This window comes from Protopterus annectens, chromosome 2.part0, assembly GCF_019279795.1.
Source record: "Protopterus annectens isolate FY-2018-M chromosome 2.part0, PAN1.0, whole genome shotgun sequence".
NCBI lineage: Eukaryota > Metazoa > Chordata > Ceratodontiformes > Protopteridae > Protopterus > Protopterus annectens.
The window spans coordinates 1,318,355,041-1,318,427,129 of NC_056728.1; positions in this window are offsets into that span (position 1 = coordinate 1,318,355,041).

Consider the following 72,089-nt stretch of genomic DNA (forward strand, 5'->3'; position numbering starts at 1 on the left):
GTCATGGTAATGGTACCTGCCAGATCCAAGGACTTCCTTGGATCTGATGAGGCAGAAGTGGGTCTTGGATCTGACAAGGCCGGATCTGAGGTCTTGGCTGATTTGTAGAGGCTCTGAGGAAGCCCTCAAGGTCTTATGAGGACGTTTCCTTGGCTCTGACAACCCAGAATGACTCACAGAGCAGGTTTGAGCCCCTGATGAGTATGAATAAGCAGGTAAGAGGCTTTTTAAAATCAGCTTATTCCTGCAATCAGTGATGGTCCAAGGATTAAATCCTTCAAAAATGACACAAGCCGATAGCAGGTGGTCCAGACCTAAACAGTATACATCCTTGCTGTGTGCATCAGATTGGGGGATTTTGCGCCCACAATCTGAGCAGCACTTAAAACCAGCTGTTTTTTTCAGAAGTAATTGTAAATACAGAAAGAACAACAACAACAACACACACACACACACACACACACACACACACACACACACACACACACACACACACACACACAAACACACACACACACACACACAAAGAAATAACAATGCACACTACAACAGCTGGAAAGTTCAAGAAAAGCCTCGATTATAACAAAAACGGAAAGTTTTTTTTTAAACTACAAGAGAGAGATGAGAAGAAAAATAAAGCAACGGAAGGCAGAAGTGTCAACCACTCTGGAAGAAAGAAGCAGGAAGATAAGGTTAAGAATACAGTCCCTAACACCAGCAAAAACTAATGGGAAGGGGAGGAGAAGCTATGAAAGGTATTCTAGACCTAAAAGGTAGAAGAATACGAAAAAAAAATTTACTTATCTTAACACTTAATTAACTAAGTAATTCTCACAAGAGACCAGGAATCCGCATCTGTACTAGATAGGCGGCAAACAAGATCTTAGTAAACTACAGGGAGTATAGGGCATCGTGGGTAGAGGGAGGAACTAGAGACTAGGGCCCAAGTCTGAAAAGAATGAAAAGGACATCAGATCTATGTTTTGAAGGTATTCCTAACTTGTTAACTATTGGTTTAGGTTTAAATACGCACATTTCAGATTTAAACAAAATATTGATTGCTAGAACAATTTTAACTGCACTAAGGAGATTAAATGAGTTATTTTTCTATGCCCACTTTCTTATATTAACAGGCAATGGTCTTATAACTCTATCATGAATAAGCAATTCGGTCATTTCTGCTTTAATGTTTCCTGTCAGGGTCTAACCAACGTTTAACAATTTGCTGAAGATAATGCATTTGAAGTCTTACTATCTTACTGGCATTAAAAGTCCATATGTGACATTAATAGCTTGCATTTCAGGAGAAAGACCTGCTCCAGGCAAAATAACTTTTTTTTCAGTTTATCTCAGTCCAGCTAATCTATATCATTCATGCCCACGTATACTTTAAAGCATTTACAGTAAATTGTAAAAGATTTCGCCTATTCATTTTTACTGCAGTTCTCTTGAGTAGCACAGCATTCAAAAGTAAACAAGTATGACTCCATATCATATTCCTTGGACAGTTTATTTAAAGGTACTCTAGTTTTGGGACTACCTAATACACTACCAATAAGTTTCACTTTCTCCAGTAAGCTCATTAAATGTGGGTCTGCAACCATCCATCTCTGAAATAGGGTTTTAGTCAAATTCTTCATGGTTTATTTTGGTTGCAACAGCTCTTTTGTAGAACACAGGTGCAGTTCTGTATTTAGTAACTGCAGTCTAACAGTTAGTTACTGACTCACACAGTTCACTTCAATTCATCCACTAACAGTTTGGAATGCAACACAGCTCCACAGACTTAATTTCTCTTGACAGGGAAAACACCACTAAGAAACCTCAAGTTTGTTTTCAGGTCTGTTAACTTTAGTTGTACTGCAGTGCAGTTACGTTAACATGCAGTTTACTTCTCTTTGTTGTAGGTTATCACCACACCTAATACTCTATTTTGTAAGTTATCAAAAATACCAAAGCACTCTCTTGTAGCATGAATTAAGGATACAGCAAGGTGTCACACAATACTACCGCTTCTGATATGTGTTATTCTGAAAACAGCGGACACATAGGTAACCGAAAATATAGCTGCTATTTAGCTCTCAAAATGCTCTATTCAATGTTGCAAAACAAATTTTGAAAAATTATATACCCTCATCAACAGGAAAAATATCTAAAAAAACAGTTTTCTCCACTGCCAGAGAAAAATGTTCAGACTTGTAGCAAACTCCTGTTCACCTACAATGAACTGGTTGTAGGCTCAGAATAAACCATTTTTACATCCAGTGCATCCTACCCCAGGCCTACATATTATATACTTTCTTTCCAGACCTGCCCACTCTACGCAGCTTGAGACATCTCAAGGAATGACAGCCCACCTCCTGTTGAGGTACAACAACAGTCTTCAAGTGAGCTATAGTCTTCTGGTACACAGAACAATGAGCCTTTCCCTTGAGACACTAGCAAATCGGACATAGTTTAAACAGGCCCTCCTTTCATACAACAAAAAACATAATTAGTCTCACAAGGACCCATTAATCTAATAAGAAAGCATTTCTCCTCTAGCTAACATATAACAGTACCTGACTGCTCTTAAAGAAACATCATTATTTACATAATGTTTACATCACACACTGATGACAGCGATGTTTTAAAGACCATATACTTTGAAATATAGCATTTCTTACAGTGTAAATATTTATATCACACAGAAGTGTTCCCAAAGCAGTATCCAGAAATGGAAGCTGCCATTGTTTAACCTATATTTAATAAAATTGTTGTGTGCCATTAAAATAATAGATACCTTGCTTAGTACTGTGCACTGTGTGGTCATTTTCTTATTTAAAACTCATAGAATTTACTTTCTTTGTCATATTTAATAACATTTTCATAAATTTTTTACAACACATTCCTAGAATTAACTTCTTTCCGTTGTCTGTTCACTATATCCTCAGAGATTAGTATTCTGTATACAAGTGAAGTATACAAAAACTTATTATTTTTCATGTGTGTTCAAATAAGTATATTACGGTTATACACCATCTCTCCCTCGAGATATATATATATATATATATATATATATATATATATATATATATATATAATACATACATATAGATATATATATATATATATATATATATATATATATATGTATATACATATATATATATAGAGAGAGAGAGATGTAGATATACAGAAATATATATAAATATACAGTAAATATATATAGGTTTACTATCAAAATTCGGAATAGCAGTTGTGCGAATACCATGTGGTCATAATCACATTTCTTAAGGTTCACAATGCTGAACTGAAATACTACAAACCATAATAAAGAAAGTAAAGCTTCATTTGTTATTATGAGTTCGGCATTGTGAGTGGAGATCACAGCACAGTGGGGAGTGGGGAATTTACCGTTTTCCTCACTGTAGTGTGATCTCAGAGTTGGTATATATAATATGCAGGAGTTGTGGGGGGGCAGGGGGGCTTGCCCCCTGCAAAACATCAATGTTAACACGGACTTTCGATTCCAAACGTTCAGAGTTTTGAATGGGAACATCGCGGTTATCAGCTCCAACATTTAGTACAAAATGGTGAGTAACATTTTCGACTTTTAGGTTCAGCATTCAAAAGGTAAAATCACATTTGGTAGAAAGGTTTTTGTGGATGTAAAAAAGAGAGAATGTACAAAAGATTAAATGCTCATTTGAGCGAATCACATATGGTTGAATTTTGTTTTATATAGTGTAGGTAAGCAGGAGCGTGTAGGAAAATGAATGCTTGAATGAAAAGCGGCGGTTGAGAAGATGTGTGAGACTGTGTTATAGCTGTCATTCTGAATATGCAAGTTTCACTTCTTAGAGTAAGGGCATAGAGACATTGTTAAGCATGTTTTGTGTTGTCTGTATTCTGTGCCTTTTTGTCTAATGTAGTGGTACTGTTAGAGAAAGGGTTTTTAGTTATGCAATGCCTCCTGCCCACATTAATCATGTGCGCTAAACCTAGCCATAACCTTAACACTACCCCTGCACATTACATTACTAAAAAAAACTTCCCCCTAACAGTGTCACTACCAACTGACACTTGATCTTTGTTTTCTAGCTGTGGTGTACTGATATAGGTCTTTTTTAGTGAGAGAGAAGTATTCAGTGTTTTGTAATGCACTCTTATGAGTCAGTCAGTATTTTCTGATTTTCTCTTTTTCGTTCTACCATCTCTGATTTTCTTTTTTGAGTTTTCTATCCTTCGATGTAATCATATATATATATATATATATATATATATATATATGGTTTTGTTCTTTAGTGCATTACTTCAAAACAGCAAACCAAGGTTTCATACTAATGGACTTCATCAATGCATAAGATTTTGATATATCTGTTTTTTGTGAGTGTGTGCGCGCGCGTGTGTGTGTATGTGTGTGTGTGTGTGTGTGTGTGTGTGTGTGTGTGTGTGTGTGTGTGTGTGTGTCTATAACTGTGAGCCCAATTTAGAAATTCAGAAAGGTTACCATGAGGTGTAAACCTGGTGTACACCTCATGGTAGCCATCTCCAAGTTAGAGACAGTCCTACCATGGTGCTGTACTACAAACTGGTGCAGTACCATGATACACTGTCAATGTGGCATACCACAAATGTTAACAATGCAATCCACAATGCTAATTAGGCATGTGCTCACCCCCAGGAAATGCCAATGGTATTGCATTTGCACAGTTAAGCAATTCAGAGAATCACATGGCTGCATAAGTTATCTCAGCCATCTGAATTAATGAACATAGCCAAAATCTCACTCACATCCATTGTTTCCGATCACTGAGATCATGTTAGAGGTAAGTGTTGGAGAGTTTAGTGGACAACTAGTGGTGGGGTTGCGTGTGTGTGTGTCTGTGTGTGTGTGTGTGTGTGGGGTGCATTTGAATCCATGTGTGAATGTATGAAGAAGGAAGAGTGGTCTCATGTGTTTGTGCTGTGTGTGTGTGTGTGTGTGTGTGTGTGTGTGTGTGTGTGTGTGTGTGTGTGTGTGTGTGTGTGTGTGTGTGTGTGTGTGTGTGTGTGTCTATCTGGGTGACTGAAGTAGGTAGACTAGTTAGGGGACAGGTAGGGTGGGTGTGTGAGCATGTGTGTATGTGTCTGTCTGTGACGTGGGGCTCTGAATGGATGAGTGTGTCCATGAGCATGATTGGGTTCAGTGGGGATTTTGTGTGTGTGTGTGTGTGTGTGTGTGTGTGTGTGTGTGTGTGTGTGTGTGTGTGTGTGTGTGTGTGTGTGTGTGTGTGTGTGTGTGTGTGTGTGTGTGTGTGTGTGTGTGTGTGTGTGTGTGTCCAGTGGGGATTTTGTGTGTGTGTGTGTGTGTGTGTGTGTGTGTGTGTGTGTGTGTGTGTGTGTGTGTGTGTGTGTGTGTGTGTGTATGAATATGTGAATCTGCATGTGGGGGACTGTGACACCTATACAGTCCCCTAAACTAATGAGAAAATCCATCTGTATCGGGGGTAGGAAGCACTAGATACCAGGGGTACTCTTTATATCATGCCCTAAAGGTTCTCAAAAGCATAACAGAGCAAACGTTTGTAGCATGAATAATGTGGGGCAGAGGGAACACTAGACGGCAGGAATACTCTATATCATCCATGTGTGTGAGGGGGTGAATGGCTTAGTGTGTCCAAGAGCAAGATAGGGTAGCAGGCTTTTTTGTATGTATCTGTGTGTGTGTGTGTGTGTGTGTGTGTGTGTGTGTGTGTGTGTGTGTGTGTGTGTGTGTGTGTGTGTGTGTGCGTGCATGTGCAGTGTGTGTGTGTGTGTGTGTGTGTGTGTGTGTGTGTGTGTGTGTGTGTGTGTGTGTGTGTGCGTGTATGTGTGTTTATGCATGAATGTTTGACTGTACATATGGGGTGGGGGTCTGTCATACATCCACACTCCCCTAGATAAATGAGCAAATCCTACCATATGAGGGGTGGGGAACACTAGTCATCCAGCATTCTCTTTATAGCAAATCCCAAAAGGAACTTAAAAAGAATAGGATGACATTTTGCAACATGAAAAACATGGGATTCGTTTCACACAAACACACAGTAGCCAAATTATTCCAGCTTAACTCACACACACATGCACACAAGTCCTGCAAAACCAGATTAAAGACTGTTTAAAAATGACCAGGTTGTAAGAGCATAAGGGTCTATGACAACGGATCGAATAGCAAAAATATCGAACGGCTGTAACACCATCATACAAATATCAAAAATATTACTGCATAAAATGTACTGTTTTTATTTTGGGGAGTTTACATGCTTGCAGGACACCCACATCTCATTTTTTTGACCTTCCTCTATCTTCCCTGTCAATACTGTTGCAGCATGCACCTCTAGAGTCAACAGAGCCGGATTGTGAAAATATAGGGCCCAAAGCATGATAAAGAACCTGGCCCCCGCCAGACATACCAGTATTTCATTCTTTGGCTGTCTCGCCTCAATTACTATAAAACACTGCTCAAACCTGTCAGTGTACATATTATTTTCTATTTTACTTTTACAGCTATTACAGAGGTTTAGATTTCATTCAAAACTTTTATTCCAAATTTTACTGCAAAAACACTGACAGCCATTTTCTAAGCAAAACAAAACACTCTCAAGTTGAAAACAGATTTAGCATGAGAAACAATAAACTTTTCTTTCCTTGAAACTTACATTTAGTGAATGCATCTCGCAACCTATTAAACTACAAGAGACATACTGGGATTCATGCTCAAGTAGCACACATTGAAGTACTATTCGGTGGCTATGTCAAGGGTGCAGAAATTCGACAAATGTATAATGTATTTGCTAACAGCCTGGGACAACCAACTGGACACAAGTATTCCTTTTCAAGAGCAGCCCAGGAGTACTGCCTGGTGAAGTAACTTGGAAAGACTCATACAGAAGGGAATCAAATCTTGTACTACAGAAAGCAGTTCTTTAACAGTTTATAGCTTTAATCATCTGCACCAAGTGCTAGATGAACTTGTAGCCCAAAGACTGTGCATTCCACACCTGTGAGCCTGCAAAAAGCAAGCTAAATTCAAAATATCTTCATAGTTAAAACATTAACAATAAACTCATAGACTTCATGTTGTCCATTTTTTCTCAGCTAAATAATAAACATACAGTCAACATTTAACAAAACAAGAACACCAAAGTTCACTCCCAAAGCAAATAGCTCATATGGTGATGTTCCTGTTTAATAAAACCAATTTCCTTCCATCACACCCTAACTACTCTGGTTCATCAGTAGTTACTATGCAGTCTAGGGGACCACTGAGGAGCCTAGCCCAGATTTCCACTTGACCCAAAGCTCTGTTTGGTTAAGCGACTTGTTCAAGGTCACACACCAGGCAAATGAGTGAGTGAAGGAAACAAACTCTGTACCACAGGAACTACTGCTCAAAGCCTTAGCCCTCTATTCCAACTGCCAAAAAAGTAAAAAAGAAAGGGAAGGATTCAAACCCCACACATATGACAAAGGAAACAGCAACACTTACCCATAATGCTAATTTAGGTTATAAGTGGAATATCTGGATGCAGAAACCAAGTATTTATATATACATATACAGATATGACCATAAATTACAGCTTCTTCAAAGTCAGACAGTGGGCAAAGGGAGGTGAAAGGACTCAAACCCTGTACTTCTGATTACAGGAAACAGTGCATTAATAATACCAGGTACATGGACTGCTGAAACTACATTGCAGCATAAGGGAATTGCTGCACTCCTGAGCATGTTGTCCTTTGGATGACACATTAAACTGAGGCCTCATCTGCCCAAGATGGTGGTAGCTCAGGTGGATGTAAAAGATCTCACAGCACCTATTAAAAACAGTAATGGAAGTTTCCCTAATCCACTGGCAATATTTCCCCTAGTAGTATAAATACCACCTTGGGTCTTCCCTGAAAAGAGGCTACTAGCCTTGTCGGACTACCTTGGTCAACAAAGGATAAACAACATAAAATATAAAAATAAATATCACATAGCCTTAAGTGTCAGGAAACTCCAATCAATACAAAAATTAACAGAACAATAAGTGATGCATGGACATGCATTTCCAGAACAATAAAAACTATGAAGCTGTAATGACTGGCATTACTGACTGGCTGTAATTCTCATTAATTTACCAGAAAAAATATGTTAATAAGAGACAGGACATAAATATGAGGTGAAATCAGAGATGCTCTGAAAAACTGGAGGCACAGAAAAGTAGGCCACTTTAATTCACTTAAAAATAACAGGATAGCAGATTTTGCATCAACATACATTTTGTGAACTACAAAAACAATGAAACTCTAATGACTAATATTGTTGACTGACAGTAAACCTTAGTGACCTTTAACCTTAACCACCAGTGATTTATCAGAAACTGATGTGCAACTGTCTAGCAGTTGGTGCAGCCGATTAAAGCTGCAAGCTTTTAATGAGTTGCTTACTGTAACCAATGATGGAGAGTTTCACTCTTTCTTCCTCCATTTGCCTACTGTGTGACTCTGAGCAAGTCACTTAACCAGATGGTGTTTTGTTAATATAAATTTGTTTTTAATTTTCTGACTAGAAGAGCACACACACACACACACACACACACACACACACACACACACACACACACACACACACACACACACACACAATCCTCTTACTACCAGTGTTAATTTCAAATGATCCCTTAAATCCTGTAAGTCAGCCCAGGCTATGTGTTAGGTTTTTCTGTTACTGACAATGGCTGCAGATGAGGGTGGAATCTGCTGCTACAGGACTGCCATTGACTAATTGTGGGGGTGGAACTTGCTGCTACTTCCTGTACTGGCTATGTGAACTGTGGACAGTGACATTAGGCCATGGAAAAAGAAGGACTTTATTTTTATTTTTTATTCTGCAGGACTTACTATAGGTGAGTATAAGTAAAATTGTTTGTTGGCTGGCCATGGGTCCCCTGGAGTTGTGGATCAGGGGCAGCCACCTGTTTTGCCCTTATTATAATCCTCCACTGTGTATATCATGTTGTAAAGGCATTTCAAAAGATTCTACTGTGTACTCTCAGCACTCATACACAGCTCTCTAGCATAGTGTTAGTCACCTCTGCCACCATTAGATACCAGGGAGACTCCGAACACATTTCCTTTAGTGAAGTGTTGAAAAGAAGTTAAATTAAAAGAGGGAGGTTTAAACCCTACATCCTTGACTCAGGAAACAGCTTATCAAACAGAAACCTTTACCTTCTATGCTAATTGAGGTATTAGACTTATAGCATGATTTTTATGTAATAAGAAGTATGAAATTCTAATTTCTGGCATCATTCATTGATTGCAATAGTCAGTGAGTAACGAGGAACAAAGGCAGGTATAACAGGCAACAGCAGGGGCTTTCTGTAAAACCAGAAAAAGTTGAAGGGGATGTATCTGTGAGGGGGAGTCCTCAGAACAAAGCTGGGAGGAACAGTAAATGAAACCATAGAGAATTTTTACAACTATTACTTGGACTCACTTAAAAAGGTAAGACAGTAACAGATCTAACATCACACTGCACTTAGCAAACAATAAGAATAATGAAATTCTAATGTCTGGTATTATTAACTGACTGAAACAATTAGTGATTTATGAGGGCAGGGACACAAATAAGAAAGTATATTGAGGATGTTTTGACAGGTAACAGGTATATCAGAGTGTGTGTGTGTGTGTGTGTGTGTGTGTGTGTGTGTGTGTGTGTGTGTGTGTGTGTGTGTGTGTGTGTGTGTGTGTGTGCGTGTGTGTGTTTATGCATGAATATTTGAATGTACATATGGGGGGGATTGTCATGTATCCACACTACCCTAGATAAATGAGCAAATCCTACCACATGAGGGGTGGGGAACACTAGACGTTTGCCATTCTTTTTATATCATACCCTAAAGGCACTTAAAAAGAATAGAATGACATTTTGCAGCATGAAAAATGTGGGGCAGGAAGAACAGTAGACACCAAGGATACTGTTTTTTATTGTGTCCTAAAGGCACTTAAAAAAGATAACAGAACAATATTTGCAACATAAAAGACGTGGGTGGACACTAGACATCAGGGCATTCTTTATATCATGCATTTCAGGCACATAACAGATGAATGAATGTTTTGCAGCATGAAAGACATGGGGAGGATGAACACTAGATATTAGGGTTACCCTTTCTATCATGTCCTAAAGGCACTTAAAAGGATAGCAGAATAACATTCTGCAGAACAAAAGAGGTGGGGACATGGGTAGGAGGAACACTAGGCACTAGGGATGCTTTGTTTATACAGTAGTGGCTTAAGCGTACCTTAGACCCTGTGCTGTTTTCAAACCATGAGCCCCCCTGCACACATTTGTAGGAGAATGCATAAATGCTGTTTTCAAACTATGGGCCCTCAGCAAACATTTTTGTGCTGAGGCATAAATGCATGTGTGCTTTTGGATTCACTTTAATGATTGCTTAAAATTATATTTATTTTTTAATACAGTAACATTTGTTAAAGTGTATTTTAAATATGTAGTTTTGAGCATCTTTTTCCAGTAAGCAGTGAATCAATATGTATTAACCAGTAATGAAAAAAGTACTGATTTTAGAATAGTTCAGCCATAAGAGACCACCCAGATTTATGTAATTTTAATCCACCGATATCCATACAAATCAATATCAAATTTTGTGCACATCACAGGTCTGATTGTGATAAAAATGACCACAGTAAAGTATTCCAATTTGCTTTACACAAATGCACATTACTCCTGCAAAGATAGACTAAAGATTTTTTAACTTTATCAACACAGCAGGTTCAGTCATTTTTATCCACAGACATCCTCCAAGCCCAGTAATCATAATTAAATTGTTGACTATATCCTTCTCAGATATCTGTATCAAAAAAATTAATAACAGTAATAAAGACCAAAGTAACACATTTGTTTCACATGAACACACAGTAGCCAAATTATTCCAGCTTAACTCACACACATTCATGCACACTAGTCCTGCAAAACCAGATTAAAGACTGTTTACAAATAAATGTAAGATTGCCTATGTCATTCATGATAATTTAATAAAGATGTTTATTGAAAACAAATGACCAGATGTTAAGAGCATAAGATACTTAAATACACAGATAACCCCACACACACTCCCACTTACAGTTAAAGCCACTTTGTTGGTGGTGTACCCCTTATTGTTATGATTAAATAAATTACATATACTTTATATGTAGCTTTGGATGAATTATATGAACTTGTATAAAGATCACTAGCATCATATTATAGGTCAAAATTTAAATAGAAGAGTATTTATGTTAAGAGCATACAAAATCTTAATCACCTGATAACATATTCTTAGTCAATATGCACAGTCTCTGCAAAAGTAAAGTTCATCTGAATAATTCCACATTAAAGAGAACTATTACTAATGCAGAGGTTGCTGTTGGCAAACAACTTTGCATTTCAGTGTTTCATCTACAAATGCAGTGCCTGCTGCCCTTGAAGTATAAATGGCCTATGTTGCATTAAAAGATTAGTGTGATGATGATATTGCCATAAAATTTCCTGAAGTATATCAGCTATTCAATAGTGAATGGCTGGCAAAAAACAAGTTTGTAGATAGTTATTAGGCATGCAGTCCAGGAGACCATTAAGGAGTCGTGCCCAAATTCCCAATTGCTCCAAAGCACTGTCTGGTAAGTGACTTGTTCAACATCACCGAGTAAGTAAATGAAAGTGGAAAGATTCAGACACTGCACCTTTGACACAGGAAGCAGCTCATTAACATGTCAGAGCATTAGTCCGCTGAGTTAACTACTGAGCATAGCTTTAATGAATTGCAGATATCCTTTACAAACCGATCTTGTAAAGAAGACTGTATCACAAGAATATGTAACAATGACTGCATAATGGATGCTGAAGATTAGACTGTTCTGTTAATCACTCCAAATAATGCAAACTATATGACCTGACAAATGTCAATCATTTTCAATTGGTGGAAGCTATAAATTACTAAAATACAGCATATTTAGACTCTATTACACAACCCAGGCCTATTAATAAATGAATTAATTTTGTAATTCAATGAATAAAGCAAAATAGTTAAAGACAGTATAAATTCTGCAGTAGCTTTTGCTCAACAACCAACAAATCATACAAAAATCAAAAATATTACTATATAAAATGTACTGTTTTTATTTTGGGGAGTTTACATGCTTGCAGAACACCTACATCTCATTTTTGACCTTCTTCTATCTTCCCTGTCAATACTGTTGCAGCATGCACCTCTAGAGTCAGCAGAGCCATATTGTGAAAATATAGGGCCCAATGCATGATAATGAACCAGGCCCCTGCCAGACATACCCATATTTCATTTATTGGCTGTCTCTCCCCAATTATTATAAAACACTGCTCAAACCTCTCAGTGTACATATTATTTTCTATTTTACTTTTACAGTTATTACAGAGATTTGAATTTCATCCAAAACTTTAATTCCAAATTTTACTGCAAAAACACTGACAGTCATTTTCTAACCAAAACAAAACACTCTCACATTGAAAACAGATTTAATATGAGAAACAGTAAACTTTTTTTCCCTTGGAACTTACATTTAGTGAAAATGCATCTGGCAACCTATTAAACTACAAAAGTCATGCTGGGATTCATGCTTAAATAGCATACAATGAAGTACTATTTAGCAGCTATGTCAAGAGTGCAGGAATTTAAAAGACAAATGTGTAATCTATTTGCTAACATCCAACTGGAGCACAAGTGTCCCTTTTCAACAGCAGCCCAGGAGTACTGCCTGGTGAAGTAACTTGGTCAGACTCTTACAGAAAACAAATAGAATCAAATCTGTACTACAGAACACAGTTAACAGTTTATAGATTTAATCATTTTCAGTAAGTGCTCGACAAACTATTGTCGCCAAAGACTGTGCATTTTTATACCTGTTTGCCTGCAAAAAGCAAGCTAAATTCAAAATGTATTCATAGTTAAAATCTTAATCATAAACTCATAAACTTCATGTTGTCCATTTTTCTCAGCTAAATAAACATATAACAAAACAAGAATACCAAGGTTCGCACTCAAAGCAAATGGCTCATATGATAATGTTCCTGTTTACTACAATCAGTTTCTTCTTTCACACTCTAACTACTTTGGTTCATTGGTAGCTACTATGCAGTCCAAGGGACCACTGAGGAGCCTAGCCCAAATTTCCACTTGACCCAAAACAATGTCTGGTAAAGTGATTTGTTCAAGGTCGCACAGCAGCAAATGAGTGCGTTAAGGAATCAAACTCTGTACCACAGGAATTAGTGCTCACAGTCTTAGCCCTCTATGCCAACTGCCAAAAATCAAACCCCACACACATGACAAAGGAAACAGCAACACTGACCCACTATGCTAATTCATACAGTTTGCTCAAAGTCACACAGTAGGTAAATGGAGGTGAAAGGATTCAAACCCTGTACTTCTGATTACAGAAATCAGTGCATTAATAATACCAGATACATGGATTGCTGACACTACAGTGCAGCATAAGGGAATTGCACTCCTGAGCATGTCGTTCTTTGGATGACACATTAAACTGAAGCCTCATCTGCCCGAGATGGTGGTAGCTCAAATGGATGTAAAAGATCTCACAGCACCTACCAAAACAGTAATGGAAGTTTCCCTAATCCACTTGCCATATTTCCCCTAGTAGTATAAATACCATCTTGGGTCTTCTCTGAAAAGAGGCTACTAGCCTTGTCATACTACCTTGGTCAACAAAGGATAAACAACATAAAATCTAAAAATAAATATCACATAGCCTTAAGTGCCAGACAACTTCAATCAATAAAAGATTTAACAGAGCAGTAAGTATTGCATAGACATGCATTTCCAGAACAATAAAAACTATGAAACTGTAATGACTGGCATTACTGACCGGCTGTAATCCTCAGTAATTTACCAGAAAAAAAGATGTTAATGAGAGACTGGGCAGAGCATAAATATGAGGTAAAATCAGAGATGTTCTGCAAATCTGGTGGCAGAAAAGAGTAGGCCATTTTAATTCATTTAAAAAAATAACAGGACAGCAGGTTTTCCATCATCATCATATATTTTGTGAACTACAAAAACAATGAAACTCTAATTACTAACATTGTTGACTGACTGTAAACCATAGTGACATATAACCATCAGTGATTTATCAGAAAATGATGCGCAGCTGTCTAGCAGTTGGTGTAGTTGATTAAAACTGTAAGTTTTTAATGAGCAGCTTACTGTAACCAATGATGGAGGGTTTCACTATTTCTTCTATCATTTGCCTACTGTGTGACTCTGACCAAGTCACTTAATCAGACAGTGTTTTGTTATTAGAATTTTGTTTTTAATCTTCTGACTAGAGAAATGCATACACACACACACACACACACACACACACACACACACACACACACACACATACACACTCCTCTTACTATCAGTGCTAATTTCAAATGATCCCTTAAATCCCATAAGTCAGCCCAAGCTATGTGTTGGGTTTTTCTGCTACTGACATTGACTGTAGGTGGGGGTGGAATCTGCTCCTACAGAACTGCCATTGGCTATATTGTGGGGGTGGAACTTTCTGTTACTTCCTGTACTGGCTATGTGGTCTGTGGAGAGAGACATTAGGCCTTGGAAATGGAGGGGCTTTATTTTTAATTTTTATTCTGCAGGACTTACTATAGTTGAGTGTAAGTTAAATTGTTTTGTCGGCCGACCATGGGCCCCCTGGAGTTGTGGATCCTGGGCAGCCATCTGTTTTGCCCTTATTATACTCCTCTACTGTGTACATCATGTTGTAAAGGCATTTCAGAATATTCAGACCCTGTGCTGTCATGTCAGCACTCACACACAGCGGTTTCAGTTACCTCTGCCACCAAAAGACACCAGGGACACTCCTAACACATTACCTTTAATGAAGTGTTGAAAAAAGTTAAATTAAAAGGGGAGAGGTTTAAACCCTACATCCTTGACTCAGGAAGCAGCTTATCAAACAGGAACCTTAACCTTCTATGCTAATTTAGGTGCTAGACTTATAGCATGATTTTTACATAATAAAAAGTATGAAACTCTAATGCCTGACCATTCACTGATTGCAATAGTCAGTGAGTAATGAAGAACAAGGCAGGTATAGGAGGCAACAGCAGGGGTTTTCTGTAAAACCAGGAACAGTTGAGGGGGATAGGGATGTATCTGTGTGTGGGGGGGGGGGTTCAAGACAAAGCTGGGAGGAACACTAAATGATACCAGAGAGAATTTTCACAACTATTACTTGGACTCACTTCAAAAGTTAATACAGCAATAGATCTAACATCACACTGCACTTAGCAAATAATAATAAGAATGAAATTCTAATGTCTGGCATTATTAACTGACTGAAATGATCCATGATTTATGCAGGCAAGGACACAAATAAGAAAGTACATCAGGGATGTTCTATCAACTCAGGGACAGGTAAGAGGTATATAAGTGTGTGTGATTGTGAGACAGTGAATGGGGAGAGTATCTTTGCCAATGCGATGCATGGGCCATCAGCTTTGCTTACTGCGGGAAAGTGCTGATTTGCACTTGTGATAATTATGGGCAATTCAGGGACATGCAAATTAGCTGATTATGAGGTGTTTCCTCGTTGCAACTAACAAGTCTCTGAATCACACTTTTTTGCATCATGAACACAGTCCCTTTTGGCTGCAGTTCTTACCACCAGTGGTGAGGTTCTTCCCAAATCCCTGAGTAAAAAATTGAAAGTGATTCATAGAGGATTAAAAATTGTTCCTTTTTTCAATTTCTCCAAGTCTTTTGGGTGTCTAATACATTGATGGGAATGGACCCCATTCCTAAGTCAAAGTACGATTAAAGTTCATGAAATTAGTATTGTTTCAATCTTTGATGTCAGCCAGTAGTACTCTTTGCAGCACCCGCAGTGTACCTAGCAATGACTCCTTCTGCAATTCATATGGGGTTACTTGTATTGGTAACATATGTAAATATGATTGTAAATTCTTTTTTATAAGCCTATTACTCCTACTACTATTGGAACTGTCTGGGTATCTTTCTTCCACATTGCTCTCATTTCTGCCTGCAAATCCTGATATTTTATGACTTTGTGTCTCTGTATGCAAGACACTGTACTCACTGGCTGTGGCGATTTCAATGATCAATGCTACTTTTGTCTTCTTTTCATGGACCACTAGCAACTATCTTTTGAACTGTTGGTAATGGGTGATCCCATGTGATGCAAAGTTCATAATTTTCTATGATGCTTTGTGACTCATGTTTCCAGTATTTTTCAGCCAGTTCAGTACCATAATGTTTGCACAATCCCCAGTGCAACAGTCTTGCCACATTATTATGCCTTTCAGTATACAGTCCTTCTGCCATAAGTATGTCACAACCAACAGCAAGGTGAGCAACTGTTTCCAGTTCTGTTTTACAAAACCTACATTTGTCTGTTTCTACCACATGTTCAAAGGACATTGTAAACCAATGTGTATGTAGGCCACTATCTTGGCCAGCCAATATTAACCTTTCATCTCTTAGTTTGAATTCACCTCTCCTTAACCATTCTTGCGTTTGATCTTGATCAACAAAAGGTTCTTCCAGATGTTTTCTATACTTGCAAGTGTATTTATGCATTTTCCACATTTCTTGCCTTCTCATCTGGTCCTCACCTTACATTCTTTCTTTTGTTTTTGGCACATTCAATTGCTGCCTGGTTTTTATCTACTTCTGGTTTGATTTCCATTCCTGCTTGATGCTGATATGTTTCTGCTAAACTAAGCAGAGAAGTCATCTTAGATTTATTCTCCTCAAGTTTCAAAACTTTCACTAAATTTGGGTCTTGTGAGGTCAGCAGATATGTATGCAGTCCCACAATTGCAGATTTATACATGTAATCAATTTCAAGGAGGCCCATCCCTCCTTCAGAATGGGGAATACAGTATATAATCTTGGTATGCACTCATTTTTATAAATCATTTGGTGAGCATGAAGCAACCTTCTTGTTTTCCTATCTAATCTCTCCAACACATTTTGAGCCAGTCAATCACTCCGAAGCTGTAAGTTAGGATTTGAAGAGTAAATTTTTTTAGCTTGAATTTTGTTCCTAGATGGCAACGCTGTTTTCAGGATTAATTTAAGTCTTCTAAAGTATTCCTTACTAAGTTTTATTCACATTTGTTCATGTTTTATTGTTGATCCTTTATCAGTTTCCAGATATTTATACACTCCCTCTTGCTTAAGTTCTTTTATATCACTTCCTTCTCATCTGGTCCTTCACCTTACATTCTTTCTTTTGTTTATTGGCACATTCAGTTGCTGCCTGATTTTTATCTACTTCTGGTTTGATTTCCATTCCTGCTTGACGCTGATATGCTTCTGCTAAACTAAGCAGAGAAGTCATCTTAGATTTAGTCTCCTCAAGTTTCAAAACTTTCACTACATTTGGGTCTTGTGAGGTCAGCAGATATGTGTGCAGTCCCACAATTGCAGATTTATACATGTAATCAATTTCAAGGAGGCCCATCCCTCCTTCAGAATGGGGAATACAGTATATAATCTTGGTATGCGCTCATTTTTATAAATCATTTGGTGAGCATGAAGCATCCTTCTTGTTTTCCTATCTAATCTCTCCAACACATTTTGGGGCCAGTCAATCACTCAAAACTGTAAGTTAGGATAAGAAGAGCAAATTTGTATAGCTTGAATTTTGTTCCTAGATGTCAAAGCTGTTTTCAGGATTAATTTAAGTCTTCTAAAGGTTTCCTTACTAAGTTTTATTCACATTTGTTCATGTTTTATTGTTGATCCTTTATCAATTCCCAAATATTTATACACTCCCTCTTGTTTAAGTTCTTTTATACCACATCCTTATCCCAAACTTGATGTTTTCTTGGTTCTGCAGTTTTCTTGCTTTAAAGGTTGCTTTTGCACATTTATCAAGACCAAATTACATTCTTATATCATCTGAAAAAGTTTTGACAATTTGCAATTGTACTTTCAGTTCCTCATCTGATGAGCTATACCATTTTAAATCATAACATCATCATTGACAAAGAGACGATGAGAAGTCTTTACACTTTATTGTTTTCTATGAGCCAAATTATAGCCATGGCCTAAGCTGTTGAGTAGACAGCTTAATGGGTTAAGGGCAAGGCAGAATAGCAGCGGTGACAAAGAGTCACCCTGGAATATCCCCCTTTGAATTTTTATCTGTCCTTTATCATGGCTTAGTTGTAAAGTGGTCTGCCACTGCTTCGTGGTCACTATAATGTAGTCGATCAATGTAGGGTATATCTTGCACATTTTTAAACAATGTTTTATCCATGAATGTGGGATACTATCAAATGCTTTTTTGTAGTCGATCCATGCAATACTTAGATTCTTCCCCTTTTTACAGTTCTCCACTCTGACTTTATTTAACAACAAATGATCCTTTGTTTCATATGACTTTCTTTTATTGCCCTTTTATTCTATTGCCATAATTGAGTTTTCTTCTAAATGACTATAAACTCTGTCAGCATCAATTCCAGTGTACAGTTTATACATCGTTGGAAGGCAAGCTATTGGTCTATAATTTTTAGGGTAGCTTGCAGAGGTTTACTCTTAAGTAGGAGCATTGTTGTTAGCCAGGTTGGTGTCTGTTTGGAGTGCGCATATAAATAGTTCTTACTCATGGCTAAATCTTCGTGCAAAGATGTTAATACTTTTAACCAGAAGTTAGGTACTGCATCTGGGCCTGGGGTTTTCCAGTTAGAGGCTTTTCTAAACTTTGTTTCAATCTCTCTGGCTATTACTCCATTCCATTTCATATCCTGCACCTTTAAACATCTTATTCTTTCTTTTACTTCTTCTGTCCATTTAGCATCTTTGTTATGTTCCACAGGCTCTTCATAAATACTTCTCCAAAATATATCTATTTCTTTTTTTTTTGGTAGTCTTTCAATTCCTTTTACCTTGTTTCCCATTTCTCTATAAAACTTTTTTGGGTCATCAGTAAATTGCTTATTTTGTACATTTCCTTTATATTTATGTGTATCTTCCAAGTTTTTCCACCTATGCTGAGATTTTTAGTTTATTTGTGATAGTGCGTGATAGATCCTGATCTGTTCTAATACTGTGCATTGTTTTTATCACGTCTATCTTTCTAAGTATTTTTGTTGATCTGTTCCCTCTTCTATACTCTTCTAACAGTGACACTTCTTCTCTTAATTGCTTTATAGCCTTATCTATTTGATACTTCCATGATGGTACTTGATTTCTACCTTTCCTTTCCCTCACTATCCTGAGTTCTTATGGTAGAACTTTATCAGTTATTAATTTAGCTGCACAGTAATATATCCTATTTACTTCTGTTATATTGCATGGATCTCTATGGACAGTCCTAATTACTGTGTTCATTTGTTTTATCAACCTTCTGACGTTGTGAGTTTTACTGACCTCCTGCCATCTGTTTCTTTCATTGATCTTAATACGTCTATTTATCTCTATTAAATCAAGCAACTCTTCTCTTAGCTCATTTTCTTCTAAACTGAAGGCACATTTTTTGTTTTTAATTTCCTGCAGACATTCTAGAGAAAGATCTAAAGCATCTTCCTGTGGCACATTCTCTTCAATTTCATCCTGTGCCATCCATTGCTCTGTTATATGAGAACTCGCTGGCCTATCACTCCTCAACATTGACTGTGTCAGAGTTTCCATAGTTTTCTGTTCTTTCCCATGCTGTCCAGTTTCAAGTGAATGCTTATACTGGTTTCCTGTGAAAGGCTCCAAAATATCTTCATCTGGCATCTGACCCACTGCTTTCCATTCTACTGGTTTCCCCTTAATTTGGATGTTTATTGCTCTATCCTGTTGTGGTGCTTTCTGAATTCAATTTTGTACACTGAATCCTTCACTACGCAGGTACTCCATAAACTCAGTTTCTATTTCTTTAACTTATCCATTACTAATCTCCTTTTCTATTTTTCCTCTTTGTCTTCTTATTTTTTGTATTGTAAAGTTTTCCATGTTCAGATTCCTTTGCCTGTATTTCTCTTCAAATATCTTTGGTGCTGCTCTTTTTGTATTGATTAGTTTTTCTTTCTCCTTTGCATAGATGTTACACCATATTAAATCTCTTTTTCTTTCCCATGTCCATATTTCTTCTTCAAGATGTCTCCTGATCTTCATGTTTCTCCTTACTTTGGGGACTTGTTCCATCATGCTGTGGTGTAACCTGTGTTTGACCTTCTACACCAAATCCTTCATTTCATAGGCACTCCATAACTTCAACTTCTATTTTTTTAACTTCCACTTTACTAATCTTCTTTTCTGCATTCCCTCGTTGTGATTTTATTTTTTTTTATTGTGAAAATTTCCATATCTGGATGCCTTTGCCTTCTACGCATAAATATTTCACCATATCAAATCTCTCTTTCTTGTGTCCATATTTCTTTTTTATACTTGTCAAAAATATCTAGGTTTTGTTGTTTATACTTATGCACTTCCTCAGATTCTTCGTTTTCCAAACAGATCAAAGTTTCTTGGTCTATATACTGTTTTTCACAAATCTGTTGTATTAATGAACACAAATTTTTATTTGAGGCTTCTGGCAGTTTTTCTTGTGGAAGTATTTTTTTTTCCCTCTAATTTCTCTCTTAATCTTTTTGTATATCTTGTGTCTGGAAATTCTGCACTTTTTGCATAATAGTAACAAAACATAATTTCTTTCTTATCCTCAATAGTCCACTCAGTGGTCTTTATGGCTCTTCTTTGACCTACCAGTTTTTGCTGATTTTTGTGGACTGCTACTTCCTTCTACAACGGGGGGCATCCTCCCCCTGGGCCTGGCCTGGCCCATTGTTGGAATGTTTCCGTATTGAGGATTTTCCACTGTCATTTTTTCCATTCCTGGAACCAGTGTGCCTACCAGGATTAGGCACTTTTTATTCCTGGGTCTGTTATTCCTGGGAACTTGTTTTTACAGGGGGGCAAGCCCCCCTGCACCCCCCACACCCTCTGCAACTTAAATATACTAACTCTGAGATGGCACTACAGTGAAGAGAATGGTAATGCCCCCGTTCCGCACTGTATAGTGATCTCCATTATCATTCTCTTCACTGTAGAGTGATCTTGGGGTTTGTATATTTAAGTTGCAGGGGGTGTGGGGGGCACACAATTTTTTTTTATGTGTTTTTTTTTTTTTTAATTTCGAGATTCCACAATCTCAAGGTTCTGAGTTTGCTATATTGAATGTCAGACCAGTTATTTGTCTCCTTTTCAGACTCTAGACAAGGCCTCCCAGTTTCTAAAGTCACATTATCTCACTTGATTTCCAGTTGCATTTCATTCGTCTATTCCTCCAGTGGTAAAGATCTGCCTTTCAAGGTGAAAGCTCATTCTACCAGGTCTGTGTCTACCTCAGTAGCTTTTCAGGCTAGGATCCCAATAGACAACATTTGTGCTGCAGCAACATGGGCTTCACCCCACACATTCATTACTCACTACAAATTGGATATTGTTTCTAGGAATAGGTCTTCCTTTGATTCCACAGTACTCAGGAGCATTTTCCAATGAGCCACCCGAGATGAAGGTGCTAGGGATGCTGTCCCAAGTGTAAGAATGAAGGCAAGATAGGACTACAGAACATAAAGAAGTTATGTACCTACCATAATGTTTGATGTTTGTAGTCCATCTCGCCATACATTCTTACGAACCGTCCCTCCTGCCTCCTCCTTGAGGACCTAGGGGTAGAGTACCTACTGTTATTGTAGTCCTTTCAATTTGGTTTGTTCTTTGTCTTGGTCTCTGTATTTTCTCACAGGAAACTGGAGAATATGGGTGATGCATGATGGGATAGCTCCTAGCCACAAGCCAACCAGAAGTTTTTGAGCTAGAGTATGGCCAAGTCAGAGCCGAGGTTCGGCTCCGGTCCCTAGTGTAAGAATGTGCGGCGAGATGGACTACAAACATCAAACGTTATGGTAGGTACATAAATTCTTTTTATATGCAGTACTTAGGCAGAATTATCACTTCCTATTTCTTCTGAAACGAGGGAAACCTCTTCTTCCTCCATCACTTGTTACATAGAAATCACAAACCCACATGCGTTTATTTGGAAGAACACTTCCAAACTCCTAATGCATACAAACCCCTATCTAATTCTTACATCCACACACATCCCCGACCCTAACTACCTATTTCTTACTTGCGCACATCTCTTAAACTGGTCTGATTTTCTGGAATTTTTAGTTCTGTCCAGATAAAAACGTAACTATCTATGGACATCCAATTGATGGAATTTATACTCTGCTTTGTTTGAAAATTCCAGGAAGAATACAGGCGACTCAATAGATTGATAAATGTTGGCTTGAGAAGAAACTTTAGGGATGAAGGAAGGGTTTGTCCTCAAAGAAACCCTGTCTTTATTGAAATACCAAATAAGGTGTCTTAATGGAAAGAGCTTGCAGTTCTGACACCCATCTAGCAGAAGTGATAGCCACTAAAAATATAGTTTTCCAAGATAAAAACTTGAGGTCACATGTCGCTGAAGGTTCAAAAGGACTAGATATAAGTTTCTGGAGAACAAAGTTCAAATCCCATGGAACCACAGGATCCATGACTGGGGGTCTTAGTAATGTGGTCCCTTTGAGAAAAGCTCTACAAAGCCTATGAGCCGTAAGATTAGGTTCATTAGCAACATGGAAAGTGGAAATAGCTGCCAACTGGACTTTAATAGTTGCAGCTGCTGAACCTTGATTGAATAACTGAGAGAGGAAGTCTAAAACACCAGAAATGGGAGCTGTGTAGGGATCAAGGTTTCTCTCACGAGCTCAAAGGGAGAATCTTTTTCATTTACTAGTATAAATCTTCCTAGTGGAAGGTTTGTGGGAAGATGGGGTCTATATTAGAAGACCGAAGATCCGTTTGAGCGAATCTGAAAAGAGCGACACATGTTGCAGGAATGACAGAATCGGCGAACATCCAAAATCGCGAAAGTTGAAATGTTGATTTATTATGGTTGGCCCATCTGCGGTATAGCTCCGTAAGGTAAGTGTGCGATAGTTATGGACCTTAGGGTTAGGGTGCGGGTTAAGGTAAGTGCATAGATAGGTAATGTATGTAAGGTTTAGTGCAGGGTTAGAAGTAGGGTTTTGTTAAATGTATGTGTGTGGATTATTTGTTTTGTTTGGGTATATCTCCGTAGGGTAAGTGTACGATAGTTACAGACATTAGGATTAGGGTGTGGGTTAAGGTAAGTGCATAGATATGTACTGTATATAAGGTTTAGTGTAGGGTTAGAAGTAGGGTTTGGTTAGTGTATGTATGTGGTTTATTTATTATGTTTGGGTATGTAGTATGTAGCGTGTGGTGGGGTTGGCCGACTATGACGATTTGAGATTTTAAACTAAACGGTTTAGGGGTTTCAGCGTATTTGCGGTTCAGGCTATATGTGTCACTGTTGTAGTATTCGCTAAAAGAGTTTTCGGGTTTATAATATAGACTCGGGAAGATGACAGAATGTGAACCACCTCAGGGGAAAAGTCATGAAGCCTGACTAGGGATGGAATTGGAGCAGCGAAGCTGTCAAGTTGCGGGTGTGGAGGGAGGGATGGAACGCTCCTGACATGTGCATCAGTAAATCTGGAACTGAGTCCAGAGTCCAAGGTTCGTCCATTAGATATGGTCTGAGGAAGGGGAACCAAATCTGATGAGGCCACTAAGGAGCGATTAGGATCATCCTGTTTCTCAAGTATATTGCTTTCTGAATTGCCTTCGAAATGAGAGGGAAAGGAGGGAAAGCATAAAGAAGTCCCGAGGGCCAATCATGAACAAGTGCATCTTTAGAGTCTCCCCATCCGGGGGAATCAGGGTAAAGTAGCTGCTGCATTTGGCATTGAGAGGGGTGGCAAAGAGATCGCAGCAAGGCTGACCCCATTTGCGAAAGATTAGTTCCGCAATGTAAGTGTTCAGAGACCACTCTTGAGGCATCAGAATAGCCCTGCTGAGACTGTCGTCTATGACGGTGGATTTCCTCGGGATGTGCATTGCCACCAGAAAGCGCTGGGAAGACACTGCCCACTCCCATACTCAAAGGGCTTCTCTGCAGAGGGGGTAAGATTTGATTCCTCCTTGCTTGTTTAGGTGCCATACCACTGACATGTTGTCTGAGTGGATTGCAATCATTCCTAGAGGGAGAAAGCTGTGAAGTGCTTGCAACGCTAGAAGCACCAGTCTCATCTCCAAGACATTGATATGCAAATGAGCCTCGTGATCTTGCCATGTGCCTTTGACTGTTCTCCCGAGATAATGCCCCCGTGGTCACAGTGGCAACTGGGGGGGGGGGGAGACAAATGGTCTGCCTGAGTTTAGGACGCTGGTCTGGATCCACCAACTAAGATCCTGCTTGCACAAATTCGTTATAAGGATAGGATGCGACAGAGGAAGATACTGCAGTGACCACTGGGCAAAGAGTAGCCACTGAAGGACCCTCATGCGCAGTCTGGCTAATGGAACTAGTGTTATTGTGGAAGCCATGGTCTCTAATAGCTTGAGCACCACCTTTGCTTTGACTTTTCTTAGAGGAAGTAGGGTCAAGACTTGTTCCCTTAGACTCTGAATTCTTTTGATAGGTAGATAAGCCCTCATTAACACAGTGTTTATTTCGGCACCAATAAAATTCACATGTTGAGAGGGTGACAATGCAGATTTTTGTCAATTTACTGTAATTCCTAGCTCTAGGCAAGTTGAAATGGTGGCGTCTCTGGCCTGTAACAGTAGATGCCTGGTGGTGGCGGTCAGGAGCCAGTCATCTAGGTACGGAAACACTTGGAATCCCTGACATCACAAGTGAGCCGTAACCACTGCCATGCATTTGGTGAACACCCTGGGGGCTGTAGTGAGACCAAAGGGCAGGGCGCAAAACTAATAATGACTGGCTCCCAGCCAGAAGCGTAGGTGACTTCTCGATGCCATGTCCATTTTGATGTGATAGTAAGCAACTTGGAGTTCTATGGAGCACATCCAAATGTCTTTCCCTAACAATGGGAGTATCGACTGCAAGGTGACCATTCAGAACTTGGACTTCTGCACAGATTCATTCAGTTTGCTGAGATCCAAAATGGGTCTCATGTCCCCTGTTCTTTTTGGCACCAAAAAGAATCTGGAGTAAGTCCCTAACCCTACTTGGTCTGCGGGTATGGGTTGGATGACTCTCTTCATGAGCAACTTTTGGATTTCTAGAGTTGCTGAATCCCTGTGATTGGGTGGCACATCTGGGATTCGTCTGGTCTGAGGGGGTGGAGTAGAGAAGTGAATAAGGTAACCTCTGATGATTATCTTTAATACCCACTTGTTTTGAGTGATGTCATGCCAGGCTTCTGGGTATAAAGAATATGACCCCCGACTGGCTCCAGAGACTTGCAATCAGGCCTCCTTTCAGGAGAGGTGATAGGGATGACCACAAAAGGAATCGCGGTCTCCCTGGTTCTGCAGGCCTCCTCTACCTCTAGGGTGGCGTCTACCGTTATTTCCTCCTCCTCTGCCTCTGGAGAAGGAATCACCTTGTGCGTCCTCAAAAAAACTTCTGCAATTTTTGAACCACATTTTGCCACCTCTCTGCCCTTTGGGATAAGGTTTAGAGGGAATGGAAAAACAGACTCCCATGGCAGACATGGTTTTTCCTACCTGCTTGCACCTGGTGAGTGTGTCCTTTACCTTGGTTCTGAACAAAGAGGAACCATCAAATTGGGGCATTGGTAAACATAGACTTAAAGGCCTCCGCAAAGTTGCACAAGCGCATCCAGGAGTGCCTCCTGAGAGAGACTCCTGAAACCACTGCCCTACTCGCTCCATCCGCTGCGTATGAAATCAGCCTCATGGAGGAGTTCACAATAGAGCTTAGGGTAGACATCTGTGCATTGACCTTCTGAGATATAGCATCAGATATGTTACCCTGTAGAATATCTCCCAGCTCTTTTAGGAGATCTCTCTGGAGCCTTGTGAAATGGGACAGATAGTTCAGCGACCACAGAGTAAAGGCTGCTGAAGCAAAAACATGTGTCCCATACCTGTCCATCGTTTGAGACTCCTTGTTTGGTGGATGGACAGTGGAGGAAGTCTCGGCAAGTTCCTTCTTGGTGGCTGCTGCCACCACCATGGCATCTACTGGAACGCCCTTAGTCAAAAAGTCTTTATCTTGGGGTGCTGACAAAAATGTATTCGGTCTTCTAGGAACCGGTTCCACAGAATCAGGAGATTCCCACACCTTCAACTCACTAAATCCAGTAGCTCATTAAAAGGTGGAGACACCCAAGAGGCGGAGGGTTGAGACCCGAAAGCCTTCAGGTACACTGACTCCTCATCAGATGGGGATTTGGTGGGCCATCCACCTCTCTGTTTCAGGATCTTGAGGGTATCTGTGAAAGAGACATCATCAGAGGACAATTTGAAGGACCCTTCTGACTCCTCGAGGTCAGTGTCTGATGTAACGGACGCATCGGGGGAGTCAACATGTTTCCTCTTACAAGTTCTCTTCCTAGGTGGTTCCTCAGACAGGTAATCTGAGGAGACCTCGGAAGACTGGGGATCACTCATGGAGGTATCCTGAGGCTGCGTGTCTCTGCTGTGTAGGGAGAGAGAGGGAGCTAAGACTGAGATTGGCACCTTAGAAGGAAGAGTGGCTGTACCTCTGGATGAAGCTGAAGTCCTGGACAGCACCCACCTCATCACTTCGAATGCTGATCCCCCTGGCTCCGAGGATGCCCTCCACTCTGAAGATACAGAGGCAACCCTCTGTACCAAAGAGATGGGCACCGAAACAGATGTGGGGTCCAAGCTCACCCGTGCCGAAGCACTGAGAGGTAGGCTCAGAACCGAAGAAGTTCGATTCGAAGCATCCCCCTCGGGCCCGACCAGAGAGCTAAGGATCCTCGACCCACGGATGGCACAGAGAGGGTCGGAGCAGATATTGGAACTGAGAGACCAACTGAGGTAGCTGGAACTGACTTATCCACAACCAGAGGCACCGACAGCTCTGGCTCCAAAGGCTCCGAGAAGCTCAGAGGAGGAACATCAATCAAGCAGGGTGGAACATTGGGCTCTGGAACTGATTGGGATGGAGCCAAAAGCAAATTTGCCAGCGCAGAGGTCTGAAGCTGTCTATGCACCACTCTCTCGACATTCTCATCAGAAAGGCTCCCAGAGGACCTAGAAGATAGAGTGGGGGATCTGGATCGCTGTAAAAATGGCGACCTAAGAGTCAGAGAAACTGGCCGAAGATCAGATGATCAGCTCCGAACAGTAATGCCAGTCATCAGTTCTGAAGTACCTGGAGCCGAGACTGACAGATCCACTAAGCTACCCTCTGTCGGCACCGAAATGAGTGGAGCTAATGAGGGTGAAGCCACTTTAGCAATTTTGTCTGGTGGCTCAGGCAAAGCAGATTGGGTGGGAGACTGCCTTTTGGTAGTTTTTTGTCTTTCCTTTTTGGAGGAGGAAGGAGACTTAGAACTGGATGATGAGGATCCCAATTCCTCCTTAAAGGAATGCTTTAGTAGTCCCTTCAAAATTAATTTGTTCTTCCTCTCCTGAAGAACATGAAGACTGAACACATGGCAAAACAGGCAAGACTCTTGGAGGTGGATAGCCCCCAAACAGTAAACACACAAATTATGCCCATCGGTCAAGGACATCTTCTGGGCACATTTGGTACACTTTTTGAATCCCGAAGGCTTATGGTCCTTAGATTCTTTGGACATAATCCCCAAACAAAAACGACAACACACAACAATGAAAGATAACAGAGGACTAGGTCCTCTAAGTTAAATGGGCCTAGCTCCAGGGGAAGAGGAAACAGCAGTAAGGAATAAACTGAAGACTAGGTCTTCTAATTTAAATGGGCCTAGCCCAGGGAGAAAGAAAAAAAGAACTGAGGACTAGGTCCTCTAATTTAAATGGGCCTAGCCCAATGGAGGACAAAAAGCAGAAAGAGGACTAGGTCTTCTAACTTAAACAAGCCTAGCCCAAGAGGAAAGAGGAACACAGCAGAACAGAAAAGTGATGCAGGGATACCAGAAACAGCCAATAGAAAATGGTCAAACAACAAACAACAAGACATAGCAAATAAGCAGCAAATCATCCGAGACAGACAGAAACTGCAAATATACACACTGAATATCAAGACAATATAGCAATATCCAAAAATGACAATCTAATATATTGAAAAAAATCACTTATCCACGACCAAGAAGAATCACGTCTGAGCTGAACAAGTGGCAAATGAGATCTGAGGAATATTGGTGATGCATGATGGGATACCTTCTAGCCATGAGCCAACCAGAAGTTTTTGAGCTAGAGTATGGCCGAGTCAGAGCCGAGGTTCAGCTCCGGTCCCAAGTGTAAGAATGAAGGTGAGATAGGACTACAGAACATCTTACTGTTTTTTTTTTGGGGGGGAGCATACATGCTTGCAGGACACCTACATTTCATTTTTGATTTCCCTATGTCTTTCCTATTATCAGGCATATCCATATTCATCAAGGATACCCACACCTCCAGGTTAGTGGCAGAGCACGATGCTTCAGAGATTATCCATGTGCAACTAACAATGGGCAAAACTGCAATTCAAATTGTAGCTTGCTACAGATCACCCACCATGTCCCAGGACCCCCATTCCATGTTTCCGGAAACACTGGGAAACATAAAGGTCCTAGCAAACACCCTAATATTGGGTGATTTCAATTACCCAAACATTAACTGGGAGAATTATTCAAGTACTAACTCCCTTGCCCAACATTTTCTAGAATTTATAAACTCAAATGCCCTGGATCAACTGGTCAACACTCCCACCAGACGGTGACAACATATTGGACCTGGTCATCACCAATATGGGCGACCGGTGTTCCACACCACAGGTCAACCCCTCGCTGGTTAGATCTGACCATAAACAAATCACTTTGGATATCCACATTCCGCCACCACCCCTGGACAAGGAAACCACTGTGAAAAACTTTTCAAAAGCAAACTTCACGTTACTTAAGACTGAGGTGGAAAGTTTCAAAGCCCCCATTCTAAAGGATAACACTGTCCAAGCTGCAAAATCCTTTACTAATGCATTCTATGGGCACCTACAAGAATGCATGGATCGTGCTATCCAAAGCAAAACCAAGACTCACTCCTCCAAGAAAAGGAAACCAGTCTGGTGGACCCCTGCCATAAACAAGCTATACAATAGAAGGAGGAAACTAGTACAGAAAAGAGTAAAATCACAAGAAGGGAAGACATCCCTGATCAGTATCAGCAAGAAACTACGATCCCTCATAAAATCATCCAAGGCAAGCTTCGAAAGAAAAATTGCCAAGGACTCCAAAGATAACCACAAGGTATTCTTTAGCTATGTCAAGAATCTAAGTGGCAATGCTCAGATCTGCTCGGAGTTAGTGCAGAATGGCACAAAATACACTGAACCAACCGATATCGCCAACATCCCGGCAGACAGGTTCAGTGCAAACTTCACCCCCCTCTCACCCCCAAAAGGGCCCATAACCATACCAGAAGAATGTAGAGCCCCTGAAATCACAAACAGGTTAAAACAGCCCTCTCCAAAGTCAAAAACGCAGCATCAGTGGGACCGAATGGTGCCCCAGGCTGCGCCCTATACAAGCTCAAAGATGAACTAACCCTTCACCTAAACACACTGTTCAAACTCAGCCTCTCCACAGGCTACGTACCCATAGAGTGGCACACAGAAATGGTTATTCCACTCCACAAAGGCAGAGCCTCAACTTCTTTGAGACAGTTACCACAGCTATAGACATGGGAAAGGTGGTACACACAGCCTACCTAAACCTCGCAAAGGTCTTTGACACCATTCCCCATTCTGGTATTATAGACAAGCTCACCAGCCTGAACATAAACCCCTACATCACAAGATGGGTTACCAACTGGCTCATGGACAGAACCCACATGGTGATAGTTGTGGGAGCTATGCCCGACTCTAAACTGGTTACAAGTGGCGTTCCCCAGGGCTCAGTCCTAGGACATGTCCAGTTCTGCATATACTTCTCAGAGGTACAGGCAAGCACAGGAGGACTATGGCTGACCAAGTTCGCAGACGACTGCAAATTAGGGGCTATAATTGACTCTCTGGCTGACACAGACATCCTCCAAAATGGTCTCACTGAGACGGATACCTGGTGTCAAAATCATAGCCTCAAGCTAAATGCCAAAAAGTGCATAGTCATCCCCTTTGGAAAAAATAAAGTACCCACAAACTACCACATAGGTGGTAGTCCTCTAAATATGGAAAACGTAATCAGGGATCTGGGGACCCAAGTAGATAGTAATCTCTCCTTGATAACCACATTGCCAAAGTGGTTAGAAAATCCTTCTATGTGGCCCACCTAATCACAAAAGGGTTCGCATCCAGATCAAAAGAGGTCATTGTGCCCCTCTACTCATCACTCATCAGACCCATCATAGAGTACAATGCTCCATTTTGGGATGTACCTTACAAGACACCTGCAACAACTGGAAAGACCACAGAAGTATCTCACCAAGAGGATCACTGGCCTCAAACAGATGCCCTATGCAGCTCAACTGAAGAAACTCCAGCTGTACTCGGCTGCATATCACCTACTCAGAGGTGATCTCTACCTGACATACAAGGCCATGTCCAACCCAGAACTGATGGACATGCTCCACCTAAAGAAAACCTTATCCCCTCGAGCCACATGCTCTAGGGATCTAAACCTCACCATAACAATAAATAGGACATGCTGGAGGGATAGATTCCTGTCCCAGAGACTTCCCATGCTTTGGAACAAGATTCCACTCTACATTAGGCAGAGCTCCTCGCTAACACTCTTTAAGAGAAACCTTGACGAGTGGATGGGAAACAGAAAGTTTACCCCGGGGATCACTTCAGTGGCTCTCCTGGACAGAGGCACAGGGAACTAATCTAAGGGGGCGGCGAAAGCCAACACATTCTGGCTAGGCTTATAAATGCCTTCAGGCAGATAGCCTAGTACCTACCTATGAACCTATAAGAATAATTACTCCCTCTGACATCACTCAGTATAGGTCTGGCCCACTTGAATGGCTAATAATGCTGTATTGCTGCAGCATATAACTCCAGAGTCAACAGATCTGGATTGTGGATAACTGGGGCCCTATGCAGGGTAATGAATCAAGCTCCTACCAGCCATACCAATATCCCATTATTTGGCACTATCTGTCTCCCCAGTTATCATAAACACTGTTCAGTTATTTTATTGTGCATATTATTTTCTACTTTACTTTCATGATTATCACAGAGATTTGGATTTCATGTAAAATCTTTACTTCAAATTTTACAAGAAAAACACTGAGCTATTTTCTAAACAAAACAGTTTCACACTGAAAACAGAAATAGCACAAGAATCAGTAAACTTCTCTTTCACTGAAACTCACATTTAGTGAAAACGTATCTGGAAAACCATTAAACTACAAGGGACATGCTGTGATTCATACTTAAATATCATATAGTGAAGTACTAATTAGTGTGTATGTGAAGGGTGCTGGAGTTCAAAAGACAAGTGTGTAATACACTTTGCAGAGTCACACAGAAGACAAATTAAGGCTGAGGGAATCAGGCCAGGTACTACAGAAAGCAGTTATTTGACTGTTCATAATGTTACTCATCATCATCATTAAGTGTTAGACCAACTGTTGTAACCCAAACACAGTACATTTCACACTATGTGCCTGCAAAAACAAGCTAAACTAAAATATATTCATAGTTAAAATATTAACATTAAAGTCAGACTTTATGCTATCCAATTTATTCACAGCTAAATAATAAACACGTGGTCAACATTATGGAAACTAATGATCACATCTAAAGAATGTGACTAATATGATGATGCTCTTCTTTACTATAAAGTGACTTGCTTAAGAATAGGGCATAAAAATGAAGTAAAATCAGAGATGTTCTGCAAAACTGGAGACAGATAAGGGAAGACTACTCTAAATCACTTTAGAAAAGTTGACTGAACAATAGATTTTGCATCAACATGCATTTCTGAACTACCAAAAACCTAAAACCCTAATAACGAAGAGTTGATGTGGGGATTAAGGCTCTTGTCTCCTGTACCTTAGGTATAGGGTTTGAAATCCTGCACAAATCACTTAACTAGTTAGTTTCCACCTAACTGAGGCATATCAGACACACACACACACACACACACACACACACACACACACACACACACGCGCACACGCACACACACACACACACACACACACACACACACACACACACACACACACACACACACACACCATTTCAATTAGATCTGCTTGGTTTATATGAGAAATTCACCTCTCTTTCTCACATTCACACACACACATAGCATAGCTTTCCCATTATCTCTGCTTCTCCCTAAACTGCTGCTATAAAATAGTATCTGCTTTCCCATTAGCTCTGCCCTAATGCTTTCCCAATCATTCCTAAAGAGTGTGCTGCAACATACAAACACATGCTTTTCCATTAGTAAGCAATATGCAGTCACAAGGTTTTTGTTTGGTTTCTATAAGAAATTCACCCCTCTATCTCCCGTTCATGTTAAATAATGCACCAATTCCCTTGTCTTCTGCTGCATGTCAGCTCACACCAGCCAGTGAAAGACTAGAGCTGTTGCATGTCATGGTGGTTTTTAAGAATGATGCCAAGCAGAAAGTTAATAGGAGCAGATGCTGAACAAGATAAGTTATATATTGTTTTGAAATTAATGTTAAATAGGAGCAGAAATGTTTCTTTTTTAATTAATGTTTGCATGGCTGGGCCTCCATCCAGCACCAGACCTTGGGCAGCTGCCTAGTTTGAATTGTGCTGGATCCATCCCTGAGGACCACACCTCACATAGCCTAGTGCACCCTTCCCTTTTAGACATGTCTAACGTGCAAGGAAATTAAAATGTTTAAGGCATATAAAATCCCTCAACAGAACAGCAGCATGATTGCCCTAGCTTTTCTGCTCCTCTCCTGGTGGGGTGGGGGTGTACACTTCCACTAAGCCTATTGGCTTCCTTAAATGGGAGAACTCTCCTGGCAAAGGGTAAGGCTGGGTTATCAGTACCAATGCCTAATAAACCAAGGATGACAGAATCATAAGAACAAATGGGGATTCCTGAAGTCATCAGCGGCTGGGATGATAAATTCCAGTTATCTGTTGTTTACAGTCTTTTGACCAAACCCTTGTGAACTACTCTAGACAAAACCATCTCCATCTTTTCTCAGTCCTTTTGGTGATATTTAAATATCAACATGATCGATGATACTGACCTATAGTTGTTTGCTCCCAGTTCATCTCCTCTGATCTTATGGAGAAACATCAGTCTTGCAATGTAAATGAATTCAGGTGATACACTTTTCTCAGTCCACAAGTTATGAATCTCTACCACTACTACTACTAATAATAATAATACCTGATCCATTCTTTCAACTCTCTAATTGCTCATTATATATCCTCATTCAAATAATAAACGAATCAATGACTGCTCTGACTTTGTCAAAGAATTTAGCCACTTTTCCCAAACTATCAGCAGCATCCACTCTCCTCTCCACTCTCCACAATCCTCTTCCTTCATCCCTATTTCTACTTAAAAAAAATCTTACATAAAGAAATCAGTAAATGTCCCACAGGCTCATACTACATTTTCCCCTGGTTAATCTACAACTCCAGGGAATTTCTAAACCAGCCTTGTCATCGCATCTTTAACCTTTGCCTGACACAAAATATAATGACAAACATCTGGAAAATAGCACTCTTTAAACCCCTGCCTAAACAATCTAAACTTTAAAATACCTCACGCTTTTGTTATGTTTCTATCCTACCCTCTCTTGGCAAGGTGTTAGAAAAAATAATCTACACCCAGCTCTCAAGCTACATTCAGCAATATAATCTCCTTATCTTAAAACAGCTTTTTGGACATATCATAGAATAATGTAAAGCTTTAGTAACTAACTGGCAACATTTTCCTCATAATTGACAAAGGTAACTTGACAGGAGCAATATTCATTGATGTTACAAAAGCCTTTGACCTAATCAACCACCAACTCCTTCTTTTCTCGCTCTTCAGAGCATTGGCATTAATAACACATTCATCACCTTGTTCCAAGACTTCTTGTCACATTCTTTAAAGTTAAATAAAGCTATTCCTTCTCTCAGCCCACATTTCTTTCAATGGGTGTACCCCAAGTTTCTCTCCCAGCTCTTCTTATCGTCTATATTTTCATTAGCAAACTACCTCATGACCTTCCACCTCTACAACTCATCCTCTATGCTGATGACAGCATGGTAATCTTTAGGTCCAGCCACAACCACTCTACAATTAAAAGACAACTACAAAAATACCATAATTCTCAATTCTTAGCTCATTAGCCATAAACTAATACTTAACTAATACTTAACTCCCCAAATGCAAAAAACATGTTATTTGGAACCACAAAAAACTTAAAAAAACACCAGAATCACTCAATAACATTACCCTTGGTGGCACACCAAAAGAAACAACCAACTCTTTCAAATACCTCCTTTTGTGGCTAGAACAATCACAAATATTCCATACCCATATTAAGAAAACAAGGGCAAAAGTTAACTCGCTTCTCTTCTAGGGTAGGAAAATCTTATCCTACCTATCTCGTCCAGCCAGAGCAGCTATAGGCAAAGGAGCCTTTCTGGCCCAACTCAAATATGAACTACCCGTTATAGCCACAGCTTCTAAGAAAAACTCCTCCACACTACAGACTATCAAAAACAAAAATGTGTTGCTTCATCAGTAACTCATCCTCTTATGAACACCACTGCTTCACCCTCAAAACAGCTATATGGCTCCCAGTGTACCAAAGAGAAGACCTGCTACTACGCTCTCTCATCTTCAAATTTCTCCAACCAACTTATTCCCACCACTAGCTGCCAAACTTTACACCAGACACACGCACACACACACACACACACACACACACACACACACACACACACACACACACACACACACAGAAAGAACCTCAGATGTCACTCCCAAACAATCCCCTGCACACACACACACACACACACACACACACACACACACACACACACACACACACACACACACACACACACACACAGTCTAACCCCCACAAACCAGAATACACTGCACCAACTACTCTTTTTCCATCCATGCTCTTAAACTATGGGAATTCTCCCTCCATCCAAAGATACTACAATCCCCCTTCCCCACCTTCAGAGATGAACTTAAAAAATTCCTACACACCATATTAAACTGTATATGCCACATGGCAGGTCACATCATCTAGGGGCCTTTCATCCTTCAGCCTTATTCTCTCTCTCAGTTTCTAATACTTCTTAACTCCACCTACCTAACCTTCCCTTGTCCTGACTTGTTCCCTTGTCTTTACCTCAAAGCATTTTCACCATGGTGTAAACATGAAATATAACAATGTAAAATTGTAAAATATGCATTTCTCTCATAATAGTTGCTGCATCTATTAATTGCTACTGTAAGGTTTTTGTTATATATTGTAATTTACTGTTTTGTTTTTAATGTGTACAGCATACTGCCAGTTTACAATCACATGATTGACATTTGGAAGCTTGATCTGAGTTGTGTGAATCCCGCATGTCGACAGTCGGAATGTTGAATACTACCATTACCAACTGTCTGAACTTGTCCTGCTTCCAGACTCATGTTAGCGCTTGTTCCTAGGTATGGAATGGTAGGGAGTTTTGGCGTTTGGTATCATTTTTGTTTTTTTGTGCATAGTGGTATTCAGCACACCAACTTTTGAGGAAAGGTTATGGTGATTGTTAGACTTGACCTGAAAACATTGAGTTTTTAATACTAAATCCACACTGCCTCTCTGTTCCACCTTTTCCTTTGTGAATTATTTCTCCCAGGTAATACATGCCAATGGTCAGCTGTGATCAGTGTACTACTCCAGTAAACATATATAAAATGAAAAATAAAAAAAATATGTTCCTGTCTAGTAGCTTCTTATTTTGCTGATCTGTTTGCTGTCATCTCCAGACCTTTTTCTCTTTCCTCCATCCACAGTTTGTTTGGTTGCTCTCTTAATCTTATATAGCCTTCAGGAAAGCCATGCCATTTTGATGTTCATACAAAACTTTGTCTTCCATTTGCACCATACAAATTATATTCTACTTAATTTTCCATGCTAGGCATTTCCCCATTTTCTCACTTTGCCCCTACTGCAGATCCTTCCTCCCAAGCATTTCTTTTCAACCTCTGCACCTTCCAAAACCTCAATGATACCCCTTACTTTCAGTTCTTCCCTTCTCCCCCTCCCCTTAGTATCCCCATCATCATCTCCTATGGACTCCCTTTAAATCCTTTTCCAACATAATTTCTCTTCATGGCTCCTTTAGATTCTCTGTGCTTCTTCCATCATATTCACTCAATACCACTAAAATAATCCTAGTTCCTCTATTCTCCCTAATCTCTATTTCACTTCACCCATTCAATTAATTTCATCAGCTTCTTTTGCTTTCTTTTTCACTTTCATTTATTCATATGCATCTTCCATCTTGAACCCCATACAGTCTCTTAAGTTTGAAGCCACTGCATGATACAGAACCCCTTTCTTTTATACTGAGTCTATGTACACATCACAGTCTGCTTCCTTACTAGAAACCTATCTAATCTACTTTTCTGCTGACTCTCTCCACCTAGACAAATATGTTTACTACCCTCCATGTTCTGTTCCATCTGTGCATTTAGCCACTATTATCCCTCATCTTTTTCTTTCAACTCCTTTGTCTGTTATATTCCTGTCTCCTGAATAGCCTATCATTCCCTGGCTCTAGTACCACACTGAATTCCAGTCCTATCAGCTCTATATCCAGGCTTCATTCCATTTCCTCCCAGTCCATGTATAATCTGTAATAAACACTTTCCATCCTTTTTCAGACATTAAATATTCCCAATAAACCATAGTCCTTCATACACCTTCCTTTTCTAAATAAGTCACATTCTGACCATTTATTTTCCAATTATATTGTGTACCACTGGTAACTTCTTCTTAAACACAATGGTTACTCTATTTCCCTCCTTCAACATGTTCTGGGCTCATCTTTAGAAATTGTTTCATTGCTAATTTATGCATCTGTCACATTTATCATAGTATACTGTATCAATCCCAACACTCCAACTTCTCTTTCTGATTTTTTTGCTTAAATGGGCCCTTTTACTGAGAGCAAGATCTGTCCGTATTACAAGTTAATAATTTTACCCTGTCTCTTCTCTCCCTTGCCCTTTGACCAACTTCTCTGCTTAAGTTTTTCTACTTCTACTATATCACCCCATGCTCCTTCATCCCTCTCCCACTCTTCCCCCTTGTCTCTTCATTTCCTTCCTTCCCCTTTTCCTCTCTTTTCCTGTCCTTCTCCAAGGTTTTCATTCCTACCTCAATGCATTCCACATCAGGTAAACATGAGCTGTTTATTAAATGTCACTGTGCACTAAACTTCTATGGCCAGATCTCTTTGTCTTGAAGCAGTGCACTGTGCAGCTCACTTAGGCTCCTTATCCTTTGCTCCACATTTTTATCACTTCTAGATGTCCTTTCTATAGTATGCATTTTCCCAGCCCCCAACAATCTCAACTCTGTACATATAGTATACCTAGCCCATATATTGCTTATAGGTTCATAGGTTCATAGGTGTGTACTAGGCTAATAGCCATGGAGCCTTTACAAGCCTAGCCCATAGGATTACCCTGACATCGTGCCACCCGTCCTTAGTTCCCAGTGCCTCTGTCGAGTACAGCCACTGGAGTGATACTGGGGTGAATTTTCTATTTCTCATCCATTCATCAAGATTTCTCTTGAAGGTTCTGAGGGGGGTGGAGCCAAGATGGCCAACTGATAGCAGCAGCTTTTCAGAGCTCCATGAAACTAATATAAAAAAAAGGAAATAACGTATTTTATTTTAGCAAAAATACTTAGAATTGATAGATGGAAGTATAAACTATATTATTAGTAACTTTGGTGAACTTAGGAAAGTTTTTTCCTGTCAAATTATAAAGGAGAATATATCATTTGTGGAGATGAGTACTTCGAAGACTTCTCATTCTGACATGGCTTTAAAAAAAGAAATGCAGCTTGTGGCATCTGCTCTACAAGAACTCTCACTAAAAATGGATGATTTTAAGGAGAATTTACAAAACCTCAAGGAAAATTGTCAGAAACAAATAGATTCTCTCAAGGAACTTATACAGCAGCATCAGTCCAGAATAACACACTTAGAAGCATCCCTGAATGATCTTGATGGAAGACTGAAGAAAGAAGAAAGCCAGAAAGATTTTCTCATCAAACAAAACATTTGGCTTCTCAATAAAGTGGATGACCTGTAAAACAGGGAGAGAAGGTCAAATATAAAGATTTTTGGCCTCCCTGAGAGAGCTGAAGGGGAAGATATAATTTCTTTCCTGAATACCTGGATTCCAGAGATTTTAGATTTAAAGGAAGGTCTGTCCTTTGGTATTGAAAGGGCTCATAGAGCTTTAGGAAAGCCAGTGTCATCATCCTCCTCTTCTCCTCCCAGATCAATAGTCATAAAGTTTCTATCTTATTTGGACAAGGAGTTGGTCCTAAAAACTGCCTGGAGGAAAAGTCCATTAAAATTTAATCAAAACCCAATTAGGTTTGATAATGACTATTCTACCAGGGTTTTGGAACAGAGGAAAAACGCTTGGCCATTAATAAAACTGTTAAAGCAGAATAACATCAAAACTCAGCTTGTCTTTCCTGCCAGAATAAAAATTATATATCAGAATGAAATGACATCATTCAATGCCCTAGAGGAAGCCACTGTCTTTATTAAAAACAATAACATTATTTCCTTACCCGAAGATATGGAATGGGCATCTGCATCTCTGAAGAGAGTTACTGATACATCTTCTTGGACTGATGTTGAAAAGAAAAAAACAAAAAACTCAGTCAGAGATTGCTGTTCCCACTAAATCTCCCAAAGCATCTACTGCAACTGGACTTTAATTTATTTTATATTTACTTGCTAAATCTTCAAGTAAGGTATGTCATGACAATATTTTTCTTATTGCTTTTCTTTCTCTTTTTACTTTTTCATTTCTATACTTTTTTTGTTCATATACAAATTAAATAACTGTTTATGCTTTTAGTATATTAGTATAATATTACTGGTTTATTGAGTGATATAATTGAACAGTAAGCTATCTTTGTTTTATGACCTTAGGATGCGATGCTTTATTTCAAATAATATACAGCCCCTTGCCCTGCTAAATGTTCTTCTGAGTTATTACACAGGCATAGTCACTGCTTACATTAATTTATCAAAACAGTTTTGGATACATGTTATAACAGGGCATATCTATGATTTAGTATATATTAACTATTTTTTTTAATATTTATAACTTCTGATTGTTTCAGAATATATATTGGTACCTGTGTGAACAAAAAGCTGTTTGCCGGATTTTGACATACATTGGGTCTCTCTGACAGTTATATGCTTGTATGTTTTATGGCACAAGGTTTTTAAATGGTTACAAGTTATGTTTCCTGTAGAGTTTAATGTTAAAGTTCTGTTTTCTCTCTCATTGGCATTGAATGTTATTTTACTGTTTGGAAGTATCTGATAGTTAAACTTTGCATTTGTTACTGTAAATAAGCAGACTTTGTGACATAGTTGAAGTGAGGTCAGGAAACTGTACTGTGTAGTGTGCTGGGCGGGAAAATATCAGTTTGAAATCTAAGAAGTGAAGCTCATGACATCATGCATTCTATGCCTGTAGATCAGATTACATTACATCAAATGTGTATATGCAAGTCTAATTGTGAATGTCAAGTCTCTGGTTAATATAGTATAGTGGGCTTCTTTTACAAGAATTATGAGCTACACTGTCTGCAAACATATTTGTGGTTCTCTTTTATAACAGTGACTATATTTTGTGATCAAATATATACAGAAATATTATTTTTTCTTGTAAACAGTTAATTATAGCCACTATTTCTAGTGAATATATTGGAGTTTTTTTATAAATAGATCTTTATAAATAACTTTCCTATGCAGTTAGCAAGTGTTTAGTATAGGCTTATACATTTATAGGAAATGCTTATGACTAATTGTAATAACTGTAAGGATACTCAAGCATCATACTAAATCCTAGCAAATATATGTATGAATAATTTTGATTGAACTATAATTACTTTGCATTTAATATGTTCATTTATGTATTGTATCCTAGATATTATTTATATTTCAGATGTCATGTCTTCAGTTATTATAAAGTCATGTCTTTTAGTATATTAGCACTTTATGACAGGGAAAGAGCTCTGTAATATCTATGACTTGTGATAACACAACAAACAAGTTATGAGTTTCAGTATTACCCTGTTACTATGGTAGATATTTACAGCTATCTCTATCTTAATTTTGTCTTTGAGTCATTCACTTTTAAGACCTGTTATCCATAGCAAGTTTTATATAAATAATGTTTTTTACTCATTTTTGTCATTTTAACTGATGCCAGTTAATTATTATTGATTTTAGTCAGTTATTTAAACAGCTGCTATTCCAAAAGTTTAGGAGTTAATTATGGACAAATATGTCTTATGGAATATTTTTAAAATCTATGTTAACATCTTTTAGGAATGATACACACTCACTATGTGCTAACACCCGATTCTCGTGAAGTTTTATTTAGTGGGAGTTTGTCATTATAAGATTTATTCAGAGGGCAAGAAAATACAAATGCTAAATGATTATTTGATTTGTTCTGCCATTTTGAAGTTTTTATTAGAACTAATACAGATGACTTGCTTAGGTATTTTGGGTAATCATTTATATTAATAAAGCTAATGTTTCCTTAGTCTCTTAAGCACTAAATTCAGATTATATATATCCTAATGTGTTTCTTGCTTCCTTAGTGAATAATTACTGTATAAATGTTTAATGTTTCTAATAATAATGTATGTAATTTATCTCTAAAACCTAACTGGAATTAATATCTGATTAGTTGTTTATCACTACTATTTTTCTTTTAATTTATAATATATTCTCCATTTTTTACTTTGTTTTCATGGCCTCGAACCAACAAAGGTTGAAGGTTGAGAAAGGTAGTCTAGCAGATTTAGTTTTGTTTGCTAGACTAGGAATGTATTTCATTCCATGTATAGGGTATATTAAAGTTTGTATCAGAGTGAAATATGCTAATTTTTTGTTATTTAACCATTTTTCTAGTTTTGAAATGCTTGACACAATTATTTTACTTTTATCTTTCATGAGGAAAGTTATTTGGATTGAGATAAATAGAAATGCAATGATTGATATTCTATTGTCTTTTCAGGAAGTGTATTATGTATACAGAATTCTTTTAATACAAGTTCCTTTATTATTTGTTATCTTTAAAGACTTCTGATATGGATTTAACTTTAATATCCTTAAATACTAATGGCTTAAACAACCCATATAAGAGAGCCAACATACTAAGGTATCTTAAAGTAAACAAGGCTCAAGTAGTTTTTCTCCAAGAGACACACTTTAAAATAAATGACACATTTATGTGGGACCCTAAGGAATACACAATACTTGCTCAATCTTCTTATAAAAATAAGACCAGAGGAGTAACAATTCTATGGAAAAAGAATTTCTTAAATCCCCAAATCATTTACAAACATGTAGATAGTGATGGACTCATGGCCTTAGTTATACTTAAGTTTAATAATAGAATTTGGACCCTGGTTAATTTATACTGGTTCCCAGGTATGGGGGTTGGACTAGCTAAGAAACACTTAGACTTTATTATAACTATTTCTAAAGGTAATATTATACTAAGAGGTGATTTCAATTGTGTCACAGATATTACAGAAACTACCAATAGGAAATCTCCTAGACTATTGTCCTCAGCCAAACAGTTGAAAAAATGGACAGAAATGTTTAAATTAAAAGATACCTTTAATGCTTTGGGACCAAATTCTTTACTATTCTTACGTCAGGACTATAGACAAGGTACCCAAACTAGAATAGATAAAATTTATATCTCACAAGATCTTTATTCTAAAATCTTGAATTGTTCAATACAACCTTGTCCCTGTTGTTAACAATACACTTGGAATTCAATCAGTTAGTTATTACTTCAAGGATTCCTTCATATATCACAAAAATTAAAGACTTTAAATCTTGGATAACTTCTGAACTTCAGCTTTTTTTAGAGATTAATTATAAACCTGACGCAAACACAATTATGGTTTGAGATTCTCTTAAGGCCTATCTATATGGTAAAACCATTAGCTGGTACAAAAATAACTCAGAGTTACAGCAACTCCAAAATCAAATATTATCTCTTAAATCTAATAAAAACTTAATTGTTGCAGATAATAAGAGGAAAATAGAAGAAACAAATAAGAAATACAATTAAATATTATCCCATAAAACTAACTTAGCTATGGAAAAAGTGAAATTAAATTCTTATGCTACTTCTCCTAAGCATCTTCATAACCTATCTATGAAAGTTAAGATACAATCAAAAATTAATAACATTGATAGTATCTTTCATGAAGGGAAAAGAAAAAAGTCTCGGGCATAGGGGACATTCTGGAGGCTTTTAATTATCATTATGTAGAGCATCATAAAGATAAAATAAGTACAAATGAATGTGAGAAGTTAGAGAATATAGTTCCCAACATAACAAGAATCCCTGAGGAACTTAAGTTAGATCTACATAAACCTATTTCTCAAAAAGAAATTATAGATGGGATTAAAGGAAGTAAGTCTAATAAAGCACCTGGAATAGATGGCTTAATTATAGAAATTTATAGATTATTCCCTTCTTCTATAATCTCTCTCCTACATAAAACCTTTCTCGAAGTTCAAACATTAGCAAATATTCCTCTTTTTTGGAGATATTCTCTAATTTCCCCTATATTGAAAGAGAATAAGGACCCTAATCATTGCAACTCATATAAACCAATTTCTTTGTTCAATAATGATTATAAACTATTTATATCAATTATGGTCAATAGATTGAAAATACCCATATCTAAAATATTTAATGAAGACCAAACTTGTTTCATACATAACAGGCATACACAGGATAATATTAAAAGAGTATTAACTCTGATAGATTACCTCAATAGAGGAAACCATGAAGCATTGATAATAGGTCTAGATATTCAAAATGCCTTTGACTCCTTAAATTGGAGTTATTCATTTAAAGTCTTACAGTTATTTGACCCCCCCCCCCTTTTTATAACAATGATAAAGAAAATCTATGAAAATAATCTAGCATATGTCAAATTAGGTCCATATACTTACTAAGCAATCCAAATTATTAGAGGTACTAGACAAGGATGTCCCATGTCCCCTATCCTATTTGCTCTGGCCATAGACATGCTTGCCATTTTAATACATAATAACCCAAAGATAAGAGGTATGAATATATATGACCAATATATTTCTGAAATAATGATGTTTGCTGATGATGTCTTACTTACCTTACCCAACTCTAAGGAAGTGTTAAGTGAAGTGGATATAGTAACAACAAATTTCCAACAAATCTCAGGACTCTCCTTCAACAAATCTAAATCAAAATATTTATTATTAAATAAAAAAAAGAACATACAGGTTCCAGTTAATCATATTACTGGAAACCAAGTTTCAACTCTAGACTATTTAGGAATAGTCCTAAGCAAGAATATAGAGGAAACCTTACAGCTTAACTATGCTAAAGTCATAGATTTAATCAAGACATTAATAGGCAAATGGAATAATTTGTTTATAACATTTGATGATAGGTTACAATTGATAAAAATGGTTTTGTTACCTAAAATATTATATATAGCACAAGCCCTTATACTTCCACCAGGAAAGAAAATCCTTAAAGAAATCACTTCAACTCTGATGAAATTCCTATGGTACCCCAAAAGAAATAGACTGGCATATTCTCATCATATCAGAAAATGGGAACAAGGGGGGTTAAAAGTCCCAGCGACTGAAACTTATATAAAGGCATCTATAATTAAAATAGTGATGAATTGGATAAATCCTAGACACTCTTCCAACTGGAAACAGTTATACTCCATTATACTAATGAATGAAAATTATCAACGAATGCTTTGCTAACTGACAAAGATAAGATATGGCACTATTTAAGTTTAAATTTACAGTATAGTACAACAAAATTAAATAAACTAACACTAATAAACAATATTTTTGATGTGTTTAGAAAATTCATTAACACAACTTTAGATATAAAACTGTGACATAGATTTTTAATACCATTTACTATTACAAGGGATTTACCTGATAAAAGACATACAGAGATTTTTGGTTTATGGGAAATTAATAACCTATTTTGTTGGTTGCAATGTATTGAAAACCAACAAGCTTTGAACACACAAAGTATATTGTCAACTTATGGCCTATCCCCTAATGACTGGTTGGTTCTTCAGAGTGTCACAGCATACACTAAGGATCTGTGTAGAATAATATATAACTCATCCTTCAAAACCGGACCAAAATTATAAACTGGGTTTTTGGAATTCTATATAATAATATCAATGTTAAGAATGAATTATCATGTCTATATAACACTTTGTCTATAAGATAACTCCTAAAGATTCTTACTGGCAATATCTAACTAAAGGGTTTCAAGTATCATTATCAATGGAAGATAAAACAAACATTTTCTTTTCAGTTAAACTAACTTCTTACTCACAATTCTGGAGGATATTTCATTGGAAATTTCTACACAGATCCTTTTTGACACCTGAGCAACTCTCAAAAATGAACCCTTCAAACAGCAAGTTATGTTGGAGATGTCATCTGTCCACTAATGCTGTCTCATATTTTTTATGACTGTATTAATATTAAATCATATTGGAATGAGATTAACACATTTCTTCAAGCTATCTATACTGATATATTTGTTTTGACAAAGTCTTTAATTTTATTGAATGTTGTTAATAGTAATAATATGAAGAAAGATTACCTGTATTTGTTGTGGACAATGTTAGCAATAACCATAAAATGTATAACTAGAAGATGTAACTCTAATGTAGCACCCACAATGGAGGAGTTCCTATCATCACTGAAGAAATGCATACTAATGAAGAAAATAACTAAAGAGTTAAGAACTTTTCCTAAGCCATTGGTTAATAGCCTGTGGAGGAAAGTTTTGAATTTGATTGATACCCTACAGATGGAATCAAACTCTTCCTAACTATCATAGTTTATATATTAACTTATTATTTAACTACAAATGCTTTTATCTGAATCCTTTTTGTTGGGCTGAATGTAAATACTGTAAATAGTTATTGAATGTTATGAATGTATTAAATTATTGTGTTATTTCATCAAAAATCATTGAGTAAAAAAAAAAGATTTCTCTTGAAGAGGGCCAGTGAGGTGCTCTGTTTGACATGTATGGGAAGTCTATTCCATAGCATGAGCAGACTCTGGGTTATGAACCTGTCCCTCCAGTATGTTCTGTTGATTGTGATAATAAGTTTGAGGTCTCTGGAGCATGTCGTGCAGAGGGATTGGGATTTCTTTAGATGTAGAATTTCTAACAGAGCTGGGTCAGACATGGCTTTGTAAGTCAAGCAGATATCGCCTCTAAGTAGGCGATATGAGACAGAGAATAGTTGGAGTTTTTTGAGTCTGTCCATAAAGGACAAGTCTCTTATAATGCCTTCTGTGTTCAGTGGACTACCATCAATGTGGCTTGCTTATTTATTCCCCATTACCTTTTCCATTTCACAGTTTACCCAAGCCTAAAGATAACTATGTTCCTCATGCATGATGAACCCTGCAGTTTCTCATATTTTTATTTAACAGCAAAAGCTACCTTCTCCCTGCAACCCCAGTGTAGGATGAAGTATGGCCTTATGGAATGGACATGCAAACTACATCACCCAAACTTAGTCTTTAGTGAACTCATGTTTGTGGGTAAATTGCAGTAACTGGATAGTAAGTGCATTGCCTGGATGTCAGCTAAAGACAAATGTAGAGAACCTAAAGAAAATCAACCACAAAAAGGTGAGGAAAAAACACTGACTGGGAAGAGTTTACTGCAGCTGTTCAGTGAAAAGCAGTGCAAACTCCAGCTTTGATACAAATAACATAGAGGAATAAATAAGTCAAATGTACTCAAACCTGATTACAATAAATGAAACACTGATGGAGTACATCAACTCAAATAACAAAAGGCTGGATAAAATGGAAGAAACGTTAAACAGATATTCAGATGAGGTGATAAAACTGCAAAAAATTTGGAGATCAAAATGAAGAAAAGACTGGCTGAATATGAGACTGCTCAAGAAGAGAAGTTTCAAAAAATAAAAGAATTAGAGGACAGAGCACTCAGGGAAAACCTGAGATTTTCTGCTGTATCAGAGAATCTGGAAGGAACACACTGTATTAATTTTATGAAAACACAAATAAGCAACTGAACTGGTATTCCACAGCAGAAGTTGTTAATTTAAAGGGCACATTGTTTGTATGCTCCAAACTTGACCATGAGAAAGCAACCTAGATCTTTAATAGTATAGATCCAATTCTACCAGTAGAAACAGTTGATTCTGACAAAACTGTGGCAGAAGGACAATGTTCTAAATGTGGGAGACAGTAGAGTGTTTGTGGAAAATAATTACTCACTCTACACCAAGCAGAAGAAGAGTAAATTTATTCCACAAATCATGGAAAATTGAGAAGCAGGCATGAGACTGAAACTGCTGTCTTCAAGATATTTTTTCCTGGAGGGACAAAATCATTTTTTGATACAGAGCATGCTAAGGAGGAAACCCAAAAGTTTATGCAACAAAAAGTGAGCTGTGAAACAGAGGGATACTCTGTTTGTTGTTCTTCTGGTAATAAAGACCATTGAATGGCTGTGCCACTGAAACCTTTTTCAGTGTTTCAATGGAAAATGCTTGAGAGACAGAAAAAAGCAAAATAGTTGACTAAAAGAATGAAGAGTATGTTGGAAAGGAAGTAGAGACTGGATATGGGAGATGGAGATAAACAGGAATAAAACCAGCAACTCAGAAACTGACAAATAAATGCAGGATTATAAAGCATTCATTATATTTGTGAAACATTACAGAACAAGAAAACCTTTTAATATAGGAGTTTTTTGACTTTGTTAAACTTGTAGTGGACTCTAAATCATATGCCCTACTTCATGTAATTAATGTTTGATTAACACTTAGGAGAAGGGAAAAAGGAAGGAAATAGTTAACTGTAGTAAAACAAACTTTTGTTCTTAACAGTAATATGTATAGTGCATGATATCTGCATGCTATAAAGTTTTCTCAGTTATTTTTAAGTGTAATGGGGATACTAAAGTAAACAGGTGCCTCCATTTTTTCATTCTTTTCTGTTTCTCCTTGTTCAGTTTTAAGAAATGTAGGCACTGCCATGTAAAAAAAAGAAGAAGAAAAGTCTGTTCAAAAGAGTATGATGCAAGAAAAAATGATGTGCGTTTTCCTCATTCTTGGAATGACTGGATTAAGGCTCTTGGCTTTAGCTATTAACACATTTTAAGACAAATCAAATAAAATAAAAAAACAACATTAAATATAATAAAGCTCTCCTCTGACAAATAAACAAATACTTATAGAAGTAACTTTGTATCTGGTCCTCATGTCTCCATTGAGACAATCTGATAAAGAACCATAAAAACAGAAAACGTCTTTCTTTTAATGGCTTTCTTTCACTGGCTAGGAGATAATGTTTTCTGAAAGCATTCAAGTGTTTTCTCTTTCTGGGAGACCAATAAGACAAATCCAGACAGCACGTAGTATAAGCACAGGCTGTACCTTGCATCTTAGCACGAATAACCTTTCTTTTAGGTTAACCCAAGTCTGTAAGTGTGGCTGTCAATTTGGGGGAATTGTTCCTATTAGGAAGGCAAAACTTCAATATTTCAAATCTACATAGTTCTGTGTGTTGATATTAAGTTAATAGGTTTTTGGGGTGTATTTGCTTTTTTGTTTGAGGGGTTTCAATAAAACAAAAAGTTTTGCAAGATGTGACATAAGTTCAAATGGATATGACAAGAAACAACTGCCAAACATTAGTGTGTGCATGTAACACAAAAACTGGCACTAGATACTTAACAAAAGAGCTGTTAAAATAAAAGGTGAGAATAATAACTTTTTAACATAATGACCCTTTCAATAGTATATTTAAATGTGAATGACCTCACAGATCTTCTTTCAGCTTTTCCCGGTTAGGGGTCGCCACATCCAATCACCTGTCTGCTCATGATTGGCAGTACAGTTTTACAGTGTCGAGTTGCCAGCCCGGCACCCAACCTTCCACGGAAGGCACACACACACGCACTCATGCTTAGGGGCCAATTTAGAGTGTCCAATCCACCTACAGCATGTCTTTGGGATGTGGGAGGAAACCAGAGCACCTAGTGGAAACCCACGCGACCGCAGGGAGGACATGCAGACTCTGCATAGAAGGCACCCCAGCCAAGGATCAAACCGAAAAACCTCTTGCTGTGAGGCGACAACACTAACTGCTGCACCACTGTGGCCACCCTGAATGACCGCACAGATATATACAAAAAAGAAAGAGTAGTAAACTATATTAAAAAGTGTAGAGTGCATATAGCTATGCTACAGGAGACACATTTGGAAAAAACTGAACATGTGAAATTGATAAAGAAAGGCTTTCAGGATGGTTATTCAGCTGAATACCTGAGGCAATGGAAAATAGTAATTATATTAATTCCAAGAGGAGCTCCAGTAGTGATAGAAGAGGATAAAAAGATAATAATGGTAGATATGTAGCACTAAGGAGCTACTGACAAGGGAGGAGGATTACACTGGCATGTATTTATATTCCACCTAAAACTGCTATAATGGAGCTTAAGAAAATTCTGGGAGAAATAATCAGTTTTCAGCAGGGAATATTACTTTTAGGTGGTGACTGGAATTTGATTTGCAGCAGAGAGGATGTGTCTGGGGGCCCAGAAGGCAAAATATAACTAAGAAGGGTAGATTTTTGAAGACATTTATGAAAATATGGAAGATGTGAATTCAGTAGCAGGAGTTTGGATTTAATTTACATATTATTCCCCAAGATACAAAATCTGGGCTAGGTTAGACAGAACTTACATTTCACAGGAACATGTGCATTTAATTAAAACTTTTAATATGCATGCAACTATTTCAGATCATGCACCAATAATAACTAAAATAAAAATGTAAGGTAATGAAATAAAAATGAAACACTGGCACTTTCCCACCTGTTGAAAAGAGAGGAATTTAAGGAATGGGTAATGAAAATTATTTAGGAGTTATTAGAGAAGGCAGAAATTTCTTCTGAAAATATAGGTAGGGAGTGGGAAAAATTAAAGTGCAGTTTAAAAATAGTATGTTATGAAACAGACCTGAAAAAATGCTGAAGGTAGTCCAGAGCAAAAAACAAAATGCGTGAACAGGATCCTAGATGTACCACCATGGACAATCCATTGTAATTCAGGATGCCAAATACTTAAAAACAATGCATGAAGTAAAAACTTTATTAGAGCTTACAAAGATTTAGGACGCAAATACAGAGCCTAATAAACAAATCATCAGGATAAGCGCTTTCAGCCTTAGCCTTCTTCAGATCCAAGTTAATCAGGCTCTCTCTTTGTAAATTAAATGAAGTTATGTGTTTAGAAGGGCAACACCTTTCTTCCCAACCAATCAGAAAGTGATCAAATTATTTAATAAATTCAGGTCAAGCCTCCATTCTCAGCCAATAGATCTTACTTATAAGGACATCTTTCTTTTAGAACAGGTTTCAGGGGCACTACCCCATTCAAACCTGGAGCATGATCTGCTCTTAAATTAATAATCCAGTTTATCTCCTCTATCTCTGTTCTGTTCTGGATATCGCTACCTCTGTTGTCTTCAAATATCCATTCTAAAGCTTTAAACTTAAAAGAATGTGATGGAAACATCAATATGTGGGTAGCCAAGGCATTACTTTTAACCTGATTCTGTATATCTCGCAAGTGACATAAAAATCCTCTTTTAAATTGTTGATTTGTCTTCCCTACATAATAAGCAGGGCAATTGGAACAGCTAACTAAATAAATGAGATTTTTAGTATTGCAAGTCACATGGTCCTTAAAACAATAAACCTGCCCTGTTGTAGGGTGGCAAAAGGAATTTACTGTGTCAATAAAGGGACAAGCCTTACATTTTCCACATTTAAATGTTCCTTCTTTTTTACTTTTATTGCCACATTCTTTGAGGAAGCCATCTTTGCCATATAGTAATCTCTTAATGTTCTTTCTCTTCTTGAACACAAACCTTGGGACTTCACCTACTATGTTTTTCAGCCCTACATCTTCCGTAAGAACCGGCCAGTATTTTCTAATAACATTGCATAACTGCGGAGCATCAGTACTATAAGTAAGCATACATACAATTGTTTGATAGTTATGGCCTCCTCTTGCATCTCTCTTATTTTCTATATGTGTCACCCTTGCAGAGTAACAAGGATGTCCTTCCTTTTTCCTTAACTCTTTCATTAGGTGTACATCCATATTCCTGTCCTTTTCAGAATAACCCTTGTTGCTAAGATGAAACTTTAGTTTCTCGTGTTCTGAAAAGAATTCAACATCATTCCTACATAATCTCGATAGCTGATTAGTTTGATTTTCCATAATAATAGTAAAAACAAACCTTGGGTGCTTACTGCTTTTATGCAGGAAATGATTCTGCCATGTTTCTTTCCTGTGCATAGAGGTTTCAAGACCCATGCCACGATCCAGTCATATCTTTACATCAAGGAATTCAATTTCTTCTTTAGATGCATTGACTTTAAATTCTAAAAATGAAGTGGTGGTATTAAGATAGTCAACAAACCCAGACAATTGTTCTTCATCATCCTTCCACATGACAAAAATGTCATATACAAAATGGTCATAGAAAACCAAGTTCTTGTCCCAAGAATTTACAGCATTCAAAACATTCTCAGACTCCCATTGGGCCAAAACCAAATTGGAATAACTATTGGCACAGGGGGTGCCCATGGCTACCCCCCAGTATTGCCAATAGAAATCACTTCCATAAACAAAAATATTATTCTCCAAAACCAAGTCTAGAAGTAAACAAACCAATTCATTATTCAAAGGGGTCAAAGGTGTAAATCGTTTAATTGCTTCAAGACCATATTGATTGGATATTACAGTGAACAGACTGCGTATATCCATGGTGACTAGTAACAAGTCAGAAAAATCAGCAATCCCATTCATCATCTGATATAGTTTTTCCAAGAAACTGGCAGTGTCCTTAAGAACGGTAGTAGCCCTAGGTAGGAGCTTCTTTAGCTCTTCCTCCACGAATATAGACAGAGGTTCAGTAATCCACCCTCATCTTGACACAACTGGATGCATAGGAGGGTCTGTTTTATTTTTATGAATCTTTGGTAAACCACTTATAGATGGTATCATAGTGTGAGTTACTTCAAAGAAATCATACAACTCTTTAGATAGTTGTCTAGTCATGAGCATTTCATTGAGAGTGTCACGTACTTCATTTATGACCTTGTCTAACTCCTTTCTAGACACCTTTCTATATATCATAGAGTCATTCAGAAAATCTTCCATCTTGCTTCGATATTGGACAGAATTCATCACAACTATTGCTCCCCCCTTATCAGCTGGTTTAATTACAATGTCATCCCTTTCAGCTAACTGGTGCAATGCTCTTCTTTCACTGAAATTCAAATTGTGAAAATGTTTGTTGCTGTGCTAGCCTTAAAGCAGCTACTTTGTTTTCACATAAATGAATAAACAAGTCCACTGCTGAGTGGTTCACAGGTACAAAAATGCTAGGTTACTTATAAAGAGACTTGACTTGTATCTCATTCTTTCCAAAGATATTCTTTAAAGTAATGTTTCTTCCAAAATACTTAATGTCTAAAACAAATTCACTCGGTCCTGAGCAAAGGGAGGGTATGAAAGTTAAATCTTTATTCAGTACTTGGGTTTGTTCTTTACTCAGAGAAAACCCTGATATGTTGACCACTAGAGATGAGTGTGATTCATCTACATGGTCACTTTCTTCCACTTTCTCTCCTGACTCAATGATCTGTGTGTTCTGGTTTGATTGTGCTTGATAAAAATCGGAAGACTTTGAAAAATAAGGGCATGCACTGCTCCTTCTTTTGGTCTCGTACCTGTTACAACGGCAGAGAATAATTCTTCTTACTAGTGCTACAAACAGTTGTTCTTCCACTGGATTCACTGGTGATATCACACAAAGTAGTAGCTATGTCATCAGCAACTATATTAACATCATTCCCTTTCCCTTGGTCCAAATTCAATTGCGGAGTCCTCGTTTTATTACTCTGTGTAATTGAATTAATCATGCTTCTATTTAAAGGCTTTCCATTCCCAGCATTGTTTCTATTCTCTCTAGGCCAATCAAAAAGATGTCCTTTTCTGAAGTCCTGAAAATCTCGGACTAACTTCCGACTCTTCTGTTCCTTTAACTTACTGTCATATAAATTCAAATTGTATTGTAAAGTTTCTAATCTATTAATGCAAGCTTCCGAAAGGTCCAACTGCTCCAATTCAAGTTGTTTCTTCTTAATCAGTTCTACAATTTTCTCCTGTTCAAGTTTAAAGAAGTCAATAAGCAGACGAATATATCTGAAGCTAGTTTCAATATTGATGGCTTGCCACCATGCCAACAACTCTGGAAGTGTATTACCATAGCTAGGCATACATTTAATACATAGGCCCCTCGGTATAACTTGATGGTGCATGCATTCTTCCAGATGGAAGCTCTGCCATTATAGCCATTTCAGGTGATAAGTTGCATTCTCAACTTCACTAAACACTGCTTCAAAAAATTCAGTGTTTGCAGGCTGGCCAATACCAGTACTCTATTTCATTTCAAGATTTAACTTCAATAAAGGGTTAAAAGTGATTTGTTTATTAGACTCTGTATTTGTGTCCTAAGTCTTTCTAACAGTTTTAATAAGTTCTAATAAAGTTTTTACTTTGTGCATTGTTTCTAAATGTTTGGCATCCTGAATTACAGTGGATTGTCCATGGTGGTACGTCTAGGATCCTGTTCACACAGTTTAAACATAGTGTGGAAATAAAAGAAAAAGAGATATGGTTAAGAAGCAAGAAGAATTATTTAGAGGGACTGACAAATGTTAAAGTATTGCAGAACATGGGAAATCTCACAGAACAAGAAGAGGAGCAATTGCAGAATGCTACGCAGAAAATAAAGGATTACCTCAGTAATATGCATGAGTTTGGAAAGATTGCTGTTAAGCAACTGTTTTTGATAATAATACCAGAGCACAAAAAAATTTAGCACAATTACTCAGGCAACAGAAAGTAAGGTAGCCACCAAGCAAGGAAAATAACAAAAGATCCAGTAGAGGTAGTAAAAATATTTTGAAAATTTTATGAAAGTCTGTATAAAGCAGAGAAACATGGAGATCAAGAAAAGGTACAACTGGAAATGTTTATGTAAGTATTAAATATGCAAAGGTTAGAGATAGATGAGGCTCAGTTACTAATAGTTGGGATAGGAGGAGATGAGATAAAAATGGTGATGCATAACCAATCAACAGGAAAGTCCCCAGGAATATATAGTATTCCTGTGGAAGTTTGGAAGCTAGGAGGGAAAAAACTGATAAAGATCTGGAGGGCTTTGTTTAACAGTATTTTAAGAGGAGGAGAAGCACCAACTTCCTGGAAGAAAGCGGTGGTGGCTGCAATGCCTAAAGAGGGTAAAGACCCATCAGATCCAGCTTCATACAGGCCCAGTTCAATCCTAAACCATGATTATAAAGTGTTTATGTTTATAATGGTTAAAAGCATGGCAAATGTGATGCCAGAATTCATAGACATGGATCAGTGTGGTTTTGTGAAGGGGAAGCAAACATTTGACAACATTAAAAGAACACTGATGATCCAGTGGGAAGCTGAATCTAAGAAACTACCACTGTTGTTATTGGGTCTTGATGCAGAGAAAGCATTTGACAGAGTAAGCTAGGAGTTTACGAGGAGGGCAATGGAAGCATTTGCATTCCCTGATAAAATTATAAGGTTGATTAGGAGGATATATGAGGGATCAGAGATGAAAATTAAAGTGGACGGGTTCCTCTCTGATAATTTCTGTTTGAGCAGAGGAACCAACAAGGGTATTCTCATTCCCCTTTGTTATATGCACTATATTTAGAATTATTGTCAAAGAAAATAAGAGACTCAGAAATTCAAGGATATAATTGATATGGTAGTCAAGAAAAGCTGGGTCTGTTTGTAGATGATATTATTTTGTACCTGATAAAACCAGAAAAGGACATTTCAGTGTTGTGGAACATTTTGAGCTAGTTTCAAATCTTTTTGGGATACAAAATGAATGAAGCTAAAACAAAGGCAATAGCTGTAAATTATGCACCCACACAAAACTGGTTTAGCAATATCCATATTTATGAGGGCATGATAAAATGAAGAACTTAGGAGTATGGATTAAAGGATTCTGGTATGGCAGCTAAATATACTTGGGAAGAGACTAAACAAAAGATAATACAAAAACTGAGAAACTGGAAGCTCTGTTATATGGATATGGGTGGTTGGGAGGGTGGCTTAATGGCTAAGGTGTTTGCCTTACAAACACAAGGTGCAGGGTTTGAGTCTCACAAGGGATAACTGGCTAGGCTTAAAATGGCTTGCAGGGGCAGTTAGCCTAGTACTAAACTATGAACCTACGAACCTATAAGATACAAGCAGTTAAAATGTTTTTAGTCCTTTTAGTTTTAAACATAGGTCAGGCATATTTATATCTACCAGGGGAGAAGTTGTGGGTAGCAATTAATAAAAAGCTGAAAGACTATATCTGAGGGGAAGATGGCAAGAATCAAGTAAGGTATGTTGATTCTTCCATTGACCAAGGTGGTGTGGGATTACCAAATCTGAAGGGGTATTTCAGAGGTACACAGTTAAGGCTCCTATAAGTAGTATGAGCAGAAACCTATAACTCAAAGTGGAAAGGGATGATGATGAAACAAGGGGGAAGCTCAAGAATCAAGGAGAGACTGGGATTTTAGATGTAGATCATTAAAGAGAATAACAATAACCATGCAGAATATTATATAGCAGAAAGTATTCTAAGAACTAAGCCAATACGAGAATGGTGAAAGGAGATGCTGCTGATAGGGATGTCTCTAATTAGGGATTCAGTCAACTGGCAAGAGAGGGATGGAATTTATTGTGGAAAACTTGTAAAAGAACCAAGGTATTGGGAGAAAATAATTAGAGAAGGAAAGGCAAGAGAATGGTAAGAAGCCAATAATTTATTTGGACTGCAGGACAGAGATTGCCTTCCCTATCAAGGATCGATATCAGAGTATAGGCAAAAAGAAAGAAATAGGGGATCCTAAGCAAAAGACCAGCACAGGTAGAGTTTTTAGTAGAATCTAGAACAGAAGCTGTTGTTAAAAAAGGAATAATTAGTAGAGCATACAAAATACTGCATGATAATTTTAAGAAAAAATCAGAGGAGGTTAGAAAGTATTGGGAAGTGAGACTGGATACGCAATTCACAAAGAAACAATGGGGGATATATGTATATCTCCCAAATATGCAACAAAGTCTAGAAAATTTAGGATCTTTGCTTGGAAGTGTTTACATAGGTATTTTTATACCCCAAAGTAGACACTGAAGAATTTTACCTCAGGTAGACTGCAGATGGTGGGAGGTTGCCATAATGGTTAAGGCATTTGCCTTACAGACACAAGGTGCAAGGTTTGATTCTCACACATGGTAATTGTCTAGGATTAAAATGGCCCACAAGAGCAGTTAGCCAGGTACTAATCTATGAACCAGTCTCTCAAGAAAAAGGTAACTGGGAACATATTTTCTGGGAGTGTAATAAGTAGGCAGAATTTAAAGATTCTCTGCAGACTACTCTGTCATATATACTGGATGAGCAAATTGGTGTAACTAAGGAAATTATTTTTTTGAACTATGATACGGAATATGAATGGCCTAGACATAGCTAGGTCTTGTTGAGTCTAATTATGGTGGCTGACAAAAAGCAATTACTAGGAAATGGAAATCAAAATCTAAATCAATTGTACTAGAAGTAGTGAATATATTAACAGATAAGACAACTGGAATTGGGATCTTTAGAAAAGGGTAGAAGTAAATTGCATTGGAAAAAATGGGAATTGTGGGATAATACATGCACAGGAGGAATGAGGTTTAAAAGAAGGCAGGATTTAAATGAGCTATGTAATGTTTGACTAAATAGATAAGTGATGTATGTATAATGTTTGCAACTATAATTATGTCAATATGGTTTGTGATGTACGTATAAGGTTTGCAAGTAAAAGTATGTCTACATTTTGTTTTCCTTTTTATAAATGTATGATTGCCTATGTCACACATGATAATTTAATAAAGATGTTTCTTGTTTAAAAAACAACTTATATAATCTATTTGCCGGGTTCCTATTATATAATTGAAGATGCAATCCTTCGAATAAGTCTTGATCGAACTTGAAAGAACGAAACAGCAAAATAGCGAAACGGCATATAAGTGATTTCTTTCCCTGGGAAAGAAATCCCTTGGCCTCCTCCAGTACTTTGCCATTTTCCTCACTGTAGTGCGATCTCAGAGTTGGTATATTTAAGTAGGGGGGTGTGGGGGTGAAGCCCCCCATTTTATGTAATGTTTTGAAGATTTTATTTATTTATTTAATTTTTTTGTGGAACAGCGATCTTTTCCCTAGGGAAAAAAAATCACTGTTCCAAGTCTTCAGGATTAAAACAAAGAGTTAGAAGGTCACACTGAAAAACCAATCAGAAAAAACTAAATGAAAACTCCCGAAAAGCTAGAACTTGCAATGAGTAACCTCCTGTAACAGAGGCACATGGGATATATGCAAATGACCACTATGAACATCAAGTGTTTCAGCTATATGGCGATTCTGATTGCACATGACTTTTACATTTGAAGTCATTTTAATGGACAATTTCAGGCCAATAAAGTCAAACCCCACTAGCAATGGATATGCATATTTCAGCCTTATTACAACATCTTCAGCATAGCATAAACAGAGTGTTTAACTAAGCCTAAGAAACACAGGGTTGTTATACCCATCTGATGTCCATTATCATTAGGGTGACTGCAAAACATCCCAAATAACAAATTTAAACAAAGAGTTAGAAGGTCACACTGAAAAACCAATCAGAAAAAAACTAAATGAAAACCCCAGACAATGTAAAACTTCCAATGAGTGACCTCCCAAACTTCCTGTAACAGAGGCACATGGGATATATGCAAAGGACCCCTATGAACATCAGGCATTTCAGCTATATAGTGATTCAGATTGCCCATGACTTTTATATTTGAAGTTGTTTTAGTAGACAATTTCAAACCAATAAAGCCAAACCCAACTAGCTATAGATATGCATATTTCAGCCTTGTTATGACCTCATCAACATAGCATAAGCAGAGTGTTTGACTAAGCATAAGAAACACAGGGTTGTTATACCCAGCTGATGTCCATTATCATTAGGGTGACTGCAAAATATCCCAAATAAATTAAAACAAAGAGTTAGAAGGTCACACTGAAAAACCAATCAGAAAAAACTAAATGAAAACTTTAGACAAGCTAGAACTTCCAGTGAGTGACCTCCCAAACCGCCTATAACAGAGGCACATGGGATATATGCAAATTACCCCATATGAACAGCAGGTGTTTCAGCTATATGGCTATTCTGATTGCCCACACCCCCCTACTTAAATATACCAACTCTGAGACAGCACTTCAGTGCAGAAAAGGGAAATTCTCCCTATCAGCACCATACAGTGCCGTTGAAAGTCTAACTTTGAGCACTCAAAATTTCGAATGTTTGGTCTCAACCATGTAACGTTTGAAATTTTGAGCGTTCAAAGATTTGACAGGTACCCTATATATATATATATATATATATATATATATATATATATATATATATATGTACATACATACATATATATATATATAAATTTTTTTTTTTTTTTTTTTTTTTTTTAGTACATACTTGAATTGTGCCTTGGACAAGACAGACAGCACCCAGGTGACTGGCCCTTCACCCTGCCCTAGATACATTACTGTTTCTAAGGAATTCACTATAGGTGCTCAAGTCCCTGCTCAAAAAACACTGTCTCAAAGCCAAGGTCTTAAGTTTCTTGTAGCTTGTAGCTTATGTAGGCTACAGCTCATGCTCAAATTCGAATATGAGTTATGGGAAGCAGCTGTCAGGAAGAAGTATTGCTCATGTTCGAATTTGAATATGAGATCAGGCAAGCAGCTGAAGGGAGCGAGCAGGAGGGCAATTTTAGCGTTAAGGAGTGGAAAGGGAGTTTTAGGTTTAGGGAGCAGTAAGGGGGTTTTAGGGTTAGGAAGCATGAATGGAGTTTTAGGTTTAGGGTCGTGGGTTGCATTTTTAAGGTGAGGGATAAGGAAGCGAGTTTTAGGGTTAAGGAGCAGTTTTCTGGGAAGCCTATGGAACATAAATTGTTACGGGAGACTGAGCACTTGCCTATCTGAGCAGGTGGCACCAAGCAGGTGTATGGCAGGTATACAGAGTGCAAGTGTTTGTAGTAGACACATTTCTGAGTAGTATCCAACATTTCTACTAGAAGTGGGAAGAGTTTTGTGAAATTTGGTATTTAAATCTTATGCTAAATATACATCCACATTCTTAGCTGGATTTCCCTACATTTCAAGGGTATTTGTACCTATTTTCAATGTCTACAAGTTGAAAGATATGAGTGCAACTGCTGGATAATTTGAACAGTCTTTATTATTGTCCTTTTTAAATTGGAATATAAATTAGCACTGCCCCATCCAATGGCTATTGCTGTATTTTCAAAACATGCTCCAAATTCTGAGCAATATTTTAAAAGCATCATTTTTCAAGAATTTAAACAATTCAGCTGGAATTACATCACTTCCTACAGCACTGTTTGAGTTCACTTCCAGGATACAGTCCCTAGATCAGGGAATATTCCCTCATATGTATCACTGATAAAAGAGTCCTTCTTATAAAGTTATTCTCTTGTTCTACCACTTCATAATATCATCTTCTTCTCCAGGTCCTTCCCACCTTTGTTTTTCACATGTCCCAAGCTTCTTAAATATATCACCTCTCTTCCTTGAGATTCACATTTCTTTGACATCTTCAGTATGAACAGTTTATATTAACATTACTTCAGCCTTTTCCTTCCTGTCAAACCATCATTAATGTTAGTTTCCTCACCCAGCATACTCTTTAACTATTTATTTATTTTCTCTCTGCTATCATGACTAATAGTTTTGATTAGAAAACAATGACTAAATGGCCATCTTAAAAAAGTATTGCTTCTTTGATTCACTATAGCTTGAATTTGCATTCTGTAAGTTCTGATGTCCCTTGAAGCATTGGTTTCCTCCTAATCATCACTTTTAGATACCATTTCCCCTCTTTTTAAACACCACAGTACTTTTATTTGTTATATTTTGAGTCCATGTTATAAAACCTTTGCTGTGTTTGCATGATGCAGACATTTCCTTATTCTACCGAAACTGCACAGTATCTGTTTTATGTCAAGTTCATATGATTTTTTAGCTATTTTGGCTCCTTTATAACTGACCATCAGTTGGTCTCGGTGCCCTTCCTCTATTGTTGGGTTTACCAAACCCTTTCACCTCCTCTGTACTTGCTCTGACAACATTCATTGATAGCAAGGAGATCAAAGTTTCCTGGTCTTTACCAAGTAAATCAAACCAAGTGAGTCCGTCTTGAGACTGCCCAACTCTTTCCTGCCCACAGGATGGGCATACTCATCCTCCAGGTCTGCATCTTCAAGCTCCCAAGCTAACAGCCAAACTCAAGTCACATGGGCTGTAGTCGGGGCTTTATCTCCCTGTACACCACCAAAGTAAGATAAGGTCATATGATCTTAAAGTTCTTATAGCTGTCAAAACTGTCCAGTGCTTCTCTATCATAACAGTATATTTGCAATTTTACTTCACCCCCATTCGCCTTAGATAATACATATATTTTCTACCCTATTATCATGGCAACACATTTGCTTAAAAACAATAGCCAACATTTCTTTCAAATACAGTATTACTTTTCTTATTCATTCTACAAAGAGTTCCTCTACCATGAGCTGTGAAGTTCCCAATAGCATTACTTGCTTTTTATTTTTAGGTTACCTTGTTGTCACTTTTGCAAGTTATTTCCTTCTTCTAAATATGGCAGTATTTTATTGTGCATTATGTTTTTGAATTCAAGTGCTGTAAAGGTTATAGATTGCTGCATATTACAGTGTTGCAGCCATTGTTCCTTTCTGCCGGGACTGTGCAATAACTCTTATTGTTCACTTTTCATGCTAATAAAATTTATAATGGTTACAGATTACAAAGATAAAGATTCAGTACTTAAACCTGTCTAGCAGTCTTTTTATCCTATTCTTTGACTACCACTTTTTCTTTTCTTTTCTTTTCTTTTTTTATTTTTTTTTTATATTCTCTTTCTGGTTTCTCTTCACTTTGCAGATTTTTTTGTGTGTGTGGCTTTTCCATTGTAGTTGTGTTTCTTCCTCTGTTTATTAATGCTTTTGCTCTGCATTTTTCATATGTCATCTTTCAAAGTTCTACAGAGAAAAGAGGTGTAACCTTTGCTGGTTTTACACCTGTATTATTATTTTTTCCTTCAAGCTACGTTTAGGATCCACTTGTTTGTTCTAAACTTGTGGAATTTGCAGAGCACATATCCTGGGTTTGCATCTGGTCTTCTCAGCCTAATAATCCTGTGTATTCTCTCCACCTGTAGATGTTTTCCTTCTGTGACACCAGAAGCTTAGCCACAACAGATTCCATTAAACAGAACATTTTCTCCTCTTGCACTATATTCCATTTCATCTAGTTTCCACTTCAGTCTTTTTATGTCACCTTCCACTTTCTGTATTTGAACCACGTATTCACATATGAAAGCTTCTGCTGCACCATCTTATTATCTAATATTTTTTACATCCTCTTACTCTTTTTATGCTCCCAGTATCCTGTAATATCTCCATTAGCATTTGAATGATTGTCTACTTTTGTTCCACAATGAGTCTCTACAATTTTCCTGACAACCATCAATTTGTCAACATCATTTCTTACCACTAGCTATTCTTATGCCTTCACTTTTATAGTTTTTTTTTTCTCATTTTTTCTACTAGACAGAAGAAGAACACAGGGACTAAACAACCTTCCTCCAGGGTCAAGCCACTCAGCCTCCTGCCAATTCAAAACATTACAATTATCCCAATTCTTCTGAGCCTACATTATTCTCATCACTCTCTCTCAAACACTGTTTTTCTGATCAGGCTTCACGTTTTTTCAAATGTGTGACTCCACTAAGAAAAGCTGTATCCACACTGTAGCTTAGTATTCCATAATATCTATTCCAAATTTACCACAACAGAAATATAGAAAAAACCTGGGCCGCCCTAGTCTGATAATTAATGGATAATAATATACAATAAATACTAACCACACTTACAGATCCTCAATATTACTGTTGGTAAAAAAACATAAGTAGTAGTTCAGTAACAGTCAACATTTATAGCTTATATCTTAGCATTCAACAAAAAATTGGACAACTGAGGCTTCACAATTTCTGTATGGGATCTCAAGTGTCAGTAAGGAATGCATACATTTGTTTACTTTTCTTAGCAAAATTTTTAATAAATTTTTTTCTCCTTCCAGGATAAGATAATACATCAGGCATGTGAAGTCACAGTGGCAACAGAGATTGCCTCTTCACTCACTATATAATATCTGTATTTGAAAAACTGTACATGTTCGACAAAACTTTATATCTATACTCACAGGACTTAAGTCTCTGCCAAAGGTACACTGATGATTTTACCGTATTTCTCCGTAAATAAGACCTAACCAGAGAATAAGGCCTAGCATGGTTTTCCAGGGTAGTCATGATATAAGCCCTACCCCAAAAATAAGCCCCAGTTAAGATCGTCAACAACACATGACGGACGTGTTGAATTATAAAATAATAATATTATTGACATCTGTTGACTAAGTTTATCATACTCTGTTCACCATTTTCGGACCATTCAGACACCCAACTTCTTCTCTTTGCAGAAAGTCATAACATTCTTTCCCCGGGAGTCCTCCACGATTCTTACTGTAATTCTAATCCTCACTCACACTTGACGGTTGAGATCCTTAGCCCATAAACACTGGCAAGTGTACTTTCATTGGTCAAAGTACAAACAACGCACGTAAAACGTGCGCACTTGATAACGAACGGGTGTGGTTGTGTCTTCTTAACCGTCGCCATTTTGTGTTGCCACTCCTGTCTCGTAAGTCTTCAATTAACCACCCCCTGACAAGATGAGTGCAAAAAGAAAGAGCTATTCCATCAAGTACAAGAAAGGAATCATGGAGGACTCTCGGGAAAATAATCTGATGGCTTTCTCCAAAGAGAAGAAGTTGGATCTCTGAATAGTCCGAAAATGGTGAGCAGCATACGATAACCTCAGTCAACAGGCAGACGAGGGAAATGCTAAAAAGTGCAAGTGTGGATCAGGTCAGCAACCATTATTTCCTGAGCTGGAAGACATCATCTGTAAATGAATTGCTAACAGGAGAGCAAAGGCTTTGGTTGTGCGCAGGGCTGATATTCAAGCATTTGCCCTTGCAATGGCACCACAGTTAGAAATATCCCCAGAAGAATTCAAAGAATCACAACATTGGCTGAATGGCTTCCTTCAGCGACATAAACTGTCTCTAAGAAGATCATCAACACTGTTCAAGCTGGAAGATACTGAAGTTATTAAACGTGCACTTGCATTCAAGTCCTTTGTTGATGGCATCGACTTTTCTAAATACCAACTCTCCAACATGATTGCTATGGATGAAACTGCAGTGTTTATGGTCCAAAGATCTCAAACAACAATTGATCAGAGGGGTGCCTCATCAATCTACATTCTCTCCACTGGTTACAAAAGTGCACGTTACCTGTATTTTGGCAATTCATCTAGATGGAAAGAAAACCCCACCTCTAATCATTAGTAAGGGCAAGAAAGATAATATTGAACATGTTTCAGGCATTTACATTCTTGAAACTGAAAAAGCCTGGTGCACACAAGCAGTTATAAGAAAGTGGGTCAGTGTAATGCTGCCACTTGTTTTGCGAGGTGGCAAAAGAGGTCTGCTAGTCTGGGATTCAGCCAGCACTCACCGTGCTAAAGACATGAAGAAATTCCTTGCACAGAGAAGAATAGATCAAATAATGATTCCCACAGGAATGACTGCCTATCTCCAGTCTCTTGATATTGCAATAAACAAGCCATTCAAGGACCACTTGCACATGGAATTCAATGACTACATTGAAAATGGAATGGAGAGAAATCAGCATGAAAACTTTGTGAAGCCTAGCCTGCAAGAGGTCATGACTTGGGTGAAGAATTCATGGGATAAAATCAATGACAGCTGTGTTGCCAATGCACTACGAGCAGGCTACATGGACAATCAGTGCCCATTTAAGGAGAACTCTATTGCTAGGCATGACAGATTGGGGCCAATGTTTCTACAGGAAATGGAGTTGCAAGAAATTCAGGCCAGAATTCAGGGGCTGGAGACTTATGACAATGTTCCAGAAGAAGATGACATGACTGTATTTGAATAACTTTTCCGTTATCGGGGCAACAGAATGGATTGCTTCTGCTTTCAGCTGCCAGCAAGCTCTTGTCAGTTTTTTGACTTTATTGTATTAAGGTAACGTTTCATTATCAAGGGGTAATTATAAAGTAAGGCCACTAGTTCCCAGACTTCATTTTTATGACTTTCCATCATTCTTCTCTTACGGTTTGGGTAAGGAATAAAGTGCTCAAAAAGTGGCAGTTATTCACCTGTTTTATTCCCCTTCTCCACTACACATGAATTGAGATTTTTCTGCACTTTCTGTTAAGCAAGAAATATTGCAGTGTGAAAGCCAAGGTGTAGATATTCTGTAGTTGAAATGTTTGTTGCACTGTTTATGTAGAATTCTCACACAACTGTTAATGCGTTACCTAGAACTGTTGCCAATAATGGAAAAGTACCAAATAAATGTCAATTTGTGTACATGAAAAAATGTCGATTTGTGTACATGAACAAATCTCGATTTTTGTGCATGAATAAATGAATAAATGCAGATTGTTGTACGGGGGGGGTAAATAAGGCATCCCCTGATAATAAGCTCTAATGTGTATTTCGGCAGGGGAAAAAGTATAAGACCTGGTCTTATTTGGGGAAATATGGTATCATCTAGAAGGGAGGTGTACATATTTTAAGAAAATTATTTCATTATATTAATATCTCTATTTCACTTATGCACATTCACAGCAATAGCTGACTTTTTCAGAAAGTTCCATAATTCTCAGAATAAAACATAATGAATGAAGGTTAGTGGGCAAATTGTTTCTTTATTGATTAGTTGGTTGGTTGGTTTGTTGGTTTGTTTATACATGAGCTGCCATCCCAGACCTCTCTCAATGTCCCTTATAACTAATTGTTTAGATGCTATATGAGATCAAAAAAATTGCAATCGAGGCAAGAAAGGAAGACTTTTTGATGCATTGAAAAGGCAAGTTATCCCTTTAAAGAGATACTATATGTAAGAAAATGAATCTTAAAAAGGATTTACTGTGTGTGTGTGTGTGTGTGTGTGTGTGTGTGTGTGTGTGTGTGTGTGTGTGTGTGTGTGTGTGTGTGTGTGTGTGTGTGGTCTATATTAGTTCATTGAAGGTTCACTTCAGCAAACCTCCATTCATCAAACAAAACTCATCAAATGTTCACTTCAGCGAACGTTCACATCAGCGAAGGATTTACATAGCGAAAGGAACTAGTTGACAACGTAAGGAAATTTTCCCCTTTCCCCACTGTAGTGCGATATTGGAGTTGGTATATATAGTTGGGGGTGTGGGGGTGCAGCCCTTCACCTGGGTGGGTTTAAAATACTCCGGTATGTTACTGGGAAATGTTGGGTAAGTAGTTACTTTCCCCATGTAACACATTCAGTGAAGTGAACATTCGATGAAGTGAATGTTTGATGTTTTCTGTTCGATGAACAGAGGTTCACTGAAGTGAACTTTCGAAGAACTAAGACAGACCTGTGTGTGTGTGTGTGTGTGTGTGTGTGTGTGTGTGTGTGTGTGTGTGTGTGTGTGTGTGTGTGTGTGTGTGTGTGTGTGTGTGTGTGTGTGTGTGTGTGTGTGTGTGTGTGTGTACCAAGTCAAGGATGAGGAAAATAATCACACAAGTCACTGAAGAGAAAAATGCCCAAAAAGTATATCTGATGGGTCTACTTACTTTATATTTCTAACTGCAAATGCTAATGTTAGTGCTTTAATAGGTAAAATACAATGTTCCATTTCAGTATTCTCAAAACTATATGCACCCACCAGAGGAGGAAATAAAAAGGAACTATAATAACAGCTACACTAGCTTAGTCTACAGAAAAGAAAAAAGACTAAAATTGGTAAATAAGAATTAAAATTAGAAAAAGAAATCATGGCAGGGAAACTCAAGACAATGAGTAGGTGAGGAAGAGTGTATATAGGGAAACTGTATAATGAAGGAATGTTTCAAGTTGTGTTGAATATAATGAAAAATATGAAGCACAGATGCATACTTTCACCATTCTTATGCTTCTCTACTTCAAGTATTACTCTTCCTATCCTCACCTGTACCATTTAGCTCATTTACATTTCAGCCTCAATGGTTTCATAAATCTCTGAAACTGCATACCTTTTCTCAAAAATCTCTTCAGAGCCTTCAAATCAATAAGCAGTTAACAGTCTCACTCATCTGGTACCATCCCTTCCTTCACTGTCAACCCTCCTCCATATCCACTATATCTTCCAGTGCTTTCTTAACAAGTAAGAACAGCCTGGTAACAGTAGGCACCTTTGCCTTGTCCATCTACTCATCACTACAATTCCAGAATCCTTCCCCTCCCATATGTGTCAGTATTTGTAATTTAGGCTTGGCATGCATTACCATAATCTATATACATAATGTTCTCCATTTACCACAGCCTGCAGTATCTCATATTTAAAAACCCCACTCCACTGAATCAGATGCATTCCTTATGCCACGTAATACCTTTTAGGACCATAGCTCCCATTCTTCATTTCTTATTTAAAAAGTCCATCAGTTATTCACTAGTTTTCACCCTTTCACAAAACCAACTGATAACTCTCTACCAGCTTCTCTACGACCATTTCCAGTCTACCTACCAATAACTTCACCAATATTTTTATATACACATTTATTAGTGAGATTGATCTATAACTGTGTGGGTGTTCTAACCACTCCCTCTTTCTCCCCAGGTAGGGCCACCACCAATACCATCTCTGTACTCTGACAACTCCCACCTTACCCAATTATGTTCCTCTACTAAGTTACCTTCCTCTTTTGTGACCTTACTAAATTTAATAGGGGATAATAGTACCATGCATGCTTTCCCCATTTAACCCCTTTATTTACTTCATAATATCCTCTCTTCCTGCTTACCATTTCCACAACTTTCTCTTTTGTTAACTTATATCCCCTCTATATTTCACCACTCCCTTTTTTCCCATTTATCTTTTCTCTGTACTATTATTCAACAACTAAAACAATAGACCACTACCACATTAACAGAGAAATGATTTAACAAAAAGTTGAGCACTTTTGATAACAATACACTTAGAGGTTCATCAAAACTTATTAAACTCTAAGCACATTTAAATAGACTTTAGATTTAATTGTATCATTCTGGAAGAACTTGTTGGTAGTAAAAGATTTATTTTGGCAATTTACTTGCTAAATGCTGTCATGATCATCATCAAGTTAAATGCCACAGTACTTTACATATTTTTACAGCTTTTATGCATAGTCCATGGTCTAGATTGTATATGATATTGCTGTGTTCATCTGATTCCATTTTTTGTCACGGTTTCCTGCCCAAGTATCATGTAAGCACAGAATAATGCCCGACAGGGTATGTGTGTGTGTGTGTGTGTGTGTGTGTGTGTGTGTGTGTGTGTGTGTGTGTGTGTGAGTGTGTGTGTATCTATATCTATATCGATCTATATATACATCTATCTATATATATATACATATATATATATATATATATATAGCTATATCTATTTATGCATATATATATATATATATATATATATATATATATATATATATATAGAGATATCTATTTAGCTATATATATATATATATATATATATATATATATATATAAGTATATATAGATAGATAGATATAGCTATAGATACACACACACACACACACACACACTTATATATATAAGTTGTTGTTGTGTCTTCGGCTTTTCGGTTAGGGATGCGCACAGTGGAACTCCACTCCGCTAATGATTGGCAGTAGATTTTTACGTGCTGAGTTGCGGCCTGATGCACAACCTTCAACGAAGGTATGCCCATTCACGCATGTCTCCACACAGAAGACGCTCTAGCTGAGAATCGAACAGGACAACGTCTTACTGTGAGGCGACAATGCTACTGCAGCACCACCACGCAGTCTACACACACACACACACACACACACACACACACACACACACATATATATATATATATATATATGTATATAGATACTGTGTGTGTGTGTGTGTGTGTGTGTGTGTGTGTGTGTGTGTGTGTGTGTGTGTGTGTGTGTGTGTGTGTGTATGTGTGTGTGTGTGTGTGTGTGTGTAGTATATATATATATATATATATATATATATATATATATATATATATATATATATTACACAATTACACACACACACACATATATATATATATATATATATATATATATATATATATATATATATATATATATATATATATATATATATGGGTGACAATCAGAAGGTCGAAGTGGGTTCAGTCGAACCCACTTCAGTTGAAGTCTGGAGGCCGAACAGCGACAATGTCGAACCTGACATTGTCGAAGTAAGAATCGCACCCCCATCTCGACCCATGTTAAAGCCCGTTCCGAGATTTACTGCGAGTCGTATTTTGCCCTACGGCTTACAGACATAATGTGTGACCTATTATAGCCCCTCTTTATAAATCTGTCTCTCATTTTTTTGAGCTTCATAATCATCATTATTACTACAAATCTGTCATAATCTTTGGAACTCGGCTGTGGGTATATTGGTAAACATATGCCTAGGGTTGCAACTGCTGGCCTCCAATAGAGCATTCTTGGTAAATGGTTTTCTATAGAGACTAGTAATCATAGTCCCATCCAATGCCTTAGTGACATCCACATCCAAGAAATCGATAGTAAATTGCTCTATTTTATCCACAAATTTCAATTCAAACTCATTAGAGTTCAAATACTTAACAAAATCACGCCATCTTTCCATGGACCCTGTCCACACCCCCCAGCAATCGTTCAAAAAATGACACCACATGATCAGATGTTCCTTAAAGGGATTCCCATCATCATAAATCAAACCACATTCAATAAAGCCCACAAAAAGATCTGCATAAATAGGGGCAAATACAGTCCCCACCGCTGTACCTTTGATCTGTAGGTAACATTCCTTTCCAAAATAGAATATGTTCCAAGACCAAATTCACTAAAGTAACAAGAAACTCACAATGTTCTGTAGAATATTCACCAACTTCCTTAAGCCAGTATCTAAGAGCAAAGCCTTCTATATGCGGAACACTAGTATATAGGGATTGAACGTCAAGGCTACATAAATATGGATTAACAGGAACTTGTAGGTCATTCATTAATCTCAAAAATTCATTTGTATCTTTCAGCCTAGCTCTAACCAATCCTAGCAAGGGCTTGAGTTGATGTTCTAAATACATAGAAACTGACTCGGTTAAAGATCCCCTACCAGACACTATAGGTCTTCCAGGGGGAGAAATTAGAAGTTATGTCCTTACCATAATGTTCCATGTGGAGTGTTCTATCAATCTTGTTCTTAAATTCCACCTGGGGTCATACAGCAGCTTATAATAAAACCTGCCATCCCTAATTGTCTCAACACTGCATCCGATAATCAGATGTACCCCAACCTAACTCCCACAATCTGCTTTAACCTCTGCCTTTGTTCTCTCAGATCTTAGTTTGTCTTTCATAACCAGCAGTCAGAGAGAATGAACACACTATTTTGATTACTGTGTAAGTCATAATATCAATTCTTCAAAATTTTACTTTTGAATTATAAGGAGGATTAAAAGCTATTTACATAAATGCAAGAACACTTATATCTACATATATACCTATGTACATCCATCCATATATTTACAACAACTGTGAATGCAGAAGCAGAATAACCCAGACGGCACCAAACTGAACGTTCTTCATGAGGGTGGAGGTGATGTTTGTAAGAACAAAGTCAGATGAACACTCCACATGGAGCGTTATGGTAAGGACATAACTTCTAAATGTGAGAGTGTTCAATCTCGCGTTTGTTCTTACACCTGGGTAATGTCCTAGCTCCATGTTCCTAAGGAACTCACGGGAGAACGTTCTTGAGCACAGTGGAACCAAAGGTTGCCCTGTCCCTAGAAACCCTGTCTACTTTGTAATGAGAGATGAATGTATGTGGTTTAGACCAAGTAGCAGCTGCACAAATAGTGTCTAATGGTAGGCGAGCTGCATGAGCCAGGGATGTAGAGACTGATCTTGTAGAGTGTCCCTTGGGTTTGACAGATAAAGTTTGATTTGAAGAATCATAAACGAATATAATGCAATCAGTTAGCCATTTGGAAAGGGTTTGTTTAGTAACCGCTATACCTTTCCTGCTGTCAGCAAAAGCTACAAAAAGTTGATCAGATTTCCTGTGATCCTTTGTTCTATCCAAGTAAAATCTAAGTTGTCTATGGACATCCAACTTGTGTAACATATACTCCAATTTATTGGAGTGATTTTTGAAAATGGTAGGTAATTCAATGGATTGATTAATGTTATTAATAGAGCAAACTTTGGGGAGAAAGGATGGATTAGTGCGAAGAGATACTCTGTCCGAGTGAAAAATCAAATAAGGGTGTTTAATGGAAAGAGCCTGAAGCTCAGATACTCACCTAGCGGATGTAATGGCTACCAAGAAGAGGGTCTTCCATGACAAATACTTCAATGGACAAGAGGAGGCTGGCTCAAAAGGGGGTAACATCAAATTAGATAATAAAAGGTTTAGATTCCAAGGCGATGTAGGAGTTCTAACTGGTGGTCTAATATGGAAAGACCCTTTTAAAAAGGCCTTACAAAGTCTGTGAGCCATAATAGGTGCCCCACATTCTTCCACATGAAAGTTGGAAATGGCAGCCAATTGCACTCTTAAAGTGCAGGAGACGCTCCTTGGTGGAACAATTCTGTTAAAAACTCCAAGATCTTATTTAACGGAGCTATGACAGGGTCCAAGTGCTGTAAATTTGCCCAGAATACAAAACGCTTCCATTTACTAGTGTAGGTCTTTGTAGTGGAAGCTTTATGAGAAGCCACTAGTATATTCTGAACTGCAGGTGAGAGAAGATCAGACCTGGCTAAGAAGGAACGGAGCAGCCAAGCTGCTAGATGGAGAGACCAGAGCGAGGGGTGGGGAACCCCTGACGAGTGAGTCAGTAGATCTGGCTCTGGGTCCAGGATCCAAGGTCCCCGAATGCGGTGTGCCAGAAGAAAGGGGAACCAAATTTGACGAGGCCAGAATGGGGCAATGAGGATTATCGTCCTTTGCAGGTTGTTGGCTTTCTGCAGAAACTTTGCAATCAGGGGGAAAGGAGGAAAAGCGTATAGGAGACCCGGGGGCCAATCATGAATCAGCGCATCCTTGGGGACTTCCCCTGGAGGGGGTAATAGGGCAAAGTAGCTCCTGCATTTGGCGTTCATTGGAGACGCAAAGAGGTCGCAGGAAGGCTGGCCCCACTTGCGAAAAATCTTCTTCGCAACTGACTGTTTGAGGGACCACTCGTGAGGCAGCAGTATTGCTCTGCTCAGCCTGTCGGCTATGACGTTGGATGACCCCGGGATATGCGTTGCGATCAGAAAGCGACCCGTGGACTCCGCCCATTGCCAAATTCTCATGGCCTCTCTGCATAGCTGATAAGACTTGGTTCCCCCTTGTTTCTTTATGTACCAGACTACGGACATGTTGTCCGTCTGAACTGCAATAGTCCCTAGAGGAAGAAGGGGAGCAAAGTGTTGCAATGCTAGAAACACTGCCCTCAACTCTAGAACATTGATGTGCAGATTGTACTCTAAATTGGTCCATTCGCCTTGGACTGTCTGTCCCTGAAAGATGCCCCCCCACCCTATCAGGGAAGCGTCCGTGGTCACCGTAGCTGTCGGCGTGGGTAGCACAAATGGTCTTCCGCTGGAAAGGTTGCAAGTCTGAAGCCACCAGACTAGGTGTGATTTGCATGTGTTCATGATCAGAATTTCGTGTGTCAGAGGTAGCTGTTGGAACGACCATTGTGCAAACAGTAGCCATTGTAGAACTCTCATGTGCAGTCTTCCCAATGGTATCGCAATGAGAGAAGCTGCCATGAGACTCAAAACCTTCAGAACCAGTCTTGCTGGGGATTTTCTGGATGACAGAAGAAGAGATATGTGGCGTTGTAGTGAAGCTATCCTTTCTGGAGGAAGCCTTAGAATTAAATGATGCGTATCCAATTCCGCTCCTATGAATAAGATATGCTGTGATGGCTGTAGTAAAGATTTTTCGAAATTTACGGAAATTCCGAGGTGAACACAAAGCTGTAGAGTGTAATCCCTGGCCTGTATCAGTTGGCTGGGTGGTGGCAGAAAGGAGCCAGTCGTCCAGATCACGGAAACACCTGGAATCCTAGGCGTCTCAGGTGAGACGCTACCACTGCCATGCATTTGGTGAAAACCCTGGGGGCTGAGGTCAGACCAAAGGGCAGGGCTCGAAACTGAAAGTGACTGGCTCCCAGCCAGAAGCGCAAGTGATCCCTGGATGCCCTGGCCATTTTGATGTGGTAGTATGCGTCCTTCAGATCTATTGAGCACATC